The sequence below is a fragment of the Dermacentor andersoni genome, chromosome 6 (assembly GCF_023375885.2).
Source record: "Dermacentor andersoni chromosome 6, qqDerAnde1_hic_scaffold, whole genome shotgun sequence".
NCBI lineage: Eukaryota > Metazoa > Arthropoda > Arachnida > Ixodida > Ixodidae > Dermacentor > Dermacentor andersoni.
The window spans coordinates 115432924-115494720 of NC_092819.1; the positions used below are offsets into that span (position 1 = coordinate 115432924).

Consider the following 61797-nt stretch of genomic DNA (forward strand, 5'->3'; position numbering starts at 1 on the left):
TAGAGTAAAATACCAGTGCACTTATGAACAATGAATCAATTCTCAATGAGCATGTGCAGTCCAGCAAAAAGCAGGGGCAAGAATCCGCATTGTGCTCCTGCATTGAAGGTGAATAACACGTACCATAATGGCGAATGTGCTTTAGTAAGCTTCCCTGCAATATGAATTTGTGATGTACAAAGAATTGTCAATGAAGCTTACCACGAGCACAGATGCACTTGCAAATTAGGTCACAATTGAAAATAATGAGCACAGTGTAAACCTATGTGCCCTTTCCACTCTTAGTATGCTTTACTGCATGACGCTAATTTTCACCCCTGTATTGCGGTGTAGCAAGCTACAATAGAAACTTTGCATAATTAGGCTTTTTAGGATTATCTTTCTCGCAATACACTAATATATCGCGGTGAAGCCTAAGCAATGTACGGTGAAGCATACTAAAAGTGAAGAGGGGCCACTGTCACTGGACATAATAAGAGTTCTTTAATCATACGCTCGCGAACCCGCCGCCTCTCAGGTCATACTATGCTCAAGTATGGCAGCATAGTATGCCTCAAGTGGACATACTATGCTGGCTGATAGTGGCCCCCTCCCACTTTTAGTATGCTTCACCGCGTAACTAAAATGTACTGCGGCGAAGAAGCCGTACATTTGTATTGAGTGAATAAACAAATGGTTTTTACAACCGTAGAGAAATAAACGCGCACCATGCATCAGTCTACCACACCTAAGAGTGTCGCAACATACGGTAGCTGATTCACACAGGCCGTGTAGCCCACTTATCAGTCGTAAAGGGTATTATAGGTAATTCAAAATTTTAGACACACATATGTGTTTATGTTTAAGTTCGCACTCCTTGCGTAATAAGACTTCCAGAACTTCCACAATAGAAAGTAATTTTATATGTCTCGTTTTCACCTCGGCCGTCATGCAAATGACATATAGCGCGGAAAAACGTGAACATGCTGTGTGTTAGCGTCGTAAACTTCCTACTAGCCAAGGAGCTAGCACACCACAATCCCGCGACAGCCGCTAATGAGACCAAGACGGGAGCACATGTCTGTGAACGCGCAAATCCTAAGCCACTCTGCTCTTCCGCCACCCCCGCTGCACGGCTGCACCACTCGTTTCAAGCACAGCACACCAAACACACATTCAGCGCTGAACAGTGGGCGCTCGACGCAGTTGCATTCACATGACTTGCAGCGAGCAGCACATCCCTCGATGTCCGTTAAGCAAAGTCGGACACGGCGACGCCACATCGCGGTTCGCAGAACTTCGCTGCCGAGGCGCTAGGCCACTTCGATATTTCAATTGTCACCACCGCCGGGTTCTCAAGAAAGCACGGGTCACACAACGCAGATTCTGTAGTGCCAGAGCTCATCGAGGCCAAAGCCGCATTGCCGCACCGCCACTACTCACGGCTTTCCGCCAAGTAACACAGAACCTACAACCAACACACAAGCAACGCACGTAAAATTACATGAGCAATGTTGAACAACGCGCGGTCCAGAGAACGAACACACCACGGCGCTCGGCGCCAGCATCGCGCCTTCTCAAAAATCCCTAAACGACGCTATCCCTAGGCACCTAGGATGAGGTCACGTGAGGGATTTTTGTACGACAAATAGACGCACGCCCGCTCGAGCGGGGCGCTCTGCTTCCCCACCTAGTGGTCCGAATAGGATTTACTGAGAAATGAATTTGAATTACGCTTGCTTTTATAATGCAAGAAATGTTGAATAAAGATACATTACATGTTCTCAGTACATTATTTGTTAATAATATACTGAGTACTAATTTACGGGTCAGCGCCGCAGTCGCCGTCGTCGATGCAGAACTGCCGGCGTTCATGTTCGCGGCTGCCATCTTGCATTTCCCATACACGCCCGCGCGCGCTGCGTATACCCTCCGCTGGGGAGTGCTTTCCAGCGGGCGTAAACGCTGCTCCGTAAAACCGCTGGCAGTCTCAGCGTTGTGCGCATGCGCAGTCGTGTCTCCGCTCGCCCGCTCCGCTCCGCTGGTCGTAAACCCGCTGGGCTAAAACTCTCTAATGTACCGAATGATGCTGTGTTGATGAGTACATGAAAGCTCCAGGTGCCAAGTTCTCCTCTGACGACGGCGCGCCGCTGCTGTGCCGGACCTGTTAGGACCCGTTAGCGTTCCTGTATATGGATCTACAGGGACACTAGATGATCACGCTTGCAGCGCTGCCTTATGCCCCAACCACTTCCACGCGCCGGAAAGCGTCGACGCGCGCCGAAGAAAGGTGTGCGTGGATTAGATTGTACTAGAGCAGGGTTGAGTGGCACGTTCGGCTGGAGCGGCGCATGCTTTGCAGTAAGGCGCGCGACGATGAAAAATACTGTGGCGGCGCTGCGATCGAAGTGGCCTGGGCCGCATCAAGGTCGCGCCGCTGGAAACTGCTGGCGATACTTTTCGGAAGGGCCATTCGTACTACTTTGCGCGATGGTATATGCGTTCAGGCCGCTCAAATAGTGGTTATATTTGGATATTACATTTACGGTGCCTTAGGAGTAGATGCCTTTCTATATATTGGCGAGAGAGCTGTTAAGCCTCAACGGTTTATTTCGCAGCTCGCGCGCTGAAGAAGATGATGCTGGTCATGATGATGAATATATACAGCTAGATGAAGAAGATGAAGGGGTAATATAATGCTCACAATTTTCTTTATTTTATTTTTCAAATGCCGCTCGGTGATTGCGCATGCACGGTGGCCGCAGTGTCGATTGTCAATATACTATGTTATTGTATGGTTCCCTTTAGAGAAGAAATATTTTTCTTGTTCTTCAAGCAGCCTGTATCTCTCGTGTGTATCTTTGCGCGCGAAAAGCAGACGGAAAAACATTTGTAAACTTCCTGCTCGCCGCATCAAAGAAAACATATCTGCCCTATCCCGCGCCCCGTACTCAGATTTATGAGCAGTATTCTTATACAACAAAAAAAAAAAAGAGAAGAATACTGCAGTGCAACATCTGATTAATGTTTCCGTGTTCCTTGGGTAACACAATGCGTAGTAATTGGTGCGAAATATTTTATAGTGGTCGGACCCCGGGCGCCGAGAACAGTTGTAGGTAGCCTATATATATGCTAATCTTTGACCCGTAAGCCATGGGAAATTTTTTGTCCAGTCCATGCTTAACAACGAAAAAAAAAAAAAAAAGGCGGCGCGGTAGCCTAGTTAGTGGCTGCATAGTAGATATGGCGTTGCGCTGCTAAACTCGAGCTCACGGGTTCAATTCGATGGAAACGAAATGAAAAACACTCGTGTACTTCGGTTTAGGTGCACATTAAAGAACCTCGGATGATGAGAACTGAACAGGGTGTTTCATAATCATATCGCAAGACGTAAAACGCTAGAATTTTTTAAATTAAGAAATACTAATAAAAGGAGGTATCTGCATTCTTTCGATTTTTGAGGGGTGTAAATGAAAGAAATTATTCTCAAGCCAGATTTCTGAGAAAAACACGTTGCGCTTATCTTAAATTTCATAACTAAGTTTAATAATGACGTTCGAAACTGTACCTCCGCTCAACTAAGCAGCTTTTTTTTCTGTATTATAAACGGCTACTTTCAGTTATCCATTGCACTATCCTAAGAACAATAATATGAATCCGTTAAAGGAACCGCATGCCTAACATACACGTTACTGCTGTGTTCATTGAAGAAGGTAAGTGTGGTACCACATTGGGCACACAGTTTTAATGGGCTGCAGACATGGTGATACTATAAAAAAAATCCTTGCCTGAATCAAGTTAGCAGATTTACAAGCTGCAAAAACGAGGCCTTTATATTGAATGACAGCTGTGAACTTGTTCAGCGGTACTGAGTGGCACGTTAATTCTCTCAGCAACTGGTGGGCCTCTACGCAGCAGCCACGACTCTCCAGCAGCACAATCATTCGGAATAAGAGTCCTCACTTCCATCGGCCCCTCACGTTCGAGACTTCAAAATAGCTGTTATGCGTTACATTCGAACGGAAACGGCTATTCGGTCATATTTAATTGGGAATTCTGAAACTGAATACGATCTGAGTAGCAAATACTATTCGATTAGGCTATTTTGTTTCTGCTTCATTTCGCCTGCTGGCCTATGCATTGAAGGAGATGCCAGACAAGGCACAAATATATTACATTGGTAAAGACTTCCCGGTCTCCCCGATTCAGTCTAAGTACATGTGCAATATATTTTCCCTAACACTGTTGTTCATATTAACGTACAATAATTGCCTTGATTCCTTTTCTCGGAAAGTCGACTGGATCGATCACCTGGGGCTGGTGCGGAGCTTTTAAAGAAAACCCGCTTTTTCCGGTCGGGAGTTTTCACTTTTTCAATCAGTGCATTTGGAATATTTGATAATTTTTCCCTTACATGCATGTCTTTGATATATGTCTATGTACCCTTAGATTTACCTAGAAATGCATTGGTCGTCAGCATCTCTTCGCACCACGCAGTCAATAAACCGGGTTTATTTGACTATAATATTGTTTTCTTTGATCATTGTTCCTGATCTATGTTCCACGAACAAGAAGAGGGCGTAAAATGACGCGATATCAATAAAAATGTCTTTCCTAGCTTCATGTTGAAGATAGGCGGCTTCTGTGCAAAAAAAAAAAAAACCGTGCTGCGTTAAAATAGCAGTTCACCTGGCTTAAACTACATTTGGTACGGGCCTACAAGAATTGCGAGCGCACCAAAGCTAGTAAAACCATAAAAAATTTACTGCACAGACTGCGAGAAAAACTGGGTGTACGCCAGCATCCGCGCCACGGACGCGCGCTCGCTAGCAGACGACGCACTTGACAAGTACAGCAAAGTTTAAGAGGTCATGTTATACAACACATGCATCAAATATGTATACATTGCGAAAAGGCGTCAGTATTGATTTGCAGTTGAAATAAAGCGCCATTATGGCAGCTTACGCGTGCAATCGGTCTCAACGCCAGCAGCTAAATTACGTTGAATATGCCGCGAAGCGCATCTCCACCCCTACCCAGTTCAGTCGCAGCGCCCTCGCAAAATTTTTCCACACGCGGCGCCTCAAAGGGAAGCACCGTTCGCCCCACCGAGCATAGCAGTACACTTTAGTGTGGATGCACCTGGATGCACTTTCTGAGGTAGAGGTTCAGAAATAACGAAACTGCATGGACTCGGGAGGCTGTTGCAGCTCGGCGGTGGACGCACAGTGCCACGAGCTGTATATTGTTCCCGCCGGTGAACATGTAGCGACCATGACCGTGCGCGACGCACTTTCGTCGCGGCATGGGGACTGTCCCAGATACTGCGCGCCGTGCGAGATCGGCCACTTCACTATGCAAGCAGAAGGTGAACAGTACCAGTACGTCCATGGTGCCGTCGCAAAGAGGTTCCTGCGTGCGCGAATCCCGTGGCGTCCCATGCTGAATCTGAACACCGGATACGAGAAGGCCGTGCGCATAAATTGGGAGAGCGTGGCACGTAGAGAAACTCTACTCCGCTGGGTTATTCTCAACAAAGACAAGGTGGGGATATGTTCATCGGACGAGCAGGCGCCACCGTTGGAAACGAAGAGGTGGGTGTCATGTTTGCCCGTCCGAGTGCTAAGTGATCCCGAGTGTGTAATAGCCATGGATGGCAACTGACCTGCTTGCGGGCTCATTGCTTTTCGCTTCTGTATACTTCAGTACTCGTATCTCGTAGGCCACCGACATTTGTGAATGTTTTACTTTTGAGCTTGGGCGCACCCGTGCACTTCACCACAACTGCCTGTTTGAAGGCCTGTTGCGTGCTACAGTGCTTGCTTGGTTGGTTGCGTTGGAACGCTGCTTCTGCAGATTCAGATCTGTAAAATCTAAAATTCATAGCAAGCGTCTAGCCGGATGTAATTAATGATAACCTCGTGATTCTTGCTCTTTTTAGTGATGCTGTTTCATTTTTGTTGTTGTTGTGCCAGCTGTCGTGTTGTGGAGACAAACTCTGATCCATTTAAGCGCTTTTTTTGCACGCTTGCTTGTGCTGGTCGAGCCTCGTTAGAGTTTGCGATGCGTCATTTTTCTCATTCCTCCATTCATCAGGTGTTCTGCCTCAAGAAGACTGTTAGGGACCCAAACGACGCAACTGCTGAAATCCCAGCAAGCTTCTCATTCATACTTTTCAATGACATCTTCACTTCAAGGGCACTCGTTGCTTATATACAGTACCAAGGTATCATTTTTTTCAAGCATTAAACGTTGACAACTGACATGTCACAGGACAGAAACAGTAAGGCCGTTTACCATTATTTAGAGAAAGTAAGTCCATTTCATGGCATACTGCCCATCATATAATTTCAATAGATTTGTTAGCCAACTGATGAAGTCACATATTTGGACTGAAAGCGTTATAGCCAAGGCAGCCTCAGCCAGGCGACGCTGCAGTGCCTTGCGAAAAGCAACCCCGTCCAGACATAATTCGGATTATTGCTCGTGGCTCTTCAGCTGCGCGTACTCTCTCTGGTGCTCGCGCTTTTTGTGCACGTTCGTCATGTCTAGCGCTCGCACTGCACATGTGCTCTCTCTTGTTGGTTGTTTCACGACATGTGCACTTAGTCGTTCGTAGTGGCGCTCGCACTCAGCGTGTACACTCCCTTCTTGCTCTTACCACTTTGCTGTATGTTGCACGGCAGCGCATGCTCTCGGTCATTGACGGACGCCAAGGAGGTTTACAAAAACTTGGAGGATGCTTTCGCATCACATCCTCATTCTTTTGCCGTGCTCTTGAGTCACATAACACAGTTCTCATGGCAGAACATTCATTTATTTGTGCACAGTACGACTTTGTTGTCATTGTTTTGACGCGTGATGTTCACATTCTACATTACTCCACTGTTTGTGCACACACAAAGTGCCTTCACCCCTATTCCTTCTACGGTAACACCCACTGTGTATCTCACTCGCTACGCACACACACATGCACCGTACTGGCACTTTCACTCATCATAGTCGAAGTCATTGCGAATTCGTGCAATTTTCTCTTCTTGCGTGACATACATGGGCGAAAGTTTCCCACTCTCTTCAGGAGCAGTTTAAGCGGAGTGATGTCACCTGGACCCGTATGAGCGTGAACGTGATTGATGTGTGGTGTTTAATGGCGCAAGGACCAGCTATGGCCAGAAAGCGCCAGAGCATCAACGTAGGCATCTCCTGTCTATTCATCAATTCTTACATTTATCCCTCTTACATTCCTTATTCTTCTTTCTCTTGTACTTGCTATTCTTCAACCAGCTTCTTCTATCTGACTGCAAGAAGCATCGCCTTGTGGTCCGTGAAATGGCAACTACAGTACTTGTTTAACCGTGTCCTGGTTATAGAAGGCCAAATCTATAGACGTATTGCGGTTGGTTGAAATTGAATTTACAGGAGTTCCTATCTCCTAACCAGCGCACACCTGTAGCATCTGTGGAAAATCTCTGGATACCCGGACGTTCTGATTGAAACCTCCGACAAGTATCAACGACTCCCTTCTAATCCAGGGCTGCAGCTCTCTCAAAACAAGATCTGCTGCTGCCTGTCGCCGATTCGGGGCGCGATGTAACACACACGACCCGCACAGTACCTAGCGGCACAGCACAAATTTTCCTCATACTCGTAGACCTGTTGGACGAGCAAGGCGTCCTCTGCCTGCACTTCGCGTTTAACGTAAATGGCCACACCGGCAGTTTGGTTGTCGGTCTGCTTGGCCGTGCTGTTGTAGCAATACTCACCCACTTCGCAGGGGAACTTCGGGTCTATCTGTGTCTAGGTGAAACACAGTGTGGTAGTTTCTGACAACGTAATCCTTGGCAACGCCTGCGCAGTGTGCACTGAGGGAACGCACGTTGACACAGCCGATGGTGACAAAGTACTCGGCCAGCATGTTGTTGCACTCGGTACTGATGGTGCGGACACAATGCTTGCAGAATCCCCTGAATTCATCGGCAAAAGCGTGATCTGAGTTGTCGTTGACAGGATAAAAGCGATGGTCATGTCCTTGTTCGTCAGATACGTGTCGATGGTGGTAACCCTGCGAAGAGTGACGTACAGGAGCTTCTGGATTTGTGTTTCTGAGTAATGGACCACAACCAAAATGTAGATGCCACCTTGGGACTTAAAATCGTTATTTTGTTCACCTGGACCACGGGGAATGGCTTGCACCTGAAGGTTACATGTCCCAGCCCCTTTCCCTTCAAGTGGCAGCCAATGGTGATGAGTTCGATGGGAACCCAATTACTGCAGATGTCAGGATCGTTCACTTGGTAGCTTCCTCCATTCAGCAGGGCTGATGCTTCCACAACTGTGGGAAACTCAACCTATAAGCGCAGCGGGTCGTTGTTGGTGTCCCTTTGCACGTGCCTGAGGACCCGCACACTGCTATTGAAGAGACTTGGACACATCTGTGTTGCGTATGACCATGTAGGGCTTCCCCATGCACAGGAACATCTTGTTCAAGTTGCCCATGTTGACTTTGGACATGGTGGTGGCTTTGGCTTTGGCGTGCACATACTCCTTGTCGGACCTGTGGCCACAAATGCCTGCAGCCGAGCAGTGTATTGCGTATTCGGTACAGGCTTCGGCGGTCATGATGTTATAGGCGTAAGCTTCTTTGTTCGTGTAGAAGAGGCGCACTCCGGGCAGGCGCTTCTGCGGGGCTTCTTCGGTGGTCACAAAGTTTCTTTCCACAAGAGGTACCTCTTACGAAGCGAGCCCCCTCGCCTCCCTGATAGTGGTAAGTATGGTCTCAAACTGCTCGTCACTCTGGCCCACATCGTTGAGCTGGAAGTAGGAGGGTTATGCCATGGCATACTTTCTGTATTGAAGATACTTTGGTGCAATTTAGATCGCCTGTACAGCTCAGCTGCCCTGACTGGCAGAAGCTGCCGTAGGTCTTGGCCAGGTGACGCTGCGGCGCCTTGCGAAAACCGATTCCATCCAGACAAAATTCGTCTTATTACTTGTGCCTCTTGAGCTGTGCGCACTCTTTCTGGTGCTCATGCTGAAAGGTTTCGTGTACTTCAGGGAGATGGTGCAAAGTTGCCAATCAATCAGCACGAGCATGTCTGTCGATATCACACTGATCTCATCGATGATGGTACACTTCACGTCTTTGAAGATGCAGTGGAAGGAATTGGCGTCGCTCAATCTGAGACCCCTGTCCGTATTCTCGCCAGATGTGAGTGAAGGCGGCTTGTGCAGTGATCTCGACGAAGTGATGAGGGTCTTCATGGCAAGAATCAGGAAACAACAATGAAGCCGGGCATCGTGATGATGAAAAAAAAGTAGAGAAGATTGTATTCCCTTCATTGGTACATGGTTGCGACTCATTCAAATCTCGAGCGGTTCGAGCGGACAGGCAAGGAAGGAGTTGATGTCACATCCCGTTTTCCACTTTGGAAGTAGCGTTTGTAAATGCCATGATGGTGCGCAACACGAACGTCTTGCCACGACTGGCTGCTACGGTAAAGAAGACTTGCAGGATTCGCAGTCGAGCCTGGTCAGGCGATGAATGATTTCTCGCACAATCTCGAATTGCCCCGAATTCCTCATCCTCATTCGCTGCAAGTAGACGTTGGTCGGCACGAGGTCGGTGCGCATCTGGACAGCTGGACATCTCGCAGCAGCCACTTTAGCATCATCACCCTGAGCCTGCTGCCAGTGGCGTAGCCAGAAAATTCGTACGGGGGAACAGGGGGTGGGGAGGCTGCATTGCAGCTCAATCTCATTATAGAATTTGTTGAGGGTTAAATACATGAATAATAACCGCATTGCCATTTCCAAAGAGGATGCTGCAAATGAATTCTTGAATGCTACACACTGTCAAGACAAGTAAAATACATATTTTTTCATAAGAGAATATATTCGTATGTCCCAAAAATTGTGCCAGAAATAACTGATATCAGTGTTTCCATGTTTTTGTCTATTTAATATGTAAAGGAAATATCACACAGACTTCAGAACTATATCAGTTAAAAACAAGAAATATGATATGAAATATGATATGAAATATGTAAAGGCCATGAAATGAACAAGTTGAGGACAAGTAATTTTGATGAAACTTTGTTCAAGAATCTTGTTTAGATTTCTTGCAGATGCAGTGATCAGGGAAATATCTCAATTACGCGGTCCTTCGTTCCAATGTATTTCACAGTAGCACCTGTCACTGTGGTCATGTATTGTGAGTAGTAGCACCGAAATTATAGTACCAACAGAGAGCGCATATAGAATGCAGGATTTCTGTAAAATATATACATTAGAAATGCAAAGATACAACTTCATAAATGGTAAAAAAGTGTCACTGGAAACAAAGTTCACGGCATGTATACAGAAAACGTCACAGCGAGATATTTAAATATACGTATGTCTCCAATAAATCCACGTATCTAAGCAAAAGTCACTTTATATAATGCGTCAAACAAGGCAAATAAACATGTTAGCAATCAGAAATCGCACATTCTGCTGCCTGCTGCATAACCGTTCCTTCACCGACCTCACTGCGGATGTTGGAGTCAGCGTTTACGTCCACGAGTCCGTTGGTCATTGTTCGCTCCATCTCTGTGTGTCTTTCGAAAGCCTCTCGCTGAGCAACTTCTTCGTTGATCATGCTGTTACATAGCTCTTCCGTTTCTGCAAACTTAATATGCGGAGTCCAGGGTGTCAAATTGGAATTTTTTCGGGTTCAGTTTGGGTTCGGTTTTAAGCATTTCGGGTTTTGTTCTGGGTTTGATTCCCGAGCACCATTCTGTTCCGGTTCGAACTAATAAAGCAACAGGAGTGCTTATTTTTTTAACCTTTTAGCACTGCGTTTTTGTTTCTCTATCACGTCGGTATAAAAACAAATTCATAATGTAGGTTTCTTCTTGTAAATGTTGTGGCTTGGCCAACATAACTGTAGAATCCACTGCAAAATGTTTTCCATGGGAGGCCCACGATTACAACACTGACTGAAGCGAAATAAAAGGTTTGTGGGGACACTTAAGGTTGCTGGCGTGTGTGAATGTGAAAGCATTACTCTTTATGGCTGCAAGTTTATTTTACTAATTTTCTTAAGTTCATTAACATAATGAATTTAATTTTATTCTTGGCTCATAAACCTGCAGTTTCTTGTCCCGCATTTGTCTTTTGAGCAAGACAACAACAGTGGCCCTACATAGCTGCCGCCGTGCAGCCTCGTGCTGCACCCCCTCGCCCACCAGTGACAGGCTGCACCTCGTCTCCAAATAATGCATCCTCGCTACAATCTTCTGGCAGGCAGGCATATAGCCTCCTGGCCAGTGGGCAGTGCCGCGGTGCCGCCGACGCCTCCCCCCCCCCTCCCGCCTTCTGTGGCCGGCTGGTGACGGGCCGTTCTCCAAATCATGCGTCCTCGTCCTAATGTTCTGGCTGGCAGTCAAGCAGTTAGGCAGCCTACTGGCAAGTGGGTAGCCTCTTTGGCAGGCAGAAACTCCTCTGGGCAGCAGAGAGCCTGCCCATCCGCCATCGTTTTTGGTACCACCAAATGTTGCTACACACACATACACATGCGCATCTTTTTGCTCAATGAGGCAAGTAATGCTGTCGCACTGAAAAAAAATTAGTTCGTCTGCTACGCCTTTCATATACCTATAGTTTCAATGGCGTTTTTGCTTTAACCTGGGAGCATGCAGTGCTAGAAGTCGGAAACTGACTGGCGTAGGTGTCAATCTCCACCTGTCATGTGTAGCAGGTGGCGTTTAGGGGTATTTCATTCTCCCCACCTTTCACCTGCTAACAGACCGGCTGGAAAGAAGGAACAGCTATAATGACTTACTGACTATAGGAAAACACTGGCGATAGAAACTTGCTAATGACACTTCAGCAACACAGGACAGTGATTGGGTTCTACTAAAGATAGTAGCTTAGTGAAGTCACAAGCAGCGGTAGTGGTCGCTGGTACTCCAAGGCTGCAGAACGGTAGCACAAAGGAAGAAAAGGTATTGACGAATGCTGTTGGATTTTTTTTACATCAATCAAGTTGATCGCTCCTCATTTTTTTTTTTTCAGTGTAGTTTCTTCCTACAGTCTTACCTCATATAAATACTTGTTTCAGAAACCCTTGGATGAATACAAAGTATGCATAAGGAAATTATTTATTAACTTCAGAGCGAGATGTCAATCTTATGCTAGAAACAACAGCGTAATATGGGCATAAAGAAAGACATAGCATTTATTTTGTCGTCACCGTTTGTGTATAACGACTTTTTCAACCAGAATAAGTGGAAGGTATATATTGTTGATTTCCCTGAAGGTCTTCCCAAGGGTGCGGGGATGCATTCAAATTAACAACACATTGAAACGTTACACAATATTAAATAACATGTGCATGGAAACCGTGAAAAGCCATGATATGTTGCCTTGTAATACACATTGTAACTTATTCTGAATGCAAAGGTGGAGATAGGTAGTATCTAATGTAAACTGATAGTTGTGGACAACTTTACATTAAATTGAGGCTATTAATAAGAAGAAAACCTGATGGATTGTGGAACTACAGATTATGCATAATATATGGTGGTGCACTAGAAATTGCACTTCTGATGATCCGCTAACGGTTTACCCATGTTTACCCATAAAAGCAAATTGCGTAATTCAGTTTTGACACTTGTGCTTCATCCTATCAATATTCAGTGATTTTAAAGCTCTTTTAGGGAGAGTAAACTACCCTGTTTAGCCAAACACAAAGACTTTAACAAAATTTATTCGCATGCTCACTGAGCGCTTTACCTTTATCAATTGTGTGCATTTGTTCTACTTCGACTGGGCAGATTGCGTATCTTTTGCATATTTTAAGGGGCATTTCTTACAGTAAACATTTCTTGCAGCATTTTATCAGATGTACAGCATAATTATCTTGAGGGCATTACCTTTTTCAGTTTTAATCAGTGCTGATTTTTTCAAGCTATAAGAACAATCTTTCAATGCAACTTCTCCTGCAACCACTCTTATGTTAGTTTGCAGTTTTGGCTTGTACGATTACTAATAAGCATAATATGACACCTTTGCCGCTTCCAAATATATTATGTGCTCAGTCAATCCTGCAAATTTTTATTTGGCAAAATAAAAAGAGCAAAGGAAGAGGACGTCGTCGATGGTTGCTGGATTCAACCTCGTTCGATAAATAGACAGAATGTACTTTGTGATGTAGTTTCTCGCTATTAATAAAAATTATGCTGTTTATGTGATGTAACAATTTTATTGTGCTTTTATTTGACGTAATTTCAATTTATTGCTATATTATTATTATTGTTTGAGCCATTGAGGTTTGAGCCGATCATGACAAGATGCGCAGCTAATGTTCTTTCTTTAATATGGCAATTGTGGTCATGGGTGCGTAGTTCACTGTAGTAAGCGTGCGTTATGTAGCTCTTTGCATTGTGGAGCATTTTCTTTTCTTTTTTGTCGTAGGGAAGTAATCGCTGTGCTGCAAACACCAGTTTCCACCAAATACCGTCCAGCTCACTAGCGTTTAGCTAGACGACGTTGGCGGAACAAACTTGGTGCAACATTATCATAACACCGCTGTGTCTGTCAAGGGCACAGTGTAATGTCATGAGACGAACCAACGCCTCATTGGACAACTAAAGATTGGCAACTTTCACAAATTTAGTGCACTGAAACTAAAGCACGCGTATGTGTCAAGGCAATGTATTTTGCATTTGCACAACAGTATCCTGCATGGTTCAGTTGTCCGTATAAATAAATCTTGTGTCAGATAAAACCCATCTCTAATGTTGCTGAACCCATCTCACTGAACTCATCTTTCTTTATGTTAACAGTTGTACGAGTACTTGTCAAGATATCACTTGGATCCCAACTAGTACCAGTTGCTACTATACAATTGGTCCATATGGAATCCAAATGGAATCACTTCAAGTACAGGTGATTCAGGTTCCAGTTGGATCCTAACTGGGACCATTTGCTTCCAGCACAACTGGTTACGGTTCCAGTTGGATCCATACAACTGGTTCCAGTTGGATCCCAACTGGAACCAGTTGCATCCCAGTTGGTTTCTAACTGGGACCAGTTGGCCTGTAACTGGGACCAGTTGGTTTCGTACTGGAACTAGTTGGTCCCAGTCAATGCCAGTTGGAACCAGTTGGATTCCAGTTGAATATCTTCACCTGGGTATACCTAGCCTACCGTGGGCGAGACGCAAAGCCAGTAATCCTCACGGCATGATATCAGGCAGTGGCATTCAACCGTGGTTCCCAAGGCGCTGTGCGTTTTATTTTGTTCAAAGGGGACCACTTAAACTTGTGCCTGAAAAGTCGCAGGCAACAGTATATGAAAAGCCTGACAAGAGTGAAGATACAGTGCCAAGAGAGCAGGCCGGGCCTCTACTATGGCCCCTACTGCTCCCCCGGAGAAAGCAGTGATGTTTTTTTGAAGGTAGAGCATCGTAAGGGGCAAGAAAGGTTTAATCCAGCATGACTGACGCAGCACCAGCGCCGCAAGCATGAGAAAGTCTATCCTGCATACCTTCAGACACAGCGATCACCAAATGGGGCGTCCGTGCCTACTGCCTCACCGCGCGGGCAGCCAGCATCGGAGCGTAAACAAACTCGACCCTACTCCACAAGGCTGAAATGCCTAGGGGACAAACACATACAACACGTACTAAAAACCTCCTCCATCGTGTGATGTGAAGCCCCCAGATTTTTGGCCACAGTTCCCGTGCTTCACAAAGGTGATGCGCACTGTGCCTGACTACTCTCGTCGTGCAAGCAATTTAATTAAACAATGCTCGGTGACAATGTAAACAATAGATAGAACCTGCGATAACGTTTGAGAAACTTCTGGTACAGAAAGATGTGCCTTGCACTGAGCAATGAGTTTGAATAGCTGGTGAAAGGCAATAACCAGGAAAGATAAACAAGTATGTGTGGCAATGTATTCACGTCTCTCCTTTCTACGCAGCATATGCACGGATTTTATCTGTCGACGGAGCACATTGACAATCGTTATGTGCACGCCATATGAGGAGAACAAAGGCTGGCGGCTGGTGGCATGCAGACACAAAGGCATCGTGTACCTCCATGAGCATCCTACAATGGAGGAAGTACATCGATCCCTCAAAGAGAGACGTGACTGGAAATTGGATCGTATGACGTACTGGGGCAGCAAGTTCCATCGTAGCATGAGCTCAAGTGAGTGCTATGCATTCACTAGTAATAATAAGGAAGACTTAAGTTGTTTACGTGTGCCTTGGGATAAGCATATGTCTTGGTCTCGATTCTACCCCCTCGTTGTTTTGTTTAACATTGGCACAACAGAAAACCACGGAAGGAAAAAATTGCAAGAAGAAACACTAGGCAGGGGGTGCTTAGATTCCAACTGGCTAATAGGTGAGACCTCTGATTTGCTTATATATTTATTATCTCAAACAAACAATAAGATAACTCACTTGAGATTTGCCGACAAAGAACGGCAACTCCTTGCATGCTAAACATACAGCCGGTGAGCTCACATGTAAATTAGTGCGTTAGCATTAGGAGTATCAAAGTACAGTAGAAAAGAGTTTATGGGAAATGCGGGAAACCGGTTACGTAATATACATATATACAAGGTGTTTCAGCGAACACTTTCAAAAATTCTTGAAGGTTGCCTATGGCAGATAGCACAATTCTTGTTCATGAGGTGGTCTATTCGAAGTGGCTAACACTGCTTGCACAAAAATTAAAATACATAATTGACTAACATAAGATCACTCATTAGCTTTTACACTAATTACCTTATGACCTACATTGCAATTTACAAATTCTAGCCATGGAGTTCACAAGGCAGATCCATTTGTAATGAATTCTCAGGATGACACTAGCTTGGAGATATTAATTCCCAAACTTGTTCCGGTTATTTTTGTGCTTGAATGGATAAAACGATGTTTTGTAGAAGGGGTCCTGAAACGATTTTGACAATCTTGTACAAACATACTGAGTCGTGAGAGTAGGTCCTTCTGATCATTAATCGACACATCTAAGTGCTCCGCGTAAAGCTTGTAATTTATTATAAGGTTTTAAAGATGTACATTGCTGCCGATCGCAGCACACTGCCCGGCGGAATTTTCAGCCGCCCCTACCCATATGATCTAAATCACCCGATTGACATCAGTAGGACGAGCTATCCGATTGGCTGCCCAGGGTGTGTCATCGATAATTTTTCCACCTTTATGGTGAACAAATGATGTTTGTAATAGTTGGAATGTTAGTTAATTTATTTCTATAAAAAGAAAGTAACAGAAAGAGAATCCACAAGAGCAATTTCTCACTACACTTAAGCACTTCCGCCACACAGCAAGCATCATCTGTTTGTGTTACAATGTGCCCCATTTTGATGAGAGTTCCGCAGTCAGAGCCGATCTCAGTTTTTTCGCGAGCACTATGATTCGACTTTGTTGCGTTGACTGCAAACTTAGCGACTGGCAATATGTCAAGCTGCGACACCCTGTCCCTCTGCAAGGCAGCAGATGAGTGGACTGGCTGCAGCACATTGGATTGCCACTATCCAATCTGCGCCAGGCTTTGCACGTTTGCGGTCATCATTTTACACCAGAAGATTACTAATGCAATAGCGTTTCGAGACTCCAGTATTAGGGTAAACGCAAGCGCAAGGGAACAGGGCTTGGCCGTTTGACCGTGTCATTCCATGGGATGAGCAGAAGCGCAAATGTGAATGGTCTGCACGGTGCAGCCACCTGGTGGCACAGAGCTAAACCACACACAGTAGCGGTAATGAAATGTATTCTTGTTTGCTCCTGGCGTAAATTTTTCACAGGAGTGTAATCATCAACAAATTGTTTTTGTAAACGTTTAAAATGTTTGACACTTGGTTAGAGCAATATTAGCTCTTTGTTTGGCTGGCTAAGCTCTGCACCAATGACTGGTTGGACCGTGGAGACCGATCAGGCAGCTCATGTACATCTACACTAAAGATCCTTCATTAGCTTGAGTTTATGCTTCCACCATTCCATTGAAATGCCCAGCTAGCCTGTGGTTACCGGAATGCCAGACACATTCAGCGTTGCGACAGAATGCTCGCAACGCATGCTGCTTCGACAGCTCTCACTTGGGGTCGACTGCCAAGCAGCTGGTGGAGAGTTTGGAGAGGCTTCGCGTGCTGGCTCCTAGAGAACCGGCAGCCGACGACACAATGTGCCATCGTGACGCAGGGCCAGTGAAGGCGGAGCTTAGCCCCCAGTCACTCGGCAAACAAGTTGAGGAGAAAATGCATGACTATAGAGGAGGGTAACTTGTAATCGTCCATAGCTCTGTTATGAGACGTTTCACACAAACTGTGGTGTGAATGATTAACTTTAGCTGTACCCTACGTGTCTACAAAATTTGTCTGAACCATTTCAGGGGCCCTTGAAGAAAGTAACTGGAACTCCAGTGCATTTCTCCGCAAAGTTCGGGAATTAATATCTAAACTGGTGTCATCCTGAGAATTCGTTTCAAATGGATCTGCCTTGCGAACTTCATGGCTAGAATTTGTAAATTGCAATATGAGCCATAAGATAAGCCATAAAAGCCATAACTTAGTGAATTTTCGTTAATTAGTAATTATGCAGTTAAATTGTTTGTGCAAGTAACATCCACCTCTTCGAGTAGATCGGCAAACCTGATTTTACTTTTCACTAAAAGCCAGTTGACTTTCCGTTCTCAAGCTGTCAAAACATGCGTTCCTTGCCTCCGCTAAGCCGAGCACCCAACACACACACACGCACTGGCGGAATCGTGTTGCTGCCAAAAATTTACGCCCGCAGCAATGTACAATACACTTGGTTACTGCAGTATTAGCTGTTTTTGTCTGTTTGAGCTTTGTGCCACCAGGTGGCTGCACCATGCAGGCTGCTCCCGTTTACGCCTTCACCCCAACCTGCCTGCGTTTACCCAAATACCGGACAAGCTAAACCTCACTTTGTGTCAGGAGCCGTCGGTCAACAGGGATCGGTATCTCGTCAAAAACAAATAGAACTTTGCGAAGCTTAACATGGGCACAAATAATGGATCTGCGCACACATCAAATTGCAACTAAAATGTAATTACATCTACCATCACCATTGCGATAAGTGTATGCATTCATCTATATAGAAATTTCATCTATTGTTCGGAACTGCAGCGAAAAACACATTGTGCTGACTGTGGACAACTATTTTGCTCAGAGCTTCCAGTATGCAGGCACGCTGCATGGTAACAGCAGGGCAAAGGCAGTTAGTTTTCGTTTATGAAACACAGGCTGTGGTGTCCCCTGCTTTGGTGTTGTTATAGTCTAAACTTTTATTTCTTGCCTTAACCAGAAATTAAGTTTAGGACAAGATCCTTTTTTACTCATTTAGGTACTACTAATTTAAAAGTACCCTCTAGTTATTATTAACACACGAGAATAAGCCAGTATAAATCTTTCAAAATGGCAGCCATTATGCACACAAATCCCCCACAAAATAAAGTCCTGGATACAGCCCTGTACACGCACAACTACTTTAGTGTACAGCGAGAAAACAACTGTATTTGATTTTAATCTCGACATGTTATACTTGTGCAGTTTTTTATTAAGAGGACGACCTGTTAAAGCCTATACGACGCACCATATGCTCATTCTACGAGTTTGGCCCCAGTCTGCTGAATAGACAGCAGTTGCTTTTTACCTGTCACATTAACAGAGGAAGTGTCTCACTTTTTTCGGTGAACACTGTGACGCCTGCATCTGCCTGAATTTTTTTTCGGTATAACTTGTGTAGGACTAAACATAAAAAATGGCAAGATAGTATTCGTGTTGAGACCTTTGTGATGGATAAAGATAAACATTGCATGAGGTTGCACGTTGCATAGAATCCCATCCTTGTTAGATATACAGGATTTATATACAGATTTGCTTCACCTAGATTCCAACTTACGTGTTGAATCTGCGTAATTGTGTTTCTGAAGTGTGTTGTTCCAATATTCAGTTGTTGCATACCTTCCTATGCATCATGTGTTACTGACTTGTCATTTATGTTTCTCCAGTCTGGGCTGGCGACAAAACTTGTGATGCAGCTTGAATTTTGGAGCAGTTCTTACCGCTAGCCAGTCAGGGTAGTGTTTCATTTTCTGTTGTCCATGTAGCTTTGGCGCTGTTTTATGCATTGTCAACGCTTTGCTTACCCAAATTTATGCACTATTACCTGTTTGTAGGGGCAACTGCGATTACACATTTAAATGGAGAGCTCTGTGGGATTCATTCCAGTTTTCTTCATAAGTAGATAGTAAATTTTCTTTCATTGCAAACAGAGTATGCGTTCTTACTGGCAGACTATTTTTCAGATGAAAGCCTTATATGTCTTATCGGTCAGTCGACCTTGAGCAAAAACCCGTGGAAGACACGAAAGTTACGTGAAAGGCAATGAAACCTCAACCTTTGGTGGGAATCAAACCACTATCATTTGCGGGAGATGAACCCATGACCTTTGTCTTAATCAAGGCGAAGTTAATTATGTTAGAGTTAAAGTCATTCGAACCCACCACTTTTGGTGGGAGTCGAACCCCGACCTTTGGTGTTAATGAAGGCGACGGTAATTCAGGTGTAGTCAATCAGGATAGGACCTTTGGTCGGAGTCGAACCCTCGGCCTTTGGTGGTGGTTGAACCATAGACCTTCGATGGTAATTAAGGTGATGTTAGTTAAGGCACATGTTATTCACGTTGTCTAGAAACCGGGAGAGCCGGGAATTGTCAGGGATATTGAGTAGTCTGGAAATACTCGGGGAAAACTGAGGGAATTAGTGCTTCTATCAGGGAAAATTAGCTGTGGTAGAAAATTAGCTGTAATTTTATTGAAAGTGAACGAAAGTTGTGGTGATGCTGGCTCAAGCAACTGAGACAATCGCACCCATTTGTCTTTGACGCTGTGTTGTCGGGTGGAGGAGTTGCCAGTGTACAGATAACGGCCGGCTTTCCGGATGCCCGATAATTCGGATGGCTTCGCGGCACCACCACGTACCCCATAGAGTCAATGTACAAGAACGTCTCTGAAATTTCGGACGCGAGAAACCTTCGCCCTCCGATTTTCCGGATTTTTTGCTGTGACCACAGGTCTGAAACGGCATTAATCAAAGTCACCACCGCTGCCGTTTTGATTACCCCACTGCCTCGAACCGGCGCACTCGCACGCAGATCCGCTGGCAGCCGTAGCCAGCATGCGGCGACGCTAGAGCCAGCTGCTCTGGCGTTTGCTATTAAGCTACTTGCCGTTGGGTGCCGTGTTTTTATTGAAAGAATTCACCGCTGTCAGCAATGGCACCGACTCCGCTTTTGTGGTCCTTGCGATTGGCTTCGAAGCTCGGAAACCACGGTGCGTTGTATAATGCCGGTTCCTGAAAGTCAGCTTCGCCTCAGTTCAGCAACGTTATGCTGTGAAGCATACGCGAACGTATCGCGGTGAAGCATAACAAGCGTGGGAAGGGTCAACAGTGACTGGACACGGTATGTATTCCTTAATTATACTCGCGTGTACCCGCCATCTCTTGTCACAGTAGGAACAACGATATGCCTAATGGGCTGGTAGGCCTTCAGAGCTCTTTCGGACGTGCCTGTGGCGATTTGAGCCCTTAAGGGCAGTAAAAGACGTGCATTCACTTTTTGAAGTACCCAATTTTTCTCACGTTTCCGAGGCCCATAGGGAGCCCAAAAAATAGGACGTTGACTGTACAACTGACTAAGAGGACGCTTCAAACTATCCGTAGGGCGAACGCCTAGCGGAAGTAGAACGAGAACAAAAATGCCCTACACATTAAGGAATGAACGGGACAAGAAGCGTGCCGCCGCTTCTTTGAAGAAGCTTGAGCTCAATAAGCAAAGTGTTGACTGAAGCCGAGGTGCAGGTGCCCGTCATCCAAACCAAAATAAACTCCTTAACCCAGTGAAATGCAACAGTGAGGTGTTGTGCGCAGTCTGAGTGTATGTCAGGACAGTTGAGGTAGACTTTTCAGCTGCTAAGAGAGAATCTCACTTGTGTCAAAGTTCAGGCCTCATACCAGTGAGCTTGCTATCAGTTGATAAAAGTAGTTCATATTCGAAAATATTTGCTTGTGTATGCATCTTCTTTTTATTTGTATTTGAGAATGCTCGACTCGATTTGCATGGGGTTTAACCATTTTTTCGAAGATAATTTATTCGCTGTTCATTTTACTAACCCTCCCCTCCTGTTTTCTTTTGGAATAAAGTAAATGCTACTCATTACTAGGCAAACTGGGTTAAGTAGTTTTTTTTTATTCTTTAACATCCCTGCTTGAAAGTGACAGCATCGGGCGACATGGTGTCAGCCCATCTTGACATAAAAGAAAGTTCTGGGTCACTCAGGGAATTTTGGGAAGGCACTCAGGGAGAACCTGGAAAATTCAGGGTTTTTGGAAATGTCAACTTGGTAGACACCCTGGTTATTAAGATAGAACTAATTATGGTACTCTAACCCACTACCTTTGGTGTAATTGAAGGCGATATTAATTAAGGCACAGTGAATTAGCGCACTCGTACCCACATCCTTGAATGGGAATGGGAATTGAACCCTTGACCTTTGGAATTAAGAGGGATCACTAAGGGAAGTATACAAAGCGAATTAAGAGGATGAATACATTGATTCAGAAGATGGGCATGCAAATTAGGAGAGCTGACTAAGCGAATTAAGAGGGATGTGTACGTTACCTGTCTGTATTTAGTGTAGCTGCACTGTGAACTGTTAGGTGCATGTCCCTCCATACGCGACTAGTGAATTTGCGGTAAGCACTGAAAGTTTTTTTTAATTTTCTTATTTTCTTGTTTTTCCACGCTACTCTTAAGTGCTGTTAAATTTCGCCAAAAATATATCCTGTATCTAGCAGCCTTCATAGCTGCTTGCGTACGGGAGACTCCGAAACCACGATGTTAGAACCATTGAGGAATACTATGCCATGCGACCTGCTGCGATCAGCGAAACCTGTGTACAGCGGATAATTTAAGCATGTTTTCAGCCATTTGAGATATACTAAGTTACTTAAACTGACTCTACCAACATGCCTCGCGCTGACTTTCCAGTCAGCGATCTAGATTGAGGACCTAATAAAGAAACAAAGAATGAAAGTGTCCAACTTAAGAGATAAGATAGTATTCGCGGAACTGTCAAAACTGATCAACAAGGCAAAAATAAGTGATATTCGAAACTATAACATGAAAAGACTGAAGAAGCCGTAAAAAATGGATGCAGCCTGAAATCAGTGAGAAGGAAACTTGGCATAGGACAAACCAAGATGTATGTACTGAAACATAAGCAGGGTAATATCATCAGCAATCTCGAGGATACAGTAAAAGCAGCGGAATAATTCTATGCTGACCTGTGCAGTACCCAGAGGAGTCAGGAAACCTCAATTAGAACCAGTAATGAACAGGATACAGAAACTCCTCCTATAACTAGCGATGAGGTCAGAAGGGCCTTGCAAGATATGAAACGAGGAAGAGCGGCAGGGGAAGATGGAATAACAGTCATTTTAATCAAAGATGAAGGAGACATAATGCTTGGAAAACTGGTGGCTCCTTATACGAAGTGTCTATCGACTGCAAGGGTCCCAGAAAACTGGAAGAAGGCAAACATCATACTATAATTCACAAAAAGGGAGACGTTAAAGAATGGAAAAATTATAGGCCCATTAGCTTACTCCCAGTATTATGTAAAATATTTACCAAAATAATCTCCAGTAGAGTAAGGGCAGCACCAAACTTCAGGAACAGGCTGGCTTCATGAAGCGTTACTCTACAATGGATCACATCCCCGTCATTAATCAGGTTATTGAGAAATCTGCAGTGTACAATAAGCCTCTCTATATGGCTTTCATAGAATCTGAAAAGGCATTTGATTCAGTACAGATACCAGCAGTCATAGAGGCATTACATAATCAAGGAGTACAGACCGCTTACGTAAATACCTTGGAAAATATTATTGCGTGTAGAAAGACGCAGACAGAAGAGGCTATTTACAGGCTATTTACACTGGACTGGAGCCAGAGCGCCAGGCCGACATTCGCTCGCGCCAAGGGCACAGGCCCACTTCGTCGTCGTTCTTGCGGCTGCTCATCTCTTGAGTATCGTAATATTGTAATACTACCCCCTGGCGACAAAAGCGCCGTCACGGTGCTGTTAAATATCCAAGGTGCGTGGAGAGTTGTAGGGGTTGAGTCGGGCGACGGGGACAATGTCACTGGTGGTCACAGCGGAGGACGTTGTGGGCGTGGCTAGAACAATTTCATAGGTGACATCGGTTACTTGGCGGAGCATGCGATATGGGCCTGTATAACAGGAAGGCAGTTTCTCACAAAGGCCAACTTTGCGCAATGGTGACCAAAGCAACACGAGGGTGCCGGGCACAAAATGGACATCACGGTGACGGAGGTCGTAGCATTGCTTCTGTTTGTCTCGAGACACTTGTAAACGAACACGCGCAAGTTGACGAGCACGGTCAGCACGGGCAATTGCATCACGGGCATAAGTGCTAGTTGAAGCTGTGGTGGACGGAAGCAGAGTGTCTAGTAGTAGCATCGGTTCTCGGCCATACAAGAGGTAAAACGGGGAAAGCCAGCAGTTTCGAGACGGGAACAATTGTAGGCAAAGGTAATATAACGTAGAGCGAGGTCCCAGTCATGGTGGTCGTCTGAAACGTATTTCGATAGCATGTCGGTAAGGGTGTGGTTCAAACGCTCAGTGAGGCTGTTCGTTTGAGGGTGGTAGGAGGTCGTAAATTTATGCTGTATGGAGCAGGCTCGCATGATGTCGTCAATGACTTTGGCCAAAAATGTACGGCCACGGTCTGTTAGCAATTGACGCGGAGCACCATGCATCAAAATTATATTATACAGAAGGAAGTCCGCATCATCAGTTGTGCAACTGGTCGGAAGAGCGCGGGTTTTGGCCTAGCGCGTTGCATAGTCAGCCGCGACTGCAACCCACTTGTTTCCTGATGTAGATTTCGGAACTGGGCGAAGGTCTAAGCCAACATGATGAAAGGGCTCGGCAGGGATGTCGAACGGCTGCAGGTAACCGGTGGGGAGCTGGGAAGGCTTCTTGCATCGTTGGCAAAGTTCACAAGCGGCGACATAACGTCGTACAGAACGGGCAAGGCCCGGCCAGAAAAAACAGCGACGTACACAGTCATAGGTTCGAGATACGCCGAGATGTCCTGTCGTTGGTGCGTCATGAAGCTCTTCTAGAACGGTTGAACGGAGGTGTTTAGGTATGACAAGTAGGAACTCAGAGCCGTCCGGATGAAAGTTACGACGGTACAGAGTACCCTCGCGGAGGACAAAGAGGCATAGGGTGGCATCGGCCGGAGAGTGTTCAAAACGGTCTATGAGTGCTTTGATGTAGGCATCACAACGTTGCTCGTCGGCAAAATGAAGCAGCTGTGATACAGAGAATATGCAAGCAGCACTGTTAATATTGGAGGAGTCAGGGTCGTCAACAGGGTAACGCGACAAGCTGTCAGCGTCTTGGTGCAGGCGGCCAGACTTGTAGACTTTGGAACATGAAAATTCTTGTAGCCTCAAAGCCCATCGACCAAGCCAGCCTGTAGGATCTTTTAGCGATGAGAGCCAGCAGAGAGCATGATGGTCAATGACTACGGAAAAAGTGCGACTGTATAGGTAAGGACGGAACTTCGCAACCGGCTAGACAACAGAAAGGCATTCTCATTCCGTAATGGAATAGTTGCGCTCCGATAGTGCTAGGAGGCAGCTCGCATAAGCAATAACACGATCCTGGCCACACTGACGCTGGGCTAAGACGGCACCAACGCCATGACCGCCGGAATCTGTACGCAATTCTGTAGGGGCATCAGGGTTGAAGTGGGCGAGAATGGGTGGTGAGGTAAGAAGAGTGACGAGACGAGAGAAGGTGGCAGCTGCTGAAGTGCCCCACTAGAATTGTACGCCTTTCTTCAAAAGATTAGTGAGGGGTTCAGCAATTGTGGCAAAATCTGGAACAGAACGACGAAAGTATGAGCATAGTCCTACAAAACTTCGGACGTCTGCGGCTGTCTTCGGAACCGGAAAGTCTTGGACAGCCTGAGTTTTGTCGGTATGAGGCTGTACTCTAGAAGCGTCAATGAGATGGCCCAGAAGAGTAATTTGACGGTGGCCAAAACGACATTTGGACAAGTTAAGTTGCAGCTTTGCCTTTCGAAATACATCAAGTATAGTTGTTAGACGCTCAAGGTGAGTGTCGAACATTGGCGAGAAGATGATGACGTCGTCAAGGTAGCAGAGGCATGTGGACCATTTTAAACCTTGGAGCAAAGAGTCGATCATACATCACACGCTCAAAGGTGGCAGGGGCGTTGCATAATCCAAACGGCATTACTTTAAATGGTATACGCCATCGGGTAGGATGAACGCGGTTTTTTTCTCTGTCCATATCGTCAACAGCAATCTGCCAGTATCCAGAACGAAGATCAATAGAAGAGAAATAGCTGGAACCATGGAGGCAGTCAAGGGCATCGTCAACTTTGCGGCATACAGCCAAGACGTCGAGCTTGTATGAAACGTATGGCTCTTTAGGTGTCTGAACACGAGACGCAAGAGCCTTTCTCGTCGCAATCTTGGGGCCAGTGGGGTCACCAAACAGTTCTGTAGCTTTTCTTTGAAACTGTTCCAACTGGTTATCTCATCATCATGCGTCTGGTGCCACACGCGTGGGGTGCTGCCGAGATAAAAGATGACATTGGCGAGCATAATGTTTGGGTCCCGCCTGTTATTAGCGCTGGCATGTTCATATAGCTTGATCCATTTGTCAACGTCCTGTCTCTTTAGGCCAGAGAACACACCAGGGTCGCGATGTTGGGCAACCGTGACGAATGGAGCAGTCGGGCAAGCCAAAGCCCTTGCAGAGGCGGTCTCGTCACCGGGAGGCATGGTGACAAGCTCGATGTACCAACCACTCCGGATTTCCGTGGCGAGGGTGAGGATCGCTCGCCTCCACCAGAATGTTACGTGTAGAAACCACAGACGGAAGAGGCTATTTACAGGCTATTTACACTGGACTGGAGCCAGTGCGCGAGGCAGACATTCGCTCGCGCCATGGGCACAGACCCACTTTGTTGTCGTTCTCGTGGCGGCTTGTCTCTGGAGTGGTTCTACTCAAGTGGATTCTACTCAAGTGGTTCTACTCAAAAGTGGTTCTACTCTTGAGTGGATCTACAGAGGTTCCACAGCTACCTTAATTCTACACAAGAAAAGCAGGAAGATACCTCTAAAGAAAGGGGTCAGACAGGGAGACACAATCTCTCCAGTGCTATTCACTGCGTGCTTGGAAGAAATATTCAAGCTATTAAACTGGGAAGGCTTAGGAATAAGGATCGATGGCGAATATCTCAGCAACCTTCGGTTTGCTGATGACATTTTTCTACTCAGCAACAATGCAGACGAATTGCAGCAAATGGTTGAGGGCCTTAGCAGAGAGGGTGTGAGAGTGGGGTTGAAGATTAATATGCAGAAGATAAAGATAATGATGAATAGCCGGGCAAGGGAACAAGAGTTCAAGATCTCCAGTCAGCCTCTAGAGTCTGTGAAGGAGTAGGTTTACCTAGGTCAATTAATCACAGGGAACCCTGATCATGAGAAGGAAATTCATAGAAGAATAAAAATGGGTTGGATTGCATATAGCAGACATTGTCAGCTCCTGACTGGAAGCTTACCATTATCATTGAAAGGAATGTGTACAATCAGTGCATTTTACCAGTGCTGACATATGGGGCAGAGACTTGGAGACTGACAAAGAAGCTTGAGAACAAGTTAAGGACTGCACAAAGAGCGATGGAACGAAGATTGCCAGGCATAATGTTAAAGGGACCCTGAAACGATTTTGATGATTTTCTACAAACGTACTGAGTCGATAGTGTAGGTCCTTCTGATCATTAATTGACACATCTAAGTGTTCTGCGTAAAGCGTGTAATTTATTATAAGGTTTTAAAAATGCACATCGCTGCCGATCGCAGCACTCTGCTCGGCGGAATTTTAAGCCGCCCCTACCCATATGACGGAAATCACCCATATGATGTTAGTGGGGCAAGCTATCCGATTGGCTGACTAGGGCTCGTGATCGATAATTTTTCCTACTTTGTGGTAAACAAATGATGTTCGTAATAGTTAGAATGTTAGTTCATTTGTTTTTATATAAAGAAAGTAACATAAAGAGAATGCACAAGAACAATCTTTCAGTACACTTAAGCACTTCCGGCGCACAGTAAGTGTCGTCTGCTTGTGTTACAACGTACTCCATTTTGACGAGAGCTCTGCGGTCACAATCGGTCTGTCTTTTCGCGAGCACTATGATTCGACTTTGTTGCCTTGTGGACTGCAAACGTAGCGACTGGTGATATGTCAAGCTGCGACATCGTGTCCCCCTGCAAGGCAGCATACGAGGGAACTGGCTGCTGCGCATCGGACTGCCGCTATCTGATCGGCGCCAGGATTTGCGCGTTTGTGTCCGTCACTTTACACCGGAAGATTACTAACGCAGTAGTGTTCCGCGAGTCCGGTATTAGGGCAAATGCAAGCGCAAGGAGACAGGGTCTGGCCGCTTGACTGTGCCGTAACGGAATGAGCAGAAGCGCAAATCTGAATCGTCTGCACGATGCAGCCACCTGGTGGCACAGAGCTCAACCATACACAGCAGCAGTAACGAAGTGTATTCTTCTTTGCTGCTGGTGTGTATTTTTTGCAGGAGTGTAATCAGAACACGTTGTTTTCATCAATGTTTAAAATGTTTTACACTTGGTTAGAGCAATATTAGCGTTTTGTGTGGCTGGTTAAGCGCTGCACCAACAAGTGACTGGACCGTGCAGACCGTTCAGGCCGCTCACGTACGTCTACGCCAAAGTTCCTTCATCAGCTTGAGTTTTTACCTCCAGCCATTTGCCAAAATGACCAGCTTGCCTGTGGTTACCAGAATACCAGATACGTTAGGTGCTACGACAAAATGCTCGCAAGGCACGCTGCTTCGATAGCTCTCGCTTGAGATCGACGGCCAAGCGGCTAGCAGAGAGGTTTTGCGTGGGCGGGGTCGGGCTCCAAAACAATCGCAAGTGGACGATGTGATGTCGCATCATGACGCAGAACCAGTGAAGGCGGAGCTTAGCCCCGATCGCTCGGCGAACGAATTGAGGAAAAGCAGGGCTAGGGAGGACGGTAACTTCTAATCGCTTGTAGCTGCATTAATACGTAACGCTTCACTTAAATTGTGGTGTGAATGTTCTACTTAAGCTGTACCCTACGCATCTACAAAATTTGCCCGAACCGTTTCAGGGGCCCTTTAAGAGACAGAAAGATAGCAGTTTGGATCAGAGAGCAAACAGGTATAGCTGATATCCTAATTGACATTAAGAGAAAGAAATAAAGCCTGGCAGGTCATGTTATGCGCCGGTCAGATAACCGTTGGACCATTAGGGTTACAGAACGGGTACCAAGGGAAAGGAAACGCAGTCGAGGACGGCAGAAGACAAGGTGGAGCGATGAAATCGGGAAATTCATGAGTGCTAGTTGAAATCAGTTGGTGCAGGACAAGGGTAATTGGAGATCGCAGGGAGGGGCCTTCATCCTGCGGTGGACATAAAACAGGCTGATGATGATGACAATGACTTAGGCTTAGGGATGATGTAAGAGACCCTGTGAATTGTTTTCGCTTCTCACTTCTGTAGTGTGAACAAAATTTTCTGTTTGCACGTTTGGACATTTTACAGAAGATGAATGTTACATATTTTGGTATATCAAAACAATGCTTGGTTCATAGTTTATGCGGATGATACCACTGTATTCTTTGAAAGCGATAGCTTTATTAACTTAGTAGGGCAGGGGAGTAAGTTCCTCAGAGAACAGGAAGCATGGTGCGACAAAATTATGTTCAGCATAGTTGAGTTTTAGTTAAGAAATCTGAGGCAATGTTTTTTGTGAACTGAAATGTGCTAGGGACGAGACACAGAGGTAGATGGTCTTCATCTGCCTCAGTGTCTCGTCCCTAGTGCAATTCAAGTTCACAAAAAAATGTCTTACCAACTAGCCTCCCAACACACCCTCCTTGAGGCAATGTGTTTTCACCCCAGAAAATTTTAATAAATGTGACACTGTTCTGTCAGCTTAAGGTACAAATGAGAAATTGTAGGAGTACTGATTTTAAATCACTATGTTTATTTCAGAGCATATGTTGCGGAAAAAACATAAATAATATCGCCATGAAAGGCTCCCAAATTATTGGTTTTATAATTTATTATTGGTTTTTAGGAAAAGTAGTTGGTAAGTACCGTATAGTCCGGAATATAGGTCGAGGTTTTTTTCCAAAAAATATTACTGAAAGGTCACCCCTAGACTTATATACCGGCCCTTGGCACAACATGAATAGTTGTCTGGCAACATGTAGGAGCGCAGACCTTTCGGCATCTGCATCATTATTGCCCCCTTGGTGACCGACGCGGCCCAACGTTAACGTGGCCTACGCAGTTGGACCGACGCCATCTTCCCTTTTTGTGCAGCTATCGTTCCTGGCGTTGCTAATTTCCCGACAACCCGCAAAATGAGTACGAGTACTCGACGTCAGTTCACTGCGCCGTTTAAAAAGAAAGTCATTGAATATGCTGAAATGCATGGGAACATGTCTGCCCAGCGGCAATTTGGTGTCTCTGAAAAAAGCGTCCGGTACTGGCGAACGCAGAAAGTCAAGCTGTCTGCCTGCAACGCTCGTAAGACGTCCTATTGCGTGCGCCGCGCGGTGCACCCGGAGCTCGAAGACAAGGTGGCGGATTTCGTCTGCGAGCATCGTGCCAGATCTTTGCCAGTGACAGCAGAACTCATCCGCATCAAAGCTATTGAGATCACCCGAGAATCCGGACTGCCCAAGGACCAATTCAAGGGCTCCATTTATTGGGTTTGTCGCTTCATGCGATGCAAGGGATTCGCACTTCGACGGCGCACATCAGTCTGCCAGAAGCTGCCAGAGGCATACGAGGACAAGCTGGTCGAATTCCAGCACTATGTTATCCGTCTCCGGCAGCAGCATGGCTACATGTTGGGACAGATCGGCAACGCTGATGAAACGCCGGTGTGGTTCGACATGCCGTCGGCCACCACAGTGTGCGAACGCGGCGCAAGAGAAGTAAAGCTTCTTTCTACGGGGAACGAGCATTCGCGCTTTACGGTGATGCTCGCGTGAAGCTGCCCCCATACATACTCTTCAAGAGGAAGACGCTGCCAAAAGAGGTTTTCCCGCGGGATGTTGTCGTTCGCGTGAATGAAAAGGGCTATATGGACGAGGCCCTCATGCTCAATCGGATTAAGACCGTCTGGAATCGGCGACCCGGCGCACTCCTGCGGTGTCCGAGCATGCTCGTCTTGGATGCCTTTCACGGGCACTTGACCGCAGGTGTTAAGCAGGCACTCCACGACAGGAGGACGGAAATCGCCGTCATTCCGGGAGGCATGACCTCAACACTTCAACCACTGGACGTCGTGCTCAACAAGCCCTTTAAAGACCGTGTCCGTGAACAATGTAATCAGTGGATGGCCGGCGACAACCCGACGACCCCAACCAGCCGGCTGCGCAGACCGCCTCTCGCCACTGTGGCCACATGGGTGTCGCAGGCTTGGCGCTCGCTGCCCGACGATATGATGGTGCGGACATTCAAGAAGTGTTGCATTAGCAATTTCTTGGACGGCACCGAGGATGATATGTTGTGGGGCGCAGCCAGCGAAAAGCAGTCGTCTTCGGACGAGAGTTCAGACAGCTCAGACGAATGAGCAGGTGACGAGTCTGGCGGCACCACTAAATAAAACAAGGTTTTGTGCCTTATAATTTTTATGTTGACTTCTTTGCTTCAATGTAAGGGGGTCGACCTATATTTCGCCTCGACCTATATTCTGCATTATAGGGTAACGCTTTCCTGATCTTCTCAAAATTGCTGTCCATCAGAGTCAGCGACCACTGCCGTTACAAACCTAGAACAAATACTGTCCTACAAAAAAAAAGAATAATTCGTTTTGTTTAAAATTCACCTACAGACACACAACACACTTGTTTAATGACCAAGAAAATATGTATGTATTTAATTTACATGCTTCAAGCTTTCTGCAATGACATAAAAAGAAAAAAAAATACAGTTGCTAGATTCCATATCAAAATTAGTGTCCTTACACCCTTTTTAATATATCTGTATCCATTCCATCAGGAACAGTCTGGGTAGACTGTAGCATAGCCACGGAACATGGGCCGAAGTAGTTGCGAGGCACAGACAGCTCGAACATAGAAAGCATTTCTTTTGGGGCGTGTGATTGCTTTTATCCCCGAAGTTGGAAGTGAAGTTGGAGCGGGGAGAAGGAAAGGAAATGTACTGCGCATGCGCAAAGCTTTGGTACGACGCAGAGACAACAGTATTGTTTATAATACACTTTACAGGCATGCAACCATATGCTCGTTTAACGACCACAAAATTATATATGTATTCAGCTTACGTGCTTTAAGCTTTTGTACAATAACAGAAAAAAAGCAGTCGCTAGATTCTATATAGAAGCTACTGTCTTTATGCCCTTTCAAATAGCTGTACCCATTCCATCAGAAAACACTCTGGGTGTTGCCTACTTTTTGGTTAAATTACGGTTACGAGATGATTAGTTACCGGTTACAAATGCTGTTAACTTGAACATTTTTCTTGCGAACATTTCAGATGCATTTCTACGCGGTTATGTATTTGTCGCTGTGTGACAGGAACAAGTAGTAAATGTTGGGCTTCGGCAATGAATGCCGCATATAAACAAGCTAGCCACAATTCTCAGGTCCCTTGTTGAGTTTATGCTGCATATTAAAGTGCTGTCTCTTATGATTTTTATTTTACTTGTTGCTGAAATCTTTCGAACTTTTGTTGTTTATTTTTTTGCAGGCGCGTATGATATGTACATGGCTGAATGGAGCGCCTCCTAATACCTTTCAATGATTGTTTAATTTCAATAAAAGATTTCTGTTACTACATATGTAAAGTGCATGATGTTCCGTGCTGTTGCTTGCTGTAGAGGGGGCGAGAAACACGTCAAGCGTTTCTGACTTTTTAGTCTCCCACCTTCCATTGACCTGAATAAAAATGGGATATAAATATTTTCATATCTTTATATTAGTATTATTATTACATATTTTTAGAAGGGCTATGAAAGTGCTAAATGCTGGTGATGAGACTACTAGAAGATAATAGAGTATAACCACGCTTCATAGAATGTATGACAAGCAGCAAGCCATGCGGCACTATGCGAGACATCCAGGGAACAGGTCCACCAGTGTATGAGGGACGTTCACAAAGTTCGTGTTATTGGCACCATTATTTTCTTAACAGTTAGGAATGCACGAAAAGCTTGAAAATGAGCGCACGTCCCTGAAATTTCATTGGAATAAGGTATGTCTGGTCGTATACAGTACCGCGGAGCGCACAAGGACATCAAGCCAACATGGCAGCGTTCTTCTGGAAAGTTCATTGAAATGCGCGCAGTGAATTGTTTTCTATGCATTTGAAAGAACCCAATGCCATGCAGATTCGTGCCCAGCTGGTGACAGTGTATGACAGCAATGTCCCTGCTCAGCATATTCTGTCTTGTCTTTGTGCAGTGGTGCAGGCAAAGTAACTAATGATGTGTTTAATTTTACAGTTTTGTCAAAGTGTACAACAATGGTGTGTTTAATATGATGATTTTATCAAAGCGTACGACCATGTGAACAAAATGTGTGTGCCTCTGCTGTTGTCTTTGCCAGTATGGGGGCGAAGGACTCCCTCAAGCCACCCTTGAATGGCTTTTCCCTTTTCCTTCCATCACATCTATATGTGATAAACCAATGAAGAATCAATCATCAGTCCGGTTGAACAAGTTGGCACGACCATGAACGCAGTGGAGGACCTTTGCCAGATGACTAACCCGAGATTGATGCACTGGTCGAGCCTGTAGGGCTTGTTGACGCATGTGGGACTTGAACAGCGGGTTAACTTGAGAGTGGGATAAAATTAAACTCATGCCCAAATTACATTGCTTAGTCTGTATTCCTTCATGGCATTACCAGCTTTATGAACGCCACTCGTATATAGTCATGTTCTTAGTGACATGGCTGGCTTGGCGAGCAGCTGAATCGTTTTTCAGAAATTAAGACTGATTTACTCATGCACGTGAGATTTTTCTGCCTAGAGTTACATGGTAGGCGAAAGCTATGCGCCAATCTCAATCGTGGTTAGTAATGTAATAAGTTATTTCTCTCATAGTGCTGATGAGAAAATTTTCACTTTACCTTATAAAGATGAGGGGCCGAATTCAGAAACCTCTACATTCATATGCTCTTTGCCATTGGCTGGCCACCTTTGCTACGTCCAGCTTCGACATTAGCTGCATTTCTCTCATGCAAGCAATTTCTGCGTGAAAACATTTTGTAAATAAGGACCCAGTTCTGTCGAAATTACGAAAACTAGTCTTTTGGCATTGACTGAAATCAAGTCTTTTTCTTCAATGGCAAAGTTTCTGTACATTATGTTCAAAAAATTTGATACTGAAAGTAGAAAATTTCTTTTTTTTGTTTTCTCAAAGTTCTTTTTTTCAAGTGTAAAGATATAGAAGCAGGAGATTGATGGTCTAGTTAACCATAACCACATTTTTTGGGGCTACGCAGCCGAGCCAGGGGTTGACCCCAAGGAAGACGAGCTACTCAGGGAAGGCGATGGATACAACACCGTCCTCCACTGCCAGCTTGGATCGCACTCTATCGTGATGGGCGGTGAAGTGAAAGCGGTCGACCCTTCAGTTGAATGCAAGCTGGGTTCCACAGATGGCTACGTGGAGTTTAAGACACACCGCGTGTTAACCACGGAGTCGCAGCGCCGCAATTTCTACGAGTGAGTGCCTACTACATTGAACTGAATATTTCTGCTTTTCATAGTGAAGAGCTTTCTTTCCCCTTTTCACTGCTTTCGTAGTTGGCCGGTGGTTGATCGTCGGTAGTCAGAATTGGGAAGGAAGGTCAAAAAATGTGCCATGGTAAAGGGCGCATGATCTCTGGCAACTGAATTACAGGTAAAGGCCGAAGGGGGGGGGGGGGGTGCTGTCGCGCCTGAGCTCCTGCACAGCCGCGTTGCAGGGAAGGGTGGCAAAGACAGGGGGCATTGTCGCGCCGTTGTTCCTGGCAGAAAGGAGAGCGAGGTGGCCGAGGGAAAGGGTGTATGAGCTCGGGCGATTTATTTGCGTGAAGGAATGGGAGGACTGTCGCTCATTCGTTCGTTTGGGAAATCCACTTACCTTAACAGTTATTGTCGCTGGTTTAACGTATTCTGTTTTTGCATCTGTTGAAATATTGCTGATCAAGGCATTTGATAGTGTGATCTCTACTAAACGCTGCACCATTTTTTTTTTTAAATATTGAGCTACGAAAGAAAAATCTACTTACGATTCGGAGCAACGGAGCCCAGTTACATAGCTGTTGAAGCTTGCAGAACACGCTCATAGCGATGAATGCTTCTCCTGAAATATTAAGGTAGATATTTTTTTTGCAGGATAAAATGTTCATGGGAATATTCTGTTACTCCGTCGTTGAAGGGCTGCTGCAATAACCAGCAAACCGAGCAAACACAGACAATGTGTAAAACTAGAAATTAAGTTTTAACTGGCAGCATGAAGGTACTCGTAGGAGATGTAATGTGCCCGTTTTGACAACACACTGTCGTGTAGTTTTTACAGCATAAGCTTTTATGGGTTCATTTCAATAGCAGTTTAAAGTGGCGATGTTCTCCGCCACTGCTAGTGTCTGTCACCAGGAATGAGTAAAAAGTACCCAGCCCCGTCCCGAATCGAACCCTGGCCCTCTGAGCGGGAGTCAGCTACTCTAGCACTGCACCATGCTAGCAGTTGCTAGCAGCTGCAGAAATATGTCCTATACAGGCGTCTAGGACGCGAGGAATCATACAATGTGAGATGCATGCCGCGCAGCATTCATAACTGCAAGCTTTATTGTAATTGGATATTATTGCACCAGGTGGCAGGCCATGTAGCAGTTGCATCGTATCCTGCCACTAATCGCGTGATGTGAAGTGTACATTGTGCAGCGTTGATACGCGCAAACTCTGCATTGCAGTTGCATTGTATTGCACGCTCAAGTATGTGCAGCCGAAAATCAGGCACGATGAGCTTCGCAGGGCAGACCCTCATGGCATGGAGCAGAAATGTGGCCCGGGAGCCTCGCCGTTTTGGGCGCAGCTTACGATGGTTTCCTATAGGGCCGCTGCTCCAGCTTACGTGACTGTGCGGCATGTGCCGAACAGACCTGTGACTTTTCTCGAAGGGCTCCCACTTGCTTGCGACGAAAAGGGCGCTTGACAGATGTGTCTACGTGAAACCAGAGCGTGTTTTACAATTTGCATGCTGCGTAGCTTGTTTTCCCGGTAGAGGCTATTTTCCTGCTACACAGGCTATTTTCATGTCATCGGGAAAAATGCCCGCCAGAAAAATTCAATTGCAGATGTAAGTGAATGGCTCCATAATCGAATACCATCATCAGCACTAATGCCATCATCGGCTGGACCACTTTTGCTATACAGTGAGCCTATGACATACTCCACTTCAAGTACAGGAACAGGCAGTGGCGTAGCTAGAAATTTTGTTTTGCACACGTTGCAGCTCAGCCTCCTTTTTAAAGAATTTCTCAAGGGATCAAATACTTGAATAATAACTGCATAGCCATTGCCAAAGATGCTGAAAACGAATTCTTGAACGCTACACACTGTCCAGACAAGTGAAATATGTATTTTTTCATAAAAGACGATACTAGTATATCCCAAAAATTGCGCCTGAAATAACTGATATCAATGCTTCCATGTTTTTTGTTGATTTAATAAGTAAAGAAAATATCACACGAACTTTAGTACTGTATCAGTTCGAAACCAGCAAAGCAGTGCATGCCGCTGATATGAAAAATGTAACGGCCCTGAAGTGAACAAATCGAGGACAAATATATTAATGAAATTTTGTCATTCAAGAACCTTGTTTACATTTTTGTACATTTGCAACGGCCAGGGAAAAATCTCAATGACGCATTCCTTTGTTCCAATGTATTGTGCAGGAGCAGCTGTCGCCGGTCGTTTACTGTAATTGCGCCGAAATTATAGTCGTAACACAGAGCACATATAAAAAGCAGGAGTTCTTCAAAATATACGAGGGCGAGTCAAATGAAAGTGAGCCAGTGCAAATATATGACAAACGGGGTACTTTTTTAAAAGTAGTCTCCATGAGCATTTATACATTTATCCCACTGACTAACGAGTTGCGTGATTCCCTTCTCATAAAACTCCTTTGATTGCTGCTTTAAAAAATCTGTAACTGACTCTCTCATGTCATCGTCTGACACGAATCTGGTTTCCTTGAGCTGTTTTTTCAATTGCCTCAGGATGTAGAAGTTTCAAGGCAACAGATTTAGGCCGTATGGCAGATGTTCCAGCTCGAACTTCGCCAGTTTTGTGTTAGTCACATCAGCGACGTGGGGATGGGCATTGTTGTGGAGCAAGATGACCCTTTTCTTCAATTTTCCACGTCGTTTGTTCTTGATTGCGACACGGAGTCGATCCGGCGTTTCACAGTATCGGAAACAATTGATAGTCTCTCGAGGTTTAGCAGATTCGATCATTAATGGCTCCTCACGATTCAAAAAAAAAAAAAAAAGTCAACAAAACCTTTCTGGTGAAAATGACAGCCTTTGCTTTCTTAGGGGGCGGTGAATTCGAATGTTTCCACTGTGAGCTTAGCCGTCGTGTTTCAAGATCGTAGTAGCGGCACCATGACTCGTCCCCAGTCACAAGTGGAGACACGAAATCGTCACCCTCATTGTGGTACTGGATCAGATGAGTCAAAGCAGCACCAAACCTCTCCGTCTTCTGGTACTGGTTCAAAATCTTGTGCATTCGTTGCGCACGCAAGAGCTGATAAACAAGATTTTTATGAATTATGGTGTGAACCAAACCGTGACTGATGCTCACATGCTCTGCCAGTTCATCGATGCTTGTTCTCCGTTCTTGTCTGATCAGCTCACCTACCTTTGCAATTGTGTTGGGGGTGATTGCTTGGTGCCTTTGGCCTGGTTTTGGATCGTCTTTGCAACTTTCATGTCCTTCTTTGAACCGTTTGCTCCAACGCTTCATAGTGGCTAATGAAATACAATGTTCAACGTGCACGACAGCCATATGGCGACTAATTTATTTTAGGGAAACACTTTCAGTTGTCAAACACCTCACGACACCATGCTGTTCAAATTTTGGATTGTCCATTATGTCACGAAACCATGTTCAACCCAGTTTATGAGAGCACTAAAGAACATTTATCCTCACACTTTCGTGTCACTTTTGTAAATGAGAAGTGCCTGTGTGGTGCGCGCCTGCCTTGCAGATTCATTTATCTCGTCCTTGTACATTAGAGATGCGAAGATACAATGGAATATACAAATGCGAAGATACATCTGGGTATAAAGGGCAAAATAGTATTACTGGAAACAAAGTTCAGTGCACATATACGGAAAACCTCGCAACAAGATATTTAAATGTATCTATAAGTCTCCAATAAATCCACATATCTAAGAAAAAGTCACAGTATATAATGCGTCAAACAAGGCAAATAAACATGTTGTGCAATCATATATTCACAGACCACAGAATCCTAAGGCCCGCCCTCCTTCCTCCACTCCCCTGATAAATCACGCGTGACGGAAGGCAGCGCGGTTCCTCCCCGCTTTTCTCCATTGCTCACACAAGACTGATCCAGCATCATCGGCTTACCCATACCGCCCCACCGTCCTATGCTTTCACTCGCACATGCGGTGCGCGGTCACGATGTTATCGCCCTTGGACTTTATACGGAACATGAGGGCGACGGCGATGGCAGGAATGCACCTGGAGTGTACATATAATTGCCAGCGCAATAATTTAGTAAGAGTAGCCGGCAACTGAAGTGTCCCACGGCCCATTACTTTGCGCAAAAGAAGTAAAAAAAGTGAAATTTCACTGTGAGACAATTTGCTGCCCCGCAACAGTGTCTTTTTTTTGTGTGTGGGGCGGGGGCACCGAAATAAAGAAAGAACGCAAATGAAAGCATGTTGGCCACAATCAAATGACTACTTTGGGCACCTGATGTGGCTACCGAAGGAATATTGCAGAAAACGTGAGACGCTTGGTCCACAGTGAACCATACGCATACTGCTCGGTATCCTACACTGGCGAGACAAGACTGTCTGGAGAGGTTGCGCTCAGGTGAATGCGTTGCAATGTGTTGTAGAAGGAGAGGCTACGTTTAATGCTGGTCATATAATATGGTGTGGAATACAAGAGACGACAAGCACGGCTGTCCAAGTCGAGTCACTCTGCCTGCAGACAAGTGCCTTAAGAGGCCCGCCGCATACTATAAAAGTTCAAGACTGCAATGTAACCGGCGCCGTAAAGGTCACTATTTCTCGTTACGTTTTGTAATCTATACATGATGTACCAAAATTGACACCAGGCAGTTAATGATGTAAGGATGTAAACAAATCGCAGTACCCCCATGATGCTGCATAAAGTAAATCTGTGCATTCACGACAAGATATATACATGGCTCCATGCACCGGCTTAGTTGCGGAATGCTTGTTAATGATGTCAGATAACACATAAACATTTCAGTAGTGCCGATTTACAATATATGAGTGAGACGTTGAGCTGTGCCACCGGCCCCCGTTTCCAGCATGATTAGTGCTTTCGCGTAATGTAGGGAAGCTCGTATGTGCAGTCTTCATCAATGACTGCTTCAGGTACGAAGTCTTGGCCCTTGTTTCCGGCAACATTGTTATAGAAGAAATGCTTTAAGACCAAAGAAAACAAATGCAAAATCAGAAACGCGTGCGCGCAACCTCCGATTGGTACACATCTTTCACTACGGCAAAAACAAAAAAAAATGCAGTGAATGCTTTGTGCATTGACCACCTGCTTCATTTTCATACAGAACGACTAAGAACAGGTGCAGAATAGGTTCTCTAGTTTGCAATGCTCACGACGCAGTGTCAGGCACCGTCACAGAGTATCTACCGAAACAGCGCGAGTGCAGGCAGAAAACTGAATAAACGGTGAACCTTGCGTACTTAAATTTACCTTGGGAATCTGTGGAGGGCTTTCTTCGGCCAACCCTAGCCCTCACTCTTGCTGCGTGGGACCGCAGCGGGAACTTTTGCGAAGGCACAGGGTTTCTCTTATGCTGCTTTTGTAAAAGCTTCAACTCGTCTTTAAGTCAAAATTTCACAATCAGCTCGCCACAAAAATAAAATGAAATCATTGAGAGCAGCGTAACAGTCAATTACATACACCAAGGAGGCCCTAAAAGAAGTCGTCTTTGTTGAAGTGTTCGCTACATATGACAATTTCTTTGCTCCTTTGCTTCCCTATGCGGAGCTTGACCGCCCACAACTTCCTCCGTTTTTTTTTCTCTTTTGGAAAGTGGGGCAGGCTTGCTTTTCCCAATATTGCACGATTTGTGCATCATGGCACACTGCACATGCGGTTGCTCTTCACTTGTTGACTGTTTTTTTTCCATATTGAAGAGTACCAAAACACCAACACTGCTGCAGAAACTGCGTAAGCGGCAAATCCATCGCCCTCTCCTGGCTTCCAAAAAAATCCGTGCGGTAGCGCTAGTGTATCTGAAAAGCGCGAATAGCAAAGTTACAGTGTATCAAGCTAACTGCTTTGCTGAAGTGGAGGCGATGACTACACGCTTTGACAGCTAGAAAGCGGAGGCAACTGGCTTTTATTCGAAAGTAAAAGCAAGTTTGCGGAGTGGTTGTGTTGGCGTCTTAGTCCGTGAAACTGCCTCGGTTCCCAGAAAGAGCAGGGGGTAATCACCCCCAAGCCGAGGGATACCAGCTTCCCGAGAAGCGTGGAGAAAGAAGGGATGGACGGTTGCTACAAGGACCTCCCCTAGAATACTGGAGGCTTAGGGATGACTGGAGGGAGGAATGAAGAGTTAATGTTCAATGTATGCTGGTTTCACGAAGTCCCACAACTGTGTCTGTTCTTTGTCGTCACCGTCAATCTTCAAAGTTTTCACTTCACGCGAAACCAAATGAAAGTGCAACTGGAGATAGATGGGCAACCTAAATGTGAGATGACGGTAAATACAATAAAGCAGAGCTTACAGAAAGCCAGTACCGAGAAATACATGCATTCTTATGCTTCATTGTGAACACAAAACACTGCGAAATGATCAGCTTTGTACTCCTTGTGGGAATGAAAAAGTTGCTAATCCATTAATTAGGAGTCAGCTTTCTTCAAATGCGTACGCGTAGAATGCATTTAGCATATCTTTAAAATCCAAACGAAGGAGTCGCAGAAAGATGTGCGGGGTTGTGTCTATTGTCGGACTAAAAAGTGTAACAGGAGGCTGGCACGGTTCGACGTAGTGGACCCTAGTCCTGAGAAAAGCTGCTTTGCAGCGCTGGAAGGTCGCTCAAGGACGACCTCTCCGCTCCAGCTTAGCTAAGCCTTCTAGGCAAGGAGGCAACGCCGCACAGAAGCAGCCATCGGAGAGTAGAGCCCATGGAGTGTCCTTATTGGCCTAGCATGACACCACTTGCATGGGCCCTACGATTGGATGAAAATGACGATACCTACAGGGGCTCGACGATTGGCTGAAAATGACGTGAGCCCGACGGACTGAAGGGGTTGTAAGCCCGAGAACCATCGGAAAGAGAGAGACATTCTTTTTGCTAGGGGCCTCAGCATCCGATTTTGAAAACAGCCGTAACGATGACTTTATACAGTTATTTTACCTTTATCTATTCCTGTACATAATGTAAATAAAGCTTCCATTTTTCTAAGTGCGCATCAAGCTCGGCCAACTCCCGTGCGGAACGGCAAGATCCAATAATAGATGGCAGCGATGGAATACTCTACCATGAGATCAAATAATGCTGAGCTCCTGGCGCAGTGTGCCGAGGAAGCACGCCAACTGGCTCGCATGAACATAAAGAGACAACAGTGCATCGACACACCACACTACAACCTCTGCCATTGACAAGTCGAGTACCAACCGGGAGATAGGGTTCTGGTCTTGACTCCTGTCCGCTGCAGAGAGGGCCTATCTGAGAAAATTCTCAGCCGGTACTTTTTGCCGTATGAAGTTATACAATGAGTGAGTGAGTGACGTCAATTACGAAGTTATTATAGATGGCAGCCAACCAACTCAATGTCGAAAGTCACTATTCAAGAATGTGCACGTTGTGCGGATGAAACAGTACCACATTCCATAACCACTGTAGTTTTTAGACCATGTTGTTCTTTCTGTTTTGTTTATTTTTGTCGTAGGCAATCCATTAGTGCCTTAGTTACCGTACCTTACGTTCTATAACTATGCGTCAGCAAGCGTTTGTGTGTGCATGTTTCTTTGCACGTGTACTTCTACGTTCATCCTGTAGTCTGTGTACTGGTTTTAGCATAGAATCAATGCCCTTCCGAGGGGAGGGAATAATGTCACACCTTGCAACAGGCGCCACAAAATTAGAAAGCAGAAGAAAACGCCCCAGTCCATGCGCCATGCGCCGGCGGCTGGTTTGACGGAAGCCACTTAAGAAGCAGATGAAGACCCTCTGATCCACATGCGGGCGCTTCAGTTTTTCTTGTGCTCAGTCGACGGTTAGAGACACGGGTTCGACGCTTCAACTAGAAGTCGCTTGTTTTCGCAGAATGTGACAATAACTACCTGACCAGTTAATCACGTGCGGCAGTAACCCGCTTTTATATAATATAAACTGTGCTCCCCCTTCCCCCCACGATGAAAAATTAGACGTTAAGCAACAAGGTTTCCCCTTTGGTAAAGAACGTCCTACTTGCTTCTGTTAGCAATGTGTATTTCTGTATCTTCAGAATCGCAAAGTCTTAGACGGCAATTCTCTTGTGGATAATGTCTAGTAATTGATTTTATTTTTTGCTACTGCAATTTTTCATTTGCGTGTCATATTTATTTTATTGCGCTACGCGTATACACACAGTGAGATCGCAAGTTTAACAAAACCTAACCGAATGTTAGCTATCAAAAACTTGTCCATTTATTGGCATCACTGCCGCAGGTGCAAGTTGCGGCGCTGGTGGGCCCAGTCGCGCCTAGGAGGTGTCCCGAAGGGATTGTGCGGCTTCCGCGACGATAATGGCATTGTGGTGCGCATACAGCAGTTTGACGTCGTCAAAATGCCAGACATGGCAGAGGTAAGTTAGGTGCCGCTTCAGACGCAATTCTGTGGGAGCACAATGTATACTTCGACAATTGAATAGTGGCCGTGACACATGCTTGTCCTAAAGCAGTGTGCCACGTTGAATTCACTGTAGGTGACCCTATGAAGACAGCTAAATTGGTCAGTGAGTCTACATTTGTAATAGATTTCCTAGATAGGGCATAGACTCCTGCGAGACAATGAAAATGATGTAGCCTCACCGATGCGCCAGTACATTCGTATAGACCCCTTTTACCGCGCTGTCGTAGCCGCCGCCATGTTTTATCACGTGATGATGCGTCCTTTGCTTGCCTCAGAGGTACTCCACTGCTTCTGTTTATACAGACTGCACACGACACTGCAGCAAGTCGTCGTTCCGGCGTTTGCTGCGAACAATGACTGCGTCGTAAGTGTATAATGGTTACCAGTAAGTACGGACGCGAGCACAATTAAGTAGAAACGGACAGGACAACGCTTGCGCCTGTGGCCAGCGTTGTCCTGTCTGTTTCTACTTACTTGTGCTTGCATCCGTGCTTACTGGAAACCATTATACCTTCACCATGCTCCAACTGGCCCGGCAAACTACTCTTCTAAAATGACTGCGTCAATGTCACGAAACATCGGCGAACCCTTAAGTCAAGATGTTTCGCATATATATCCTTCGTAGCTAATTATGCCTTGTCAAAATGCAGGGCACTCTGATATATGGTGTGCGTCGTAGAAGGCCGGACAATAAATAGAATTCTAAGCCAGACCGACCAGGGTCGATTCTTTTTATTGCAGATTCCAATTCTTCTGAGGGACCTATTTAGAAAAAAAAATTACCGTAATTTTTCTAGGATGACCGTAAAGTGAGAAAAAAATATTTTGTGTTGGTATATATGTACTGTTTATTCATGAATAAGAACAATAAAAAAAGGAAATTAACTTGGAATCAAAATTTTTATGCATTGTTATACACATAGTTCGAGGCTTACAAAATGTGCACACGAGAATATTTCGCTGCTCTCAAATGTTCCCACCCTTACACTAAGATTTACGTCCATAGCGTAATCGAACTGCGTAGGTGAGCGCACTCAAGAAAACTGTGGTTGTGTGCCCGTCAAAAAAAGCAAAACGTGTGACAAACTTCTGCTAATCTTCATCTTATCGCCAACCAGAGGCAATTAGCTTTCGCGCGTCTCCAAAAAAGAAAAAAAAAAGGAAAAGGAAACGCATGCATGGCGGCATCCTTCCATGCGCACCCCTGTGAGCACTAAATGAGCGAGAAACAGGTGGTCGCGCTTTGAGCAATAGTAATGAGATAGCCATCAATTTTACGGGCGCAAGAAGTCGAAACCGCCCGCAGAACAAAACCCAAACCACCGCCTGCCCACGCGCCAATGCGCGAGCGGTAATATATAGATGCGCCGAAGCAAACTAGCTCTAAAACAAGCCATGGAACGAAAACTGAGAGGGAGGTGCGAGAAAAAAGATCCCTGTATTCCCACATAGTGGCAGGGAATAGGTGCGCTTTTTAAACGTACAGGCAGCGCCGCAAATATATGGCATCGACCATTTTGGGCTTGTTCGTGGCGCCGTATATTTACCAGGGCGTCTACCAACCTTGAAAACCGGGAATTCTCAGAGAATTTGAATAGTCTGGAAATACTCAGGGAAAACTCAGGGAATTTGTGCTCCTCTCAGGGAAAATTAGCTGTAACTTTATTGAAAGGGAACGAAAGTCGTGTTAATGCTGGCTCCAGTAACAGAGGAATCGCAACGAATCGTCATTGATGCCGTGTCATCGGCACGGTGTATTGCCTGAGTAGTTAACGACTGATTTTCCAGACGCCCCATTTTTTGGACATGCCCGATAATTCGCACGGCTTTGCGGCACCATCACGTACTCCATATGCCCTGACTGCAGGTCTGAAATGGCATTCATCAAGGTCACCGCCGCCGCCATTTTGATTATCTCGCCGCCTCGAACCGGCACACTCGCGCACAGATCCGCTAGCAGCCGTAGCCACCACCGCGGCAACGTTAGGCCTAGCTGCTTCTACGTTCGCTATTATGCTTCTTGCCGTGCGGTGCCGTGTTTTTCATTGAAAGAATTAGCCGCTGTCAGCAATGGCACCGACTGCGCCTGAGTAATACTCGCGATTGGCTTCGAAGCTTGCAGAGCACAACGTGTTGCGTAATGCCAGTCTCCGAAAGTTAGCTTCGCCTCAGTACAGTAGTGTTAGACGGTGAAGCATAACAAGCGTGGTAAGGGGCAATTGTCACGGAACACAGTATGTATTTCTTAATTATACACCCGTGCACACCCTCGTCTCCTGTCACAGTACCAGCACCAATACGCCTAATAAGTGTACTGGCAGGCCTTAAGAGCTTTTTCGGGCGTGCCTTTGGCAATTTTAGTCATTAAGGGCAGTTAAAGACATGCATTCATTTGTTTTCGTACTGCCCGATTTTTCGGATGTTTTTGCGGCCCCTAGGGAGTGTGAAAAATCGGACATTGACTGTACAACTGACCAAGAGGATGCTTCAAATGATCCATGGGGTGAAAGCGTGGCAGAAGGAGGATGAGAACAGAAAGGACCGACACACTGAGGAATTAATGGGAAAGGAAGCGTGCTGCCGCCTCTTTGGAGGAGCTTGAGCTCAAAAAACAAAGTGTTGGCTGACGCCAAGATTCAGGTGTCCCTCATTCAAACCAAAATAAACTCTTTAAAGCAGTGAAACCCAACACTGAGATGTTGTGTACGGGCTGAGAGTATGTCAGGACAGTTGAGGTTGACTTCTCAGCTGCTGAGAGAGAATTTTAGTTGTTGCAAAGTTCAGGCCTCATACCGATGAGCTTGCTATCAGTTCATAGAAATAGCTCATGTTCAAAAATATTTACTTATGTATGCATCTCCTTTTCATTCGTATTTGAAAATGTTCGACTCAATTTGGAATGGGCTTTTACGATTTTTTTTCGCTGTGTATTTTACTAACACCTTCCTTCTGTTTCCTTTTTAAATAAAATAGATATTACTTCTTACTATTCAAACTGTATTAAGTCATTATTTGTTTCAACATGCTTACTAGAAAGTGACAGCATAGGGCAACATGGTGTCAACCTGTCTTGACATAAAACAAAGTTCTGGCTCCTTCAGGGAATTTCGCAAAGGTGCTCAGGGAAAACCTGGAAAACTCAGGGAATTTGCAAATGTCAACTTGGTAGACACCCTGATTTACGTCATTGACCCTCAAAGGGTTAATGGTTACAATGAAATTTGGGGCCAACACATGTGCACGAGAAGCCAAGCTCGCAGAGCTTCTCTCAAACTATTCTATTGGACCTCTAAATGACGGCAATATAACCTACCTCGGAGGCCCGACAACTGCCAGCAGCATTGACAACTATGTAACAAGTTCACTTTCCTGAAACTTTACCTAGTGCACCGGCTTGGACACGCGCGGGAGTGACCATTACCCAATTCTTATATCAGCTGTCTGTTTGCAGTTGTCACCATGAAAATTCCTTACAAAATCTACAGATTGAGATGCATACAAGGACGCTGCAGGCAAGGGAATTACTACTGCAGCCCAGGACGAGGAATTACTCACGACAATGGCTCGTTGTCTGAGGAAATCCACATGAATTTCCACTAAAAAAGTCGGCTTACTGCCAAATGACAAGGAATTTGAAAGGTTGTGTGCCATTCGCAGGCAAGCTGAAAGGAAATGCCTTGAAAGACCTCCGTGCCTGCCGACGGACACAACGTGATATCGGGCGAAACTTGGATAAACGTAGTCGCAAAGATGGATCTGTGTCGACCTGTAGCCCAAATTTGGCCAATCTTTAGAGGTATGCGCACGCCACCCCAACAGCTTTACCTATTTGCTGCACTTTCTCTGCATGAACGAAATTCCATCCAAGAAATCTCATATGAATACTGCAGACTACTATCAGCGAGTTCAAGGCCTTCAATTTTCTCCACAGATAGTCAGTCTGGTATCCCACAGGCGGCAGTGCCAGAGTTGGATCTGCCTTTCACAGTTGAAGAGCTCACCACTGCTAATGCTGAATTAAGCAGACACACATCTCCGGGCCATGACGAAATACGCTATGAAGCCATCGCAAAGCTGCCCCGCACCTCCAGCTTACGACTCCTGGAATACAGTAAAACTTTGTTAAACCGTACCCGCTTAAACAGTAGTTTCGTTTTAAAAGTAGTAAAGTCAAATTCTCGGCCCAGCGGCCATTGGACATAATGTGTTTTGTATTTGCATAAACCGTACCAGCTTATTACGTATGCATCGGTTAAAACGTAGCGTTTCCACTTTTCGTCGCGCAAACACAGTGGTGCGTCATCTCCGTCGGGCGGCCCGGCAGAACAACAAGCCTCAGAGATCTGAACAACGGCCTCCAAGCGCCCTGTGCGTTTGCGCGTGAAGCCACATCATCATTTTGACGCCGTGCCAGAGAGCGTTGTGGCGCCATGCTAGCGCAGACTCGCGTCATGGCGAAGCTGGGATAAAAAAAAGACGTCGGGTGCTCAGCATAGGAGAAAAATTAGACATCGTCCGTGCTATCGAACGTGACACGAAAAAGTTGGTGCTGGCATGCGACAGGGATCTGCTGTGGACTATGGTGTGTGGCATTTGGAATGCGAAGAAGTTGCTCGGCAGCGCTGCTGCGACCGCGATGAGTTGTCGGCTACGAGGTTCGACTTTTCGCCATCGTTGCCTCTGTTGTTGCCAAAGTGTCGACAAGCGACAGGGATGAGGAAGACACTGGAAGCGACAGCACGGGCGATTCAGGCCTGACAGTGGCAGAAGCTGCGCGTTACGTCAGCCTCATGAATGCAATCATCGCGACGAGAACAGGGGCATGATAACATAACTCTATTCCAAACGAAAAGTATTCCAAACTCTGGCACCTGTCAATGAAAAAGGCGGCCTGGGACTTCTGCAGCACTACTACGCACGTGCACAGAGAATACGTAACGCCAACGAGGTATCTGCCATGCGAGTGTTTGCCGAGAAGAGGGGGCTGGCTGAAAAGCTGACACGCAGCTTCAGTAAGTTTGAGGTCGCTGTCGTCGTGCTATGCAGCCGCGACATCAAACGAAAATAATACTTTTGTCCCGCGAAGTAAATAAATACTGCATATTTTTTCCCCCTTTCATCGCACTCTCTCTGAGTTCCGTTTTTGACAGGTACATGGGCGATCGCATGCTATTTCAGTTAAACAGTACTACCGTTTAGTACGTACTTTTTCCGAGCTCCGGCCAACTCCGATTTAACGAGGTTTCACTGTATTATAATTCTTCGCAGATGTCTCGTGAGGTCCCAACAAAATGGAAGCCGGCCAAAATTGTGCCGATTCTGAAGCTTTTTGAGCAGCCAACAAGCTACGTGTCTTTGCGGCCCGTCCCCCTCCCGAGCTGTGTAGACAAGCTCATGGAGTGGATGATCTGCAAATGTATTAGGTGATACCTAGAAAGCCACAATAAGTTTCCCCAAGAAATGAATGGCTTCCGCCAAAACAAGTCGGCTATTGATAATATCATAGCCCTCGTCTCTTCACTTGAAGGGGACATTCATGCTGGGCGCATCCCGACGGCAGTTTTCCTTGACATCAAGGCAGCTTTTGACTTTCTTTTTCACCACACCATTCTCGCAGCTTTGGCTGGCCTTTGCCTAGGAGGAAAGCTATACAAGTGGATAGAAAACTATTTACCAGAGCGCAAAACATTTATGAGTACTCCGAACGGACCTACAGAGTCTTACGCACTGGAGAAGGGCCTATTCCGGGGTACTTTCCTCAGCCCGTTCCTATTCAATATCGCCCTGATAAACACAACAAGAAACCTACCGCAAGGAGTACACATCACAATCTATGCCGATGCTACCTGTATCTGCGACACATCAAGTTTGGGCTATATCACCCAACAACGACTTCAACAAGCATTACTGAAGCAATCCATGTATTTGGCTCCCCGAGGTCTTCATCTCTCGCCAGAAGAAAGCACAGCCATGGCTTTCACAGAAAGAAAATAATCAAATATCCACTCTTACTCGGTTGACGACCGCTGCCGTACGTACATTCTCAGAGATTCCTTTGAATTGTGATAGACAGAAATCTCTCTTGGTCACCTCAGGTAAAAATGCCACGTTCGAGGATTGCGGCAGCATTGCAAGTTTTCAAATTCATGGCGCGAACTCGATGTGGCTGCAACTGCCGCTCAGTGGTACTGGTTGAAAAAGCCTATATTGAAGGCACATTGCGCTACTGCCTAGCGGTGCTTCAAAGATTATCACCAGCCAACAAAAGCAATCTGGAAGCCTCGCGGAACAACTGCCTGCGGATTCGCCTTAGCCTACCGAAGGGCTCTTCAGCCTCAGGAACAGTAGCGGAAGCAGGATGTCTACCGCTAGATGTCATCACTTCCCAAGAAACAATGAGTACCCATTTTCAGCATGTGCTCCAAGGGAGAAAGCATCTCATGTACCACGACCACATAACCCACAGTAAGTCTGGCTTTGGCCAAGCTGTGCAGATCTTGCACCTTCCTCCGATTTTTCAGCCACAGAAATTACTGCCTCCGCCTTTTCCTCTCTGGACACTTTCCCCTCTAGATATAAAGCAGTTTGTAGTGGTGTAAATGGTACAAACAGTCGCATACCACAGGGCGCTCTGCTGCAGACCACTCTCCTCTACTTAGCCGAGAAATATACTTAGCACACCCACATACACTGATGCCTGAACCACTCAGGACACTTCCTCCTGTGGTCTTCATGTGCCCTGAAGAAGACAAATGCTTTCTTATCGGCTGCAGTGGAGGACATCCTCATCGACAGCACAGCATCACGGCATCAAAGAAGCTGTCCTCTATATACTGCGCCGAGTGCCTGATCAATGGGGGATTTTCACTGACTCTAAAGGAGCACTACAAACATTGTGCAGTCTGCTAAAAAAACAATCATCAGCCTGTTCCTTTCGACATTGCATACTTACATCACTTGGCCATTGCAACAGGCCACTGTATCAAGTTTCAGTGGATACCTGCTCTTTGTGGTATTCTGGCCAACGAAAAAGCAGATGAAGCGGCACGCAAAGGTCTTCAACATCAAAACTATAAGCGGATTTATTTCAGTACATCTGATGCTTCCCAACTAGCTAAAAGATTTGCTTCTGAAGAAAAGGGCCAGCTGTGGAGCTTGCCAACCCAACATTACCCTTTCCTTTACTCAATCGACCCAAATCTCAGATCCAGACTCCCATCAAGCATTCCTTGCCATTTCAAAAATCTATATCATCATCTTCGCCTGAACACCGCCTATGGAAACAGCTTACGGTACGCTTTGATCAAGTGACAAGTCCACACTGCAACAACTTGGCTCAGTTGAAACCGTGGAGCATATCCTATTTGAGTGTCAAGCGTATGCCGACGATCGTGCATTCTATGAACATTGCATGCATTCGCTTACACAGAGACCTGTATAATTTGACTGTGTCTTAGGCCCTTTAGCCTGCCTCACATAACAGAGGCTTCCGATGAACTTCTTATTCACATACTTAGAAAACATTGGTCAACTCGAGAAACTTTAGTTCTGCTGTCACTCTCATGTGCCTTTCACGCAGTGAATTCTGTCACCTCATTGTGGGATGGTGCATACACTAAAGGACTTTATCATAGCACGCCGTTGCCCACGAGTCAGAAAACTCGGTGCCCATTTTTTAAACTTATTCCTTTATTTTTTGCATCCTTCATTTCTTTCTGTCCCCAATTCCCTTCCCTACGCAGAGTAGCATGTCAGCGATGTCTGCACGCTGGCTAAAATCTCTGCCTTTCATTAAAGGGTTCTCTCTTCCTCTCTCTCTTCGAACACTCGAAAGCAAGTTCTGCGTGTCCACCCAGTGTAACACGACAACTGGGTGCCTTGATAAAGCCCTGGGAAAGAAATGCTTCTCTGCTGAATCTAAGTCATTAGATTCCATGCAGAACTTTCATTTTTGTGAACAGCACCAGCCTTTAGTGATGTTCCTCGCTTTGGAAGCCTGTAATCGCTATTGCAACAATAAATAACAAACATAGATATCATATCACATTTATTGCTGTGATTATATAATGATATTTGAATATAATATAAAATTCAACGTAAAAAAAAGCAGAAAAAAAAATAATGAGATGCTTTACTGGAACATTCTCGCAGTGACAGGAAAAATATTAGTGGAACGAGCGGCTGATTCACTTACTTCACGCCCGTCCCACATAAACGAAGCAGCAACAAGCACAACAAATCCGGTGGTCCAGAAAAAACTTCTCCAAGAAGCTTATTCCATGTTAGAATGACACCTGTTCAAGAAAAGCATATGTAGAACGTATATGTATGCACATCGTGCCGTATGTATATGTATGCATCGTGCCAGATCTTTGCCAGTGACAGCGGAACTCATCCGCATCAAAGCTATTGAGATCGCCCGAGAATCCAGACTGCCCAAGGAACAATTCAAGGGCTCCATTTATTGGGTTTGTCGCTTCATGCGACGCAAGCGATTCGTACTTCGACGGCGCACATCAATCTGCCAGAAGCTGCCAGAGGCATACGAGGACAAGCTGGTCGAATTCCAGCGCTATGTTATCTGTCTCCGGCAGCAGCATGGCTACATGTTGGGACAGATCGGCAACGCTGATGAAACGCTGGTGTGGTTCAACATGCCGTCGCCCACCACAGTGTGCGAACGCGGCGTAAAAGAAGTCAAGCTTCTTTCTATGAGGAACGAGCATTTGCGCTTCACGGTAATGCTCGCGTGTACTGCAGACGGCAGAAAGCTGCCCCCATACATAATCTTAAGAGGAAGACGCTGCCGAAAGACGCTTTCCTGTGGGATGTTGTCGTTCGCGTGATTGAAAAGGGCTATATGGACAACACCCTCACGCTCAATTGGATTAAGACCGTTTGGAATCGGCCACCTGGCGCACTCCTGCGGTGCCCGAGCATGCTCGTCTTAGATGCCTTTCACGGGCACTTGGCCGCAGGTGTGAAGCAGGCACTCCACGACGGGAGGACGGAACTCGCCGTCATTCTTGGAGGCATGACCTCAACACTTCAGCAACTGGACGTCGTGCTCAACAAGCCCTTTAAAGACCGTGTCCGTGAACAATGTAATCAGTGGATGGCCGGCGACAACCCGACGACCCTAACCGGCTGGCTGCGCAGGCCGCCTCTCGCCACTGTGGCCACATGGGTGTCGCAGGCTTGGCGCTCGCTGCCCGACGATATGGTGGTGCGGGCATTCAAGAAGTGTTGCATTAGGAACTTCTTGGACGGCACCGAGGATAATATGTTGTGGGAGCAGCCGGCGAAAAGCAGTCGTCTTCGGACGAGAGTTCAGACAGCTCAGACGAATGAGCAGGTGACGAGTGTGGCAGCACCACTAAATAAAACAAAGTTTTGTGCCTTATAATTTTGATGTTGACTTCTTTACTTCAATGTAAGGGGGTTGACCTATATTCCGCCTCGACCTATATTCTGCATTATACGGTAACGCTTTCATCATCTCTAAATTGCTGTCCATCAGAGTCTGCGACCACTGCCGTTACAAACCTAGAACAAAAGAATATGTAGAATGTATATGTATGCACAGCCTGTGTGGAACCACATTAAGAGCGTACCAAAGAACAAGCCCAGCCCAACCTGAGCCCGCAGCCTCAAACTCGGGCCTGACCCAAAGCTGGGCCCAACCCGAATGCCAGAGCTTCAGGCCCGGGCCCGGCCCAAGCCCATTGTGTACGCTACTTTACCCGACCTGGCTCGGCGTGTGAGCCAGGCTGGGCCCGGGTTTTTGGGTAGGGATGAGATAATGCAGTGCTCTACCCTGTATCCCGTCAATTTGTAGAGGCTTCCACAAGTGGAAACATGTTGAGATAACTGTTGAGGCTCCGCATTCTGGATCCTTATGCTCTATTACTCCCAGCGCCACTTGTAAACTACATCTGTGTCTATCTCAACTTTGTAAAACTGTCATGATAAGCTGCAAAAGGAGAGCACAACTCTTGGTATGGAGATGAAGTATTTGTTTAGCATCGCCTAGAATGATCATGCAAAATAGCTTGGAAAGTGTGCCCTGTGTTCTAATCTGGATGTTGCTTTACTCAAAGATGTCTTTATAGAACTTTTCTCATTTGATAACTGTTGTGTGAAGCTTCTGCTGCGATATTTCAGTTTTTTCTGTTTTGATTACAGGGACTGTGGTCGGAGGACGTGTGCATGCGATTCTGCAACCAGCTGCTTTCCTTTATCAAAGAACACGTCGAAGGGAATGACGGAAGGTCAGATAATTTCTTATCTTTTATTTCTCTTTATTTTGTTCTTCGAGTCTCATAATTCATTTTGCCTTCTTTGTTTGTTCCTTATCAAACGTTGATGGTCTATACTAAGGTTGGTCCATATGAAGATGCGTCCTATGATGATCAGGAAAACCCAGAGAGGGCAGATAAATCAACAATGGATCTTTTGGGCATGTAGGGCCCTCTGGGCTGTACTTTTCAGCAATAAAGTAGCCTCGCCGCCTACGGGATTATCTGACTGAGCAATGTCGGACGCTCGGAAAGTTCTAATGCTTCTTTTTTTTTTTTGACAGTGGTGAGCTTGAATTTCACCTCCTCCAGTGCACTACATCTGCACACTTGGAGGGACGCCTTACACCAGCAAAATATCTCAAGAGCTAGTTGGTCTGTACTAATCCAGGTACAACCAAATTATGAAGGCCCACTAAGCTTGAACAAAGGCACTCTCTCACCAGAACAGGAATTGGCCTCTCTGGTGCAGTATTCGGCTGCTCCCTCCCTCATGATTTCTACAATTAACCCTTGGCCTTCAGTCTCCTGCAGCTGTGGAGCACCTGACCAAGGCGGCAGTCAGACCTGTAACGCAGCAGAGGGTGCTAAAAATCTCTGGGTCTGGACAGGCTGCCAATGGAAACTGACTCTGTCAACCTATAACAGCCGAACTTTGTTGACTGAGGCTAGCCTAGCAGGACTCTTTGAGGAACTATCAGACATTGTTAGGGACATCATTGGCCTTAGTGACGGTAGAACTGGTGAAGCTTATACAGTGCTCACTTATGGCCATGTCCTCCGCTATAGAGGTCTTCCAGATAAGCAATACGGGGTAGGATTCCTAATTCATAAGGCTATAGCGGGCAACATTGACAAGTTCTACAGCCTTAATGATAGGGTAGCAGTAGTCATAATCAAACTTAGTAAGAGAGATAGATTAAAGGTAGTACAAACCTGTGCTCCAACATCCAGTCACGGTGATGATGAAGTAGATCAATTTTATGAATATATTGAATTAGTGATGGGAAAAGTACAAACTAGTATACTGTAGTAATTGGTGACTTCAATGCAAAAGTGGGGAAAAAGCAAGCTAGTGAGCAAGCAATTGGGAACTACGGCATCGATTTTAGGAATGCTAGAGGAGAGATGCTGGCAGAATTCCCAAAAAGGAATAAGCTGTGAATAATGAACATTTTTTTTCAGGAAGTGTAGCAACAGAAAGTGGATCTGGAAAAGCCCTAATGATGAAACAAGAAATTAAATTGATTTAATATTTTCTGCCAATCCTAGCATAGTGCAGGATGTAGAAGTGATAGGTAGGGTAAAGTGCAGTGACCATTGGTTAGTGAGGTCTAGGATTCACCTCAATTTGAAGAGAGGAAAAGTAAAATTGGATCAAGAAGAAATAGGTCAACCTAGACACAGTAAGGGTAAAAGCAGACAAATTCAGGCCGGTAGTTGCAAACAAATGTGCAGCCTTAGAACAGAGAGATGAAGATGACATAGAGGTAATGAATGAAACCGTAACTAGGCTGGCTTCAGGGGCAGCAATTGAACTGGGAGGCAAGACACCAAGGCAAACAGTGGGCAAGCTCTCTCAGCAGTATCTCATATACCAATCCTGATTGGCACCGCAGATATGGCCTGGCATGCTTCTTCCCACACTGTGTTTCGGTTCGTGTTTCTGAGCCTGCCTTTCATTACCCTGTTTTTATTCCACACGCATTCTAAAAGCGATCGCACTGATGGGCATTCTGCTACAATTGCTCCAATGTACATTCCCTTAAAGCAGTTATATCCATGCTGCGAATGAGAGAATCTGCCCAAAAGTTGCTCCGGAATGAGCAGCGTAATCTTGGAGGTCACGGTGAAAATAAGTTGGGGTCAACGCCAGGTGGGGTACGCCACCACCTAATGCAAAGGGTGCAGTTCACCTCCTGCCGTTCATACCGCTAAATGAGCTGTAGGGTTACTGAGCTAATCCAGTGCAGTGTGCGGTCATGCATGTTTCGGGTAAGCCATTAGGAAACTATGTGTCAGAATCGTTTAGGGTGAAGTTCTGCTGGCCTATAATAATGGGCACTCGGCCTATTACGCATTGTTGATGTGTCCCGCATTCCTGCTTCATACTGGCAGCGTGGCCTTGGTGGGATAGGTGCTCATAAGCCGATGATGCGCATTTCGTTTGTTCAGCGAGGCGGTTGTGTCACGGTGCGCTCAGGAAACCAAAAGTTACCCCCTGCATATTAGCTAATTTGGCATGTGTGCTGTGTGCTGTTGCATTTATCTGTGTGTGCTCTTAGCGTAGCACATTTGTAGGTCACTGAATTTATTAGCTAGACATCCTTTGATCTAACATAAAATTGATCAAGCAACCATCCTACATACCACGTGAATTTAATGCTGTACGTCCTTGTGCATTTTGTGTGCTTGCTTTTGTGCGCTGGCGATGCGCGGTACTTTCTTTTTTCGATTGTGTTGATTGACTCAGTGTGGCCGTGTGATGGTTGTAAGTTATTCGTGAATGATCACGTGCGTGGATTATTTTTATTTGCCATTATTCGTGCCGGTACTTTAGAACCATTTTGATGCGCAGGAATAGTATCGAGCCAATAACTATTCAGAGTAATTATTGTCCACTGCTACAAATTACTCCGAGTCATTCTGCAATATTTGCTCTAAGCGCGCTTGGTTATTCCCACCACTGCGATTAAAACTTGCATTTTCACCCAGCATTCTTATACATGCATAATATATCGCGTTCTTTGACAACGTCTAGTGAGAATTTAAATGTTTTATTGCGCATGTAGCCGCACACATTTTGTTTTCTTTAATGTGGTATCTCTTATCTTCACACACTACACTTTGCCTTACAGACCAAATACATGTGTTTAATCCTCTGTGTCATCGCACACTTGTCAACATTGTCAAATGAAGTGGTTTGCATCAAGAACACATCTAATTTTACACTTAATAAGCAGCTAAAATAGTTATTAACAGTTGTCTAACATAGAATATCGCCAGAGCGAACCTTTTGACAAGGGGACTTGTCTTCGCCAGGGACGGAACAGCTTTTGTAGCAGTGTTTATTCGCACATAGCTCACTCTTTCCCACCCGCTTTTCCACCCCTCTATGATTTCATTTGTCACATTTACTATTTACCGAACATGCCTCGATACTGCAGTTTCCTTCACATAGGAATCTGCTATATTCAGCGTTTCTTGAATAAACTGCTGCCGACAATCATCACACCATCCTGCTGTTTTTTTTTATTCCAATTATATGGACACTGCAACACATTTCTGCCATTGATGTCACCATGAGGATTTATATAAAGTCCAAGGGCGACGAAATCATCGCCGCACGTCATGTATGTGCGAGTGAAAGTGTGCGAGGGTGTGCTGGCGATCGCGGCTCAATCTCGCGCACGAAAGGAAGCGCGCCATATCTGTCACACGCGATGCTCCTGGGCGAGTGTAAGGAGGGGTGCGCATTCTCCTCCGGGCGGCGTGTTCGGCCGCGCGCATTGATACATGCATGTTAGCGCTTTCAGGAGGGCACGAGCAGAGGCACCTCGTCATTTGTGGTTCGGTAGAGGCGGCCTCTTCTGTCTGTGCGCATGTACATGCCTGTATATGGCTCTGAGTGGCAATACCGTGTTTTCTTGTTTTCTTGCCCGCAGGACTGTCTACCATTTCGAGTACGTGCCGTCAACCCGCGAGATCGTCTGCAAGCACCTGACAAATCCTGCAAAGCTTTACCGTCTGCCGGACTGGTTCCTGGAGGCGTTTGAAGACTGTTGAAGTGTTTGCTTCAGTTGCACCTCTCGCTCTTTATGTGATCTGTTTTCAATGATAGTGTGCTAAAGGCAACCTTCCAGAAAATGAAGAGACTCTATTCTACTCACACACCCCATAAGTATTTAGTGAAGGTTTCATTGCTCCAAATGAAAATGTTTGTACTTTATATTAGAATACGAGGATATTTATGTCTGTAGTTTCTGTCATTCTTGCACAATTGTTCTTTTTTGAAATGTTCGAAAAGTCTTATTTTAATATGTCATCGTGTAATTACCGAACCGTCAGCTTTTCGAAAATTGTGAATGTTTTTTTGATGGAAGTATAATCTGTAGAGATGATTTCATTCATCATCATACCATTTCTCAGAAGCAAACATAAAAATAATAAACATTTTAAGTGCCTGCATAGTTGGGCAAATTTCTATTCTTGAAACGAACGTAGCAGTCAAGATTGTAAGCTTCAAGTATAAGCTGCCTAGAGCAACCATTTGTTTATTATGTCACAAAGGCATTCTCGCTTTCACACTCTCACTGCCATAACGACTGTTGCACGTAGCAATAGACTAATCATTTGCGAACTTGCTGCAGTTTCAAGTGACTGTAGTACCACGAAAATGTTGCGCAGGAAGGTTGACACCAACTGGCAAGAAACGCTACGTCACAGGGTTCATCATTCCCTTCCCTATATTTTGTGCACATCATATTTTGTTACCCCTTTGCATGGATGGCGTAAATTACGAACGGCAATAGTCATTTGGGAACAGCGTATTAAGAAAGAGCGGATGTGATCATGTAACGTATGGGGGTAAATGCCACGCACAGAATACAAGTTGTGAAAATCACCCATTTTTCAGGGCTCGGCTGTTCACACAGCCACCTACTGATTTTCAACGAGCTTGTGTCGAAGTTAAGGAGATGCTGTTGGTAAACGTGTGATGTTAAAAGAACCTTAAGTACTCATGCATTCTATATAGTTTTCGAATAGGCTATTCTGTATCTGCTGTGAGTAGTAGTGTTTGTGTACCAAGAAACCCCAGTGCCCAATCTGAAGGGCATAAAAGGTGCGTGTTATATTCCGTCTAATTCCATGTTTCCTTGTTGATGGAGCTGATTTGTTGCCGAATATGTTTCAGGTTGTGTTTGTTGGTTTAATTTTCAGAAGTTACTCTGTGATTCTATTTGGAACAGCCTTAAAAATTATTAAATGGAACCTTACGTTGCCTCTTCCGATGCATTGCGGCTAGCAGCTGTGGCAGGTTTGCCATGGCCACGTTGAGCAGGGTCGGTGAGAGAGCTAAACCCTCTGTTGCGCCTCCGTCGAAAGCTTTTATGATCTCTGGCCGAGATTCGCCTAAGCCGATGGTGGCCGCTCATTCTCATAAAATGGTCCAGACATAACTGTAGGTGCGTTTTCCGCATCGGTAGGAGGAAAAATTTGTTAGAATGATATTCTATGAGATGTTGTCAAAGGCTGCCTTTAGGTCCAGTGCTAGAATTGCTTTGGTATGACCTTTACTGGGACCAATGACAATATGTTTCTTGAGCTGTAGTAGTATGTCCAGTGTAGACATACCTCAGCGAAAATCTATTAAAGTTTTGGGGAAGAATTGTTTCGCCGCATGGTCAGGCTGGTTGCGCATAAGACCTACAAACAGTCATCTTCATTGTCGAATGGACAACGAACCGTGAACATCACTTGGCTGCCATGTGTCAAAAGAGGCACACCAGCGAATTTTCGGGCCTCTGATGGTCTTTGTGGCAATCATACGAGGCGCACTGCTTTAAAATCGAAACCTGTCGGGCCTCTGATGGTCTTTGTGGCAATCATATGAGGCGCACTGCTTTAAAATCGAAACCTATGCAGAACCTCTTTTTGCAGTCACTATAAAACTGCTGGCTCGTCCAGTAATTTTCACGTCACGCCTCTAAAGTAGCCTTGCATTTCAGTATTACTTCCCAGATTTGTTGCATCTGCTAGAAAAGGTAGTGCTTAAGAAAAATCGCAGCTCCTGCCACTGGGCTGTTCGTACAACTAGCGAGAACTGTGGTGCTTCCGTTTGCATCAAACTTTTGTTTCGAAGTATCGGTTCGAAATAGTTCGAGTCAGTTGCACATGCATGTGATGTGAAAATGGAAGGGAAACACGATTGGCAATATGACGGTCCGGTCATGGTTCCATGCGCGACTTGTTTTCTGTTCATCACGTCGTGTATCAATTTCTCACGCGGTGGGACATTGCTGCTTTTATTTACTTGAATATTTGATATTGCTTGCGTTTTATATGGTGCATAGTTGTGGCACTGGTTTTGTGTGCGAGATGAGAACTTCACCTTTCACTTACGGCTGCAAGCAATAACAAGGCCTACCCTGTAGGCGTGCGGGTATATGGGCGCACTAGTGTGGCTTCTCAATACCAGAACCAGGAGAAATACAAGCAGGAACATGTCATGGGCAAATGAGCAGTGAAAATATCAAAAACAAACACACATTATTTCGGTGCCATGTGTGATGACACAGTGATAACTTGGGGATAGCAAGTACGGTTCTTTTCGCTTTCTCAAGAACTCTATGAATGATTAATGCCTCACTGTTGAGATCTGCATTAGTAATGTGTACCAACGTTGTAACAGCTGTTCCATTTTTCTTACACTTTTGAAAACCGGCTTCTGTGAAGTTTGCTGAGCTGTCTTAATTTTTGAGTGAATAAATGGCAATAGAATTTGCGATATCTCCATGATAATAGATGTATGTCAAAGCTCGTTTCTTTCTATGTATTTATTATATTTATTCATATGATGGTTCATGTATGCATGAAATTTAATAGTGGCTATGGTGTTGGGCTGCTGAGCACGAGGTCACGGGATCGAATCGCGGCCATGGCGGCCGCATTTCAATGGGGGCGAAATGCGAAAACACCCATGTACTTAGATTTAGGTGCACCTTAAAGAACCCCCGGTGGTCAAAATTCCCGGAGTCCTCCACTACGGCGTGCCTCATAATCAGAAAGTGGTTTTGGCACGTAAAACCCCATAAAAAAAAAAATTTAATATGGAGCTAGCTGAAGCATGAATGCTTTAGAGTTGGACATGGCAGCCCGCTCGTTATACAAGAACAAAATGAACTTCACCTACCCTGAAACAGGCAAATAGCCTTACGAATTAAGTACCAATCAAAGGGCAGTTTTCATTAACACAGCCCTGTTTTTTGACAAGATTCTTTATTTTAACTCCATCTGTAATAAATTAGGGAAAACTTTCTGCTCTACGAACCGGTGAGATGTCTACAACTTGATGTGCAAAATTTACATTAGCTCCAACATTGTTTAACACCATTTATTTGAAATGTCGAAATGCATGGCTATACCAGAGCATTGCATTAAATAAAAAAGAAATATACAGTAGCGGTCGTGGGCTAAACAGACATCGTTGAAAAATGTTTCCGTATACAGGCTCACGCTACCCTTGAGCGCAAATTGAAATGAAACTGACACAGTGACAAATAAACCAGAAATAACTTTTTTTTGATGAGAGAGGGTTACTGTGCAACTTGCAGTAAAAACACGAGCCAACGAGATGGAAGGTAAATGCTCCTGTTATGGTCATAACAGCAGCCCCTAGTCTGCAATGTAGTCTGCACCCACCACTGTTTGCCGTATGCATTTGAATTTATAAACGCATTTTGGTAAGCTTGTTGCTAAATACACAGCTATACGAAGTAACGAACATTGTTTAACTGCGCGAACAAACGAACCACAAAGACAGCGAGGGACAAGGACGGGCCGCCCGTCCTTGTCCCTCGCTGTCTTTGTGGTTCGTTTGTTCGCGCAGTTAAACAATGTTCGCTAATATCTACCAACTCGCCCAACAACAAGTTCTTCTAAACTATACGAAGTAAGGATAGTAGCTTTATCGTTGTATAAACTTGTTTTCTAAATTAACAGGTACGGTGTCATGCATGCCCAGGTTAACATAAACACACCCCACTCAATTACCGCGGACACTTTCTGTCAAAATGACGGTGTGACTGGAGCATTGCACAGGCCAACCCAAAAGCCCGTGTCCAAAGCGTCTGGAGCAGTTTGAATCAGCGGGCCTGGGCTGGGCTCGGGCCCACTCGTTAAAAGGCCTAAGTCGTGCGTTGGAGCATGCACTAACATTGTGGATTGCATAGACTAAGGCATTCTTTGCCAAGCTTAAACGACACGTGGAAAGAGGTGGCTCTTAGTATACCTTAGCAAAGAAAATAGAAAAACAGATGGAAGAGAGAGAAGGAAACGTTTATTGAACGAGAACAGTGGGGGCCTCTGCGATTTTCCACTTCTGGCTACCCTCGGGCTGCCAGAACCATCCAGGATTATTTTGGTCTGGCTGCTCTCTGGACGTCTCTGGCTAGCAGAGGACAAAAAGAGGCGATGAGCACTCGCTGCCATCTTTATGGTGACTTGATGGATTATAACACGGGCGCTAGAAAACTTAAATTTACCTCGCTCAGCCAGCTGGCTACGGTCGTCTTTGGATTTCTTTCTGGCGTTATCCTCTTAGGTGCTGACGCACCTTTCCGCATTGCGAGGCGATGCGATACGAGTGGTGGTGTGTGTGCGCGTGTCCCACGAAGGCTTCTTTCCAGCAGTGATCAGCGCGCCATACTCTGATTCGTGCATGTTATCTACATCATGTTCCGTGCAAGTTCTAGATGCGTATTCACACACATTGCTGTACATTTTTGGTTCCCCTTTCTCTAGTGGTGTTCCTTTTTACATATCTCGCGTATGTTTGCGGCGATATCTATTTTTTTTGCAGTTATAGCGAAGGCGTTGCAGCTAGCCTGTGTTCACTCCGTCTGTCCATCGTATGCTTGGGTGGCAGCTAGAAACCGATCTGTTCGAACTGCAGCCTGTTGATGCTAAGAATGCAATGATTGAGTAATAGGCACACATACATTAGCTCATTGCTCTCATGGTCACGATCAATATTGTTTTTTGTGTGAAAGTTTTCGCTCGTCGCAGGCGATGTGCATTTTCATGTGCCAGCCACATCTCCACCTCATCATCAAAATGAGAAGCACCATCAGCCGAAACAAACTTTTTGAAATCGAAGCCCAAGCAGGTTAGCACGAAATTTTATGCGTATAAGACGCATCCGATATCCTGCTTTTTCATGTCTTGTCAAGTGATGACACAACGCCAACTCATCAATGTCGCTGGTGGGCGACGTGATCGCTGCAAGCTGGGATCGTCAAGCAATCGCTTTCGGACATACAATCACCGACGCGCAATTTCGCGTCTTGGCATCGGACACGTCGGAGGCCGTCTGTTGCGCTGTGCTAGGTGAGGTTGGCCCAGTGCGTGTCCTGTGCTGAATCGAGCGAAATCTCACGAAAGTCATTGTA

General features: G+C 45.4%; 1 protein-coding gene across 2 annotated transcripts; it reads left to right on the top strand.

The window, feature by feature from the left end:
- Window positions 1-5085: 5085 nt before the first annotated feature.
- On the top strand, window positions 5086-59149 carry LOC126522268 (decapping and exoribonuclease protein-like). Of its 2 annotated transcripts, XM_050170987.3 has the most exons (6): window positions 5087-5573; window positions 14947-15176; window positions 33696-33918; window positions 42147-42282; window positions 52515-52600; window positions 56293-59149. In XM_050170987.3, exons 1-6 carry the CDS (start codon window positions 5167-5169, stop codon window positions 56411-56413), a joined length of 1203 nt encoding a protein of 400 aa, XP_050026944.1. In that variant the 5' UTR covers window positions 5087-5166; the 3' UTR covers window positions 56414-59149. The 2 variants fall into 2 exon arrangements, with proteins under 2 accessions (XP_050026946.1, XP_050026944.1); XM_050170989.3 differs by lacking the exon at window positions 42147-42282 and having other exon boundaries at window positions 5086-5573.
- The last annotated feature ends 2648 nt before the right edge of the window (window positions 59150-61797 follow it).

Coding starts and splice junctions, on each gene's coding strand:
- LOC126522268 (XM_050170987.3), top strand. CDS start 5,167: ATGGACTCGGGAGGCTGTTGCAGCTCGGCGGTGGACGCACAGTGCCAC. Junction 33,919..42,146: donor CAGCGCCGCAATTTCTACGA/GTGAGTGCCTAC, acceptor TCACTGCCGCAG/GTGCAAGTTGCGGCGCTGGT. Junction 52,601..56,292: donor GTCGAAGGGAATGACGGAAG/GTCAGATAATTT, acceptor TCTTGCCCGCAG/GACTGTCTACCATTTCGAGT.